The sequence below is a fragment of the Oncorhynchus kisutch genome, linkage group LG4 (assembly GCF_002021735.2).
Source record: "Oncorhynchus kisutch isolate 150728-3 linkage group LG4, Okis_V2, whole genome shotgun sequence".
NCBI classification, from domain to species: Eukaryota; Metazoa; Chordata; class Actinopteri; order Salmoniformes; family Salmonidae; genus Oncorhynchus; species Oncorhynchus kisutch.
The window spans coordinates 34066745-34138833 of NC_034177.2; the positions used below are offsets into that span (position 1 = coordinate 34066745).

A 72089-nucleotide genomic window follows, 5' to 3' on the forward strand; every position below is an offset into this window, starting at 1 on the left:
TAAACCACTTGAGTTTTGCTTTAGCAGTATGCTTAGGGTCATTGTCCTGCTGGAAGGTTAACCTCTGTCCCAGTCTCAAATCTCTGGAAGACTATTCTTTCACAGTAAATTATTTTTTAAATCTGACAACGCAGTTGGATTAGCAAGATTCTAGGGCTTTCGAAACATGTGAGACACTTGTATTTTCAGGAATGTTTAATATGACTATTTATGTAGCGATCACCGTATGTTGTCGAATTTCATCCCGCTAACGGGTTCGGTGCACAGAGAGGTTAACGTCCCATCCGAAAGACAGCAACCTACACAGGGCAGTGTCCCCAATCATATTTTTTTAGACCAGAGGAAAGAGTGCCTCCTATTGGCCTTCCAACACCACTTCCAGCAGCATCTGGTCTCCCATCCAGGGACTGACCAGGACCAACCCTGCTTAGCTTCAGAAGCAAGCCAGCAGTGGTATGCTGCTGGCAAATATATATAGAGGTCATGTGACATATCATGTGACACTTAGAATGCACACAGGTGCACTTTATTTAGCTTATTATGTGACTTCTAAAGCTAATTGGTTACACCAGATCTTATTTAGGAGCTTCCTAGCAAAGGGGGTGTTTTTATCTTTTTGAAACATGTTATTTTTTTCATTTCACTTCACCAATTTTGACACCAGGTTTTTATTCTATGAGAAACTTAGACTAAAATTAAGTTGTGGAAATGTTAGGATTATTTTGCTCTTACGGTAGTACAGTAACCTACTCCCAACCGGTCACATTGTACAGTGCCTGAGTGGTGCAGCAGTCTAAGACACTGCATTGCAGTGCAAACTCCGTTGCTACAGATACTGGTTCAATAATTGTGCCAACCGGGAGACCCATGAGATGATGGTAGGCTTTTGGTTTCTCTCCCTAAATCCCAAACTCTAAAAGTAATTGGAAAGGTAGATCCAAATTATTTGTGACATTGTGGTTACAATAATGAACTTAAACAAGATGCTGTGTTTTTATTTACAGTAGTGATGAACAGCTGGAGGCATTTTGAAAACAGGTTTTCAAATACTTGTTTTTCACAAGTGTACTGTAGCAGGTGTAGCCCCATTAGCAGGACAATAGACTCTTTATAGGCCGGATAGTGTAGGTGTGAACATCCTCCAACTTGCAATGTATTCAATGCTTAAGTGTTCTAAAGTGTTACATTTCTAACTCAAAACAGCAGTACATTATTTCTTCATCAACTTTATACTTTTGTTCATAAAATAGAGAAAAAATACAGACGTCTATTTAAACTACATTTTAGTTGCACTTCCACCCAGCTCCAAAACCTTTATGAGATGATCAATGTATTTGATCCAGTTTATTCCCTCATTTGCAAAGCAAACCGGGATGGGGGTGTGTTTTGCGTCGGTCTGCAAAAAAATAAATTTAGCATAACAGTACAATACCAGAAATATACATGTAAATAGACCTAAACATAACAAAATGTTGCAATAATCCTACTTTGAAGGAAGCTATGTGGTCCCAGAAACACCTCTGACACAGGGTCCAGCATATATCTTGATCAAATCTAATGTATTTATATAGCTGATATCTCAAAGTGCTGTACAGAAACCTAGCCTAAAACCCCAAACAGCAAGCAATGCAGGTGTAGAAGCACGGTGGCTAGGAAAAACTCCCTAGAAAGGCCAAAACCTAGGAAGAAACCTAGAGAGGAACCAGGCTATGAGGGTTGGCCAGTCCTCTTCTGGCTGTGCCGGGTGGAGATTATAACAGAACATGGCCAAGATGTTCAAATGTTCATAAATGACCAGCATGGTCAAATAATAATCACAGTAGTTGTTGAGGGTGCAGCAAGTCAGCACCTCAGGAGTAAATGCCAGTTGGCTTTTCATAGCCGATCATTAAGAGCATCTCTACCGCTCCTGCTGTCTCTAGAGAGTTGAAAACAGGTCTGGGACAGGTAGCACTTCCGGTGAACAGGTCAGGGTTCCATAGCCGCAGGCAGAACAGTTGAAACTGGAGAAGCAACACGGCCAGGTGGACTGGGGACAGCAAGGAGTCCTCATGCCAGGTAGTCCTGAGGCATGGTCCTAGGGCTCAGGTCCTCCAAGAGAGAGAAAGAAAGAGAGAATTAGAGAGAGCATACTTCAATTCACACAGGACACCGGATAAGACAGGAGAAGTACTCCAAATATAACAGACTGACCCTAGCCCCCCGACACAAACTACTGCAGCATAAATACTGGAGGCTGAGACAGGAGGGGTAAAGGAGACACTGTGGCCCCATCCAATGATACCCCTGGACAGGGCCAAACAGGCAGGATATAACCCCACCCACTTTGCCAAAGCACAGCCCCCACACCACTAGAGGGATATCTTCAACCACCAACTTACCATCCCGAGACAAGGTCGAGGATAGCCCACAAAGATCTCCGCCACAGTGCCAACCCGGATAGGAAGATCACGTCAGTGACTCAACCCACTCAAGTGACGCACCCCTCCTAGGGACGGCATGGAAGAGCACCAGTAAGCCAGTGACTCAGCCCCTGAAATAGGGTTAGAGGCAGAGAATCCCAGTGGAGAGAGGGGAACTGGCTAGGCAGAGACAGCAAGGGCGGTTCGTTGCTCCAGAGCCTTTCCGTTCACCTTCACACTCCTGGGCCAGACTACACTCAATCATATTACCTACTGAAGAGATGAGTCTTCAGTAAAGATGATGATTTCTTCCTCAAAGAAATCTTGAGCCATTATCCCTGAAAAAGGAGGCAACAGTAAATTATTGTGGAACAAATAGCAGTCCCTGAGGTGTAGTCTACATTATTTTATGTACCTTTTGCTTTGTATAGCCGAACTTACTGTCAACAATTAAACTTCGGCCTGGTCCCTGGCGAGAAATTGCCCTCCATACATGGAGTTTGAGCAGATGCTTGAGACTCAGCTTGTACAAAACAAGAAAACACACATGCATGGTTATTGTTCTCAGAAACTATAAATATAATATATTTTACTGAGACTTCCCATTAGTCCATGCAAATTTCTTCAACTGTCTTGACTGTGATTAGAGCAATGTTGATGTGCCATGATGCCCGCAGATTAGATGGTCTTTGCCGATCGCTCATCATCTTCATTTATCAGTGAGTCGATGGCTTGAATTGTCCTGCTGGAAATGGAATACAACGTAAAAATGAGCAGCATACAGTAAAGACCAGCAGTCGATTTATTGAAGCATTATTTTTAGCATTATTAGGCCTACTTTACAGTATTGTCACCTACTGTAACTGTTAATTTTCCTGAGCTTTCACGTTCGGCGTAACACAGGACTGTCCATGACCAAAATCCCCAAGTCTACGAGTATTAAAAAAAATATATATATATATTTTTTAAATTCTCCAGTAGATTTTCCATTCCTCCTGAAAGCCCTAGTCTGCTCACTTAAATGAATAGAAATAATGGTCATGGTGATACAGTATGTTGTTACAGCATAATCAAATTGAGGACAATCGGCGATCTGCTGTAAAGTTATAGCCTATTTTAACCTGAAAGTCACACCTATCCAGGACTCGTCACCTCGCCCCAATCCTCTAAATTTTATTATTGATGAGAGCCATATAGATTGCAAAATAGTTGGGAAGAGATTCCATGGCACATGGTTTATGAATTGACACGCAATTCTCCATTCCTCCTGAAAGCCCTAACAGTCAAATGCATTCTCTGCATTGCTACAGATGCTGGTTTGAAACCTGTGCCAGCCGTGACCGGGAGACCCATGAGGCAATGCACAGTTAGCCCAGCGTCATCTGGGTTAGGGGACGGTTTGGCCAGCCGGGATGTCCTTGTCCAAAAACCAACAGATGGAGAAAACATACACCAGTCGAGCAATTCATTTCAGCGATAATCTTCATTTTAATTTGACAAAACAACAAGAGGGCTTAATTGGAGTCTATTTCTTCAGAGCCTATACCTATATAAAATAACTTAAATGGCTGAGGCTATGAGGCTTAACAACCTTAACAGCCTCTTAGAAGTAGGATATTTACTTCTTAGGCCTACTTACAATTGCAACTGGTCAAAAATGTAGCATCCTACATAAAACAAATATTTAAAGAAAAAAAGTGTCTGTGTCAGGATAGCTTGCTCTTGTAATGACAGAACAAACAGAACATATCAATATCCCTGGATAACCTCTCACAATAATATTAGAATTGACTAAATACAGTCATAAAGGCCACTAAGTTACTTATTCAATGAGAAAATTTGGATTTCTCCTCGGACACAATCTTGGGGATGTCGGTTTTGATGGATAGATGTGATTTTGATTTGCAGGCAGTCCTCAATTGACTGATGTGAAAGCCACTTCCTGTCGTGAGTCTACATTGCATTCCTATAGGAAAATGAGGACTCACATTGTAAGCACATAAAATGCAAGTTTCTTTGCTGTGCTGTATTCCTCTGAGCATGCCACCCGCAATGGTGGGTGGCATTGCCATGCTGTCAGCAGTACCATTACTGGCCCACGGGTTTCTCCAAGTAATCAATCTCAACCAATGGGTCAAGTTAAAACCTCTTTGGGATAGGTGGGGCGCTACATCCGGTGAAATTGCAGAGCGCGAAATTCAAAACACAAAATTTGTAATACAAGTGTCTTACATTGTTTAAAAGCTTAACTTCTTGTTAATCCAGCCACTTTGTCAGATTTCAAAAAGGCTTTACGGCGAAAGCATACCATGCGATTATCTGAGGAGAGCGCCCCGCATACAGAAGCATTAAAAACATTTTCCAAGTGTCACGAAAGTCAGAAATAGTGATAGAATAAATCACTTACCTTTGAAGATCTTCCTCTGTTTGCAATTCCAAGGGTCCCAGCTACATAACAAATGGTAGTTTTGTTCGATAAAGTCCTTCTTTATATCTCCAAAATGTCAGTTTAGTTGGCACGCTTGATTCAGTAATCCACCTGTTTCCCTCATTCAAAATGCATACAAAGGAATCCCAAAAGTTACCAAAAAACTTCATCTAAACAAGTCAAACAACATTGCTAATCAATCCTCAGGTACCCTAATATGTAAATAAACAATAAAAATGAAGATGGAGAATAGTATGTTCATTACCGGAGATAAATAATGAAGTGTACGCCCTCATTCACGCGCGCCACAATACTATAGTCAAAATGAGAGCCACTTAGAAGAACCACAAATTGTAGCTAATTTTTCAAAAAACAAGCCTGAAACTCTTTCTAAAGACTGTTGACATCTAGTGGAAGCCCTAGGAACTGCAATCTGGGAGGTATTCCTTTGATTTTCCCATAGACAGCCATTTCAATGGGTGGTGACCTCAAAAACAAAAATATTCTGGATGGATTCTCCTCAGGTTTTCGCCAGCCATATCAGTTCTGTTATACCCACATACATTATTTTAACAGTTTTTGAAACTTCAGAGTGTTTCCTATCCAATACTATCATACATATGCATGTCCTAGCTTGTGGGGCTGAATAACAGGCAGTTTACTTTTGGCACGTCATTCATCCAAATTTCCGAATACTGCCCACTAACCCTACAAAGTTTGAAGTAACCGCCGCTTCCAGGTAGGTGTATAACTCCAGTGGTCATGACACCACCCTAGAGTTTCTCTCACAACTCACCTCTATCTTTTCCATCCCTTACCAACCCCACTGACATAAGAAATTATAGACATGCATCCTTTCTTTTATGTCTGCCATCAACATTATTGTATGTCTAATAAAACATTTAAATTAAATAATTCAATAACTGTATTTTTACATACAGTTGAAGTCGGAAGTTTACATACACCTTAGCCAACTACATTTAAACGCAGTTTTTCACAATTTCGGACATTTAATCCCAGTAAAAATTCCCTGTTTTAGGTCAGGTAGTATCACCACTTTATTTTAAGAATGTGAAGAATTATTTATTTAAGCTTTTATTTCTTTCATGAACATACACTCAATTAGTATTTGGTAGCATTGCCCTTAAATTGTTTAATTTGGGTCAAATGTTTCAGGTAGCTTTCCACAAGCTTCCCACAATAAGTTGGGTGAATTTTGGACCATTCCTCCTGACAGAGCTGGTGTAACTGAGTCAGGTTTGTAGGCCTCATTACTCGCACACGCATTTTCAGTTCTGCCCACACATTTTCTATAGGATTGAGGTCAGTGCTTTATGATGGCCACTCCAATACCTTGCCTTTGTTGTCCTTAATTAAGCCATTTTGCCACAACTTTGGAAGTATGCTTGGGGTCATTGTCCATTTGGAAGACCCATTTGCGATCAAGCTTTAACTTCATGACTGATGTCTTGAGATGAAATAGCATGATTCAATGCGATTCTCCTGAATAAAAAGTTGTTATCTGTTAAACTGTTTGGTTTATGCATTGACCCATACCGATTCTAGATTTCTGGTCTTTTGCGGTAAGCATAACCTACCACTAATATTCTACATTGCGGAGCATTTAATAAACCAACCACATTTTCCTGTGATGTTGAGGCTGAGCAAGACCTTTGATAGGCTTGTAGACTATGCGGAAATAATTGTGGAGTTAATAATTGTGGTAGCCTAGATCGCTTTATATATTCTGGTCCATTATTTTTTCTGAGGATAAGCAAACAAGAGGTAGCATATGTTTTTTGCCTGACTCCATAACAGGGGTTAGGCCTATATCCTCAATTAGCCCCTCAATTCAAGTCCTTCTTTTAACCATAAGACATCTCCACAGAAATGTATAGCCTAAGGATTGCATGGTGACTGATTGTGTCTGTTAAACTGGTAAACTGGGAACTCTGGGTAAAAAAACAAGGTAAAATCATGCCATCTGCAATTTTCAGGGCAAATAAAGAATGCCAGAGTTTCTGAATTGGAATTCTGAGTTGGATGACCGTTCAAAAAAAAATCATCCCAGTCTGAGCTCGTTTTTTTTTTTAGTTTCCAGTTGTCTTGAATGCACTGAAGTCGGAGTTGAATTCACCACTAGAGACCTAGGCTACCTCTTATTTTTTTAATTGGGCTACCTCCAACAAAGAAGCCCTTGTCTATATTGATGTGAGAAATAGGCATCATCTACACAGTAATGGTGGCTGGCTGCGATATCAACTAGCCTAATAATTTTTGTAATAATGTGATATGCCTACTTTAGCTAAATCAACAAATGAAATGGATTAATCTGGCAATTAAAATATTTTTTACAAAATCATGTACATGTTTGTAAGGCGTTCATGGTGACATCATTAATAATAAACTAAACAGACAAATAAACTAACACTAACCCTTAACACATGTAGACGTTTTTAAGCAGTTCAACTGGCACAGGATGTGAACACTATGTCATGTGTCTGTGTCGTTAACAGTTTGATGCTGTAGAAAAAAATTGGCTCCATTGACATCCATGTTAATTCATGGTGGTATTTTATGGCGCTAGGAAGACATTAGGTGACTTGGTAAGACGTATCAGTAGCTTCACGAGGCGTAATTCTGGCACTTATCACCCCCCAAACCTCCCCTCTCTGCACCGCTGCTTTGTTTCACAGGCAACATCACAACAGCATATATTTGACAAGGCAGTCTGCGTGTGTGTGACAGGCTGGCTGGCTGGGCTGGCCGCATCGGGGGCAGATACGATTTGTTTTTGTGATTACCGCATTGTTATTTTTCTCTGTTCGCTGCCATTTCCGGGTCGTAGAGTGGATAGCAGCTCAAGTCAGATTTGATGGTGATGTTGAGTACGTGTATCTGATTTGGCTAGGTCGAGGCCAGGAGCATCTTTAACAGCGTGGGAGTAGGAAAGAGGGAGGGAAAGAGAGAAACCGCGTTGTCCGTATTGCGTCCGTCTGTCGCGCTCCGCGGTTGTGAATGGACTGCGCTCCCTCAGTGTTTATCTGCAGTCACTTCGAGTCGTTTCTGGAGGAAGATGGCGGACAGGGATGAGATGTTCTCACTCTCCACCTTCCACTCCCTCTCTCCTCCAGGCTGCAGGTAAGACATCAAACCCGCAGACGGAGCAATGAAGGGTGGCTGGGCTGGTAGGCTATCATCGAGCGCTCAATACTGAAGGGAGGAGGTGATACAGGCGGATGTGCGAGGATGGGGTGAACCGTTAGTATGTTTGCCAGTTTTGTTCATATTACCGCATTGTATTATTATCAACATGAGACATATAGGACTATTGAATGCTGATGATGCTGCTCTACGTCGTTATATAGGTGTATCACTACGTGCAGCTCGTAGCTGATGCTGTGTTGGTTGCTTATGTTTTTGTCTCTCGCTTGATGTGAGTTCGTTTAGAAAATACCATTGAGCTATACACAACACATAACTGCCTTTAAGAGCAAAGGGGAGAGAGGAGGAATGTTCACAGAGAGGACAATATATAGATTTTTGGCGGTCATGTCGTTTGCCCGCCTGGCTGGCGCATTCTCCAGCTCAGATTCAATTACCTCAGAGGCGGAGGGAATGAGGCCCACGCCCTGTTGAGACAAACATAGCCCGAAATGGGTGCTGTGAGCTCAGTTACAATAGGCTATAAGATTACACTTTTCCTTTCATATCAATAGCCACAATGTGTATCCACCTATTGTTGATTGGATAGTTTAACACTTCAGGTCTGTGTTCATGGTTTAGGGTGGTGGGGTGCTGCTTGAAAACACGTGAACCCTACAGGGCTGGTCATTATTTTGCTATAACATATTAACATAAGCATATACAATCCTTATCTAAACCCCAAAACATTCCAAGTAAATGACAGAAACCAAAAATATATATTGTTTATTTAACAGAAATTCAGATTTGATGTGTGCAAAAATATGTGAACCCCTTCAGTCAATAGCTTGTGGCACCTCCATTAGCAGCGATAACTTGGAGTAAACGTCTCCTATAGCCAGTAATCAGTCCCTGACATCTGTTTTGAGGAATTTTTGCCCAGTCCTTACAGAGCTCAGCCAAGTGAGTGAGGTTTGAGGGGTGTCTGACATGAACTGCATTGCTTCAGGTCCTGCCACAGCATCTCAATTGGATTTAGGTCAGGACTTTGACTTGGCCAATGCAAAACACATTGTCTTTCTCCTGAGCCATTCTTTGGTAGATTTCCTTGAATGCTTTGACTCATTGCCTTGTAGGAAGACCCATTTTCGTCCCAGCTGATGGATTGATGTTCTGTTCAAGAATCTCCTGGTATACCTCAGAATTCATGGTTCCCTTAATGATGTGGATCATCCATGTCCAGAGGAGGAAAAGCAGCCCCAGATCTTGACATTCCCACCACAATGCGTGACTGTTGGGATAAGGTTATTTTGGTGATAGGCAGTGTTTTCACCACCAAAAAGGTCAATTGGACTCTGGCAGTTAAGACGACCAGTTTGGTTCTTTTTTGACAGCAGAGGCTTCTTCCTAACAACCCTCCCATTGTGATTCAGTGTTTTTCCTTGTTGAAGAATGCACAGTTACCTGAGATGCAGCAAGGGAGGTCTGCAAATCTGTAAATTATATGTTTGGATTGGCTTTTACCTGATTTATTATTGTTCTTGTGACTTTGGGGGATCATTTGGAAGAGAGTCCACTTCTAGACTGAATTGCTGTCATGTTAAATGCTCTCCATTTGTAAATTATTAGCCTCACAGTGAACTGAGCTCAAACCTTTTTTTTAGATGATTTTATAGCCTTCCCCAGACACTATTTCTATGCTTTTAGGGACCATAATGCAATTCTTCAGAAAATGGGCGTGTCATAACTTTTCAGATTTGAAGAAAATGGAGGAAAATATGCATGTGAAGTCCGTCGAGAGCGGATACAAATTCTTGCTTTAATTAACTAATTATGACAAATGTTAAGAAAATGTTGAAACATTTAATCAAGTAATGCTTTTTCAAATAAGTCACGTTACACATTATGTTGGCTGAATATTTGTTAGCTACGCTATCCTTATGAACCGCATAGCATTACAGCAGTATGTACTGGTATATTAGCTAGTTACCTAACGTTAGTTGGCTACTAATACATTAAACTTGCCAGGCAGTATATTAACTACAGTTGAAGTCGCATGTTTACATACACCTTAGACAAATACATTAACTCAGTTTTTCACAGTTCCTGACATTTAATACTAGTAAAAATTCCCCATCTTAGGTCAGTTAGGATCACCACTTTATTTTAAGAATGTGAAATGTCACAATAATAGTAGAGAGAATTATTTGTATTTCTTTCATCACTTTCCCAGTGGGTCAGAAGTTTACATACACTCAATTAGTATTTGGTAGCATTGCCTTTAAATTGTTTAACTTGTGTCAAACGTTTCAGGTAGGCTTCCACAATTTTCCCACAATAACTTGGGTGAATTTTTGGCCCATTCCTCCTGACAGCGCTGGTGTAACTGAGTCAGGTTTGTAGGCCTCCTTGCTCGCACACGTTTTTTCAGTTCTGCCCACATATTTTCTATGGTATTGAGGGTGTTGTGATGGCCACTCCAATACCTAGACTTTGTTCTCCTTAAGCCATTTTGCCACAACTTTTGAAGTATGCTTGGTATCATTGTCCATTTAACTTCATGACTGATGTCTTGAGATGTTGCTTCAATATATCCACATAATTTTCCTCCCTCGTGATGCCATCTATTTTGTGAAGGGCACCAGTCCCTCCTGCAGCCAAGCACCCCCACAACATGATGCTGCCACCCCCGTGCTTCACGGTTGGAATGGTGTTCTTCAGCTTGCAAGCATCCCCCTTTTCCTCCAAACATAATGATGGTCATTATGGCCAAACAGTTCTATTTGTTTTAGAGGTTGGCCGATTAATTAGAATGGCCGATTAATTAGGGCCGATTAAGTTTTCATAACAATCGGAAATCGGTATTTTTGAGCGCAGATTTGTATTTTTTATTTATAAATTTTTTACACCTTTTATTTAATCTTTATTTAACTAGGCAAGTCAGTTAAGAACACTTCTTATTTTCAATGACAACCTTGGCGTTCCTAGGCCAACTGCCTCGTTCAGGGGCAGAAAGACAGATTTTCACCTTGTCAGCTCGGGGCAGCCAATCTTGCAGCCTTACAGTTAACTAGTCCAACGCAGTAACGACCTGCCTCTCTCTCGTTGCACTCCACAAGGAGACTGCCTGTTACGCAAATGCAGTAAGCCAAGGTAAGTTGCTAGCTAGCATTAAACTTATCTTATAAAAAACAATCATAATCACTAGTTAACTACACATGGTTGATGATATTACTAGATATGATCTATTATTTATCCTGTGTTGCATATAATCTGACTGAGCGGTGGTAGGCAGAAGCAGGCGCGTAAACATTCATTCAAACAGCACTTTCGTGCATTTTGCCAGCAGCTCTTTGTTGTGCGTTAAGCATTGCGCTGTTTATGACATCAAACCTATCAACTCCCGAGATGAGGCTGGTGTAACCGAAGTGAAATGGCTGGCTAGTTAGCGCACGCTAATAGCGTTTCAAACTTCACTCGCTCTGAGCCTTGGAGTGGTTGTTTCCCTTGCTCTGCATGAGTAACGCTGCTTCGATGTGGTGGCTGTGATCGTTGTGTTGCTGGTTCGAGCCCAGGGAGGAGCGAGGAGAGGGACGGAAGCTATACTGTTACACTGGCAATACTAAAGTGCCTATAAGAACATCAAATAGTTAAAGGTTAATGAAATACAAATGGTATAGAGGGAAATAGTCCTATAATAACTACAACCTAAAACTTCTTACCTGGGAATATTGAAGACTCATGTTAAAAGGAACTACCAGCTTTCATATGTGCTCATGTTCTGAGCAAGGAACTGAAACGTTAGCTTTCTTACATAGCACATATTGCACTTTTACGTTCTTCTCCAATACTTTGTTTTTGCATTATTTAAACCAAATTGAACATGTTTCATTATCTACTTGAGGCTAAATTGAATTTATTGATGTATTATATTAAGTTAAAATAAGTGTTAATTCAGTATTGTCATTATTACAAATACATTTTTTATATTTTTTATTTAAATCGGCCGATTAATCGGCATCGGCTTTTTTGGGCCTCCAATAATCGGTATCGGCGTTGAAAAATCATACATCGGTCGACCTCTAATTTGTTTATATCAGACCAGAGGACATTTCTCCAAAAAGTACGATCTTTGTAGCATACAGTATGTTAGTATGGGTATTTGAACACAGCTCAGGTTTCTTAGTCCCGCTCAAACACTTTCCTAACTCTCTCCCCTTTGATTGGTTCATTTGGTACCAAATTATTTCCCCACTGGATTCTACTTACCTACTTGATTTAATCAATGCAACCCGGGGTTCACTTATTTTTGCACCTGCACCAATTCCTTTTTAATGTTGTTTTTCTACTACACACATGATTTCCTGTACACCAACATATGGTATTGGTAAATATAGACCTGTTATGTCAGATCAAAAAGACTGTTTCTGATTAAATTAAGATTTCATGGTAGAAACTAAAATAAATCTGTAATTGCACAAGTGGTTCACATACTTTGAAGCAGCACAGTATAAGCTTAGTTTAACGCAGTATAGATCTACATGTGCGTTCTCTGTCAGGCATTTCTAGATTTGATGCATTCTTAAAGATGCAGCCTTCACCTCTAATCCACTGCTAGGCTGTTGCCACATACATTTCTCTTCAATTGGAAAAACATGATAAAATATGACTAGGTGATAATATGAACAGAAATGTTAGATTATGATACTATTCTGTTTCAAACCCCATGAAGTAGCAGATTCAGTTATGGATCTAATATTAGACACATGTAGGTATTATTTTCATGGATTCAGTTTGAGCATAAACTCTGAAACATATGGTTCCTCTATAACATCCATAAAGCCTTACTTTTGTTAATGTTGCCCATGTCACTTCATGTATTCCAACATTAACTTTATTCTTAAATGGGGGGGTGTGTGTGTGTGAGGTCCTATTTAGACTTATTGATGCCACCCATTTGATTAAATACAGAATGGTTCCGTATTTCACTGAAAGAATAAATGTTTTGTTTTCGAAATGATATTTTCTGTATTTGACCATTTTAATGACCTAAGGCTTGTATTTCTGTGTGTTTATTATATTATAATTAAGTCTAGAATTTGATAGAGCAGTCTGACTGAGCGGTGGTAGGCAGCAGCAGGCTCGTAAGCATTCATTCAAACAGCACTTTCCTGCATTTGCCAGCAGCTCTTAGCAATGCTTGAAGCACAGTGCTGTTTATGACTTCAAGCCTATTCACTCCCGAGATTAGGCTGGCAATACTAAAGTGCCTATAAGAACATCCAATAGTCAAATGTATATGAAATACAAATGGTATAGAGAGAAATAGTCCTATAATTCCTATAATAACTACAACCAAAAACTTCTTAACTGTGAATATTGAAGACCTCATGTTAAAAGGAACCACCAGCTTTCATAAGTTCTCATGTTCTGAGCAAGGAACTTAAACATTAGCTTTTTTACATAGCATATATTTAACTTTCTTCTCCAACACTGTGATTTTGCATTATTTAAACCAAATTGAACATGTTTAATTATTTATTTGAGACTAAATCAATTTAATGTATGTATTAGATTAAGTTAAAATAAGTGTTCATATATTAAATAAAAAAATTGTCCGGTTAATTGGTATCGGCTTCTTTTGGTCCTCCAATATCGGTATTGAAAAATCATAGTCGGTCGACCTCTAATTACTTTAGTGCCTTGTTGCAAACAGGATGCATGTTTGGAATATTTTTATTCTGTACAGGCTTCCTTTTTACAATTAGGTTATTATTGTGAAGTAACTACAATGTTGTTGATCCATCCTCTTTTCTCTTATCACAGCAATTAAACTCTTACTGTTTTGAAGTCAACATTTTCTTCATTGTAAAATCCTTGAGTGGTTTCCTTCCTCTCCGGCAACCGAGTTAGGAAGGACGCTTGTATCAGGGTGTATTAATACACCATCCAAAGTGTGTAATAAATAACTTCACCATGCTCAAAGGGATTTATTTTTTATTTCATCCACCAATATGTTCCGTTCTTTGCAAGGCATTGGAAAACCTCCCTGGTCTTTGTGGTTGAATCTGTGTTTGAAATTCACTGCTCGACTGAGAGACCTTACAGATAATTGTATGTGTGGGGTACAGAGATGAGGTAGTCATTCAAAAATCATGTTAAACACTTATTGCACACAGTGAGTCCATGAAACTTATTATGTGATTTGTTATGCAATTTTTTCTTTAATCCTGAATTTGAGGCTTTTCATAACAAAAGGGTTGAATACTTAGTGACTCAAGACATTTTAGCTTTAGCTATTTTATTCATTTCAATTTTTTTCACTAAACATAATTACACTTTGACATTATGGGGTAATGTGTGTAGGTCAGTGTCAAAAAAATATTTTATTTAATCGGTTTTAAATTCAGCCTGTGATACAATAAAATGTGGAAAAGGTCAAGGGGTGTGAATACTTTCTGAAGGCACTCACCCACTCAAAAAGTCAGCCAAACATGAATTGAATTTTCAATGTTATCACTATTCTTTCAACCATTTAAAAGCACAACCAAATTCCATTGGAAAAGCAATGTCGGATTTTTGTTGTCACCAAAATGTCTATCAATGCGCTTTCAACCATGTAAAAGCACGGCAAAGATCAAATGAAAATACAATATCAGATATTTTGTTCATTCCAACAACAGATTAATGTGTTATTGCTATGCTTCATCTAATAGCAGAACCAAATGACCTGGATTGCAGTTGAGATTATATTAAAAGTACATGACGCAAGTGATCAATTCCGTTGTGGTTCTGCACAGATTATTACAGCAATTGCGAAGCGCTACACAGACCTGTGACGAACTAAGCATGCTACCTTGAACCTGCACACTTTTTTTTATATAGTCCAATATTTACTTGTGTATTGAGGGATGGGGACAGTGTATAAACTGAGCAATGTAATAGGATTCTGGTAGCAGCAGTTGTGATGTGTGTGTGGGTGTATGCATATGAGTGAGTGCATGTGTGCTAAGGTGCAGAGAATCCTAGCAGGTGGTCAGTCCAGTTCAAGTGTACAGCAGTCTGATGGCTTGTAGATAGAAATGGTCTCCGAGTCTGTTGGTATCAGCCTGTTGGTATCAGTATTTCTTCCTATATGTTTACATAAGAAGAAAAGTATACAGTAACTGCAAAATGTGGCCATGGATGTGTTACTCATTTTAAGGATGAATGTTACATTAATTTGTAAGATAGCCTTAACTTGAGGCTTTTTGCTGTATTACGCAAGTAATATTGAATTGTATTTGGTTGACAATACAACCAAATATCAAATCAAATTTATTTATATAGCCCTTCGTACATCAGCTGATATCTCAAAGTGCTGTACAGAAACCCAGCCTAAAACCCCAAACAGCAAGCAATGCAGGTGTAGAAGCACGGTGGCTAGGAAAAACTCCCTAGAAAGGCCAATACCTAGGAAGAAACCTAGAGAGGAACCAGGCTATGTGGGGTGGCCAGTCCTCTTCTGGCTGTGCCGGGTGGAGATTATAACAGAACATGGCCAAGATGTTCAAATGTTCATAAATGACCAGCATGGTCGAATAATAATAAGGCAGAACAGTTGAAACTGGAGCAGCAGCATGGCCAGGTGGACTGGGGACAGCAAGGAGTCATCATGTCAGGTAGTCCTGGGGCATGGTCCTAGGGCTCAGGTCAGTTGAAACTGGAACAGCAGCATGGCCAGGTGGACTGGGGACAGCAAGGAGTCATCATGTCAGGTAGTCCTGGGGCATGGTCCTAGGGCTCAGGTCCTCCGAGAGAGAGAAAGAAAGAGAGAAGGAGAGAATTAGAGAACGCACACTTAGATTCACACAGGACACCGAATAGGACAGGAGAAGTACTCCAGATATAACAAACTGACCCCAGCCCCCCGACACAAACTACTGCAGCATAAATACTGGAGGCTGAGACAGGAGGGGTCATCAACATTTTAGATATACCTACTGCTTGGATAGTTCAATCTGAGCCACTGGCTTAATCCTATTCTTAAACTTGTTGGGAGACGTGAATCCAACATATAATTTGTTAACTTGTCGACAAGTTAGTCTATTTATTATTTTGTACTCCCTGACGAAGGCCATGCAGCCAAAACGTGTCAATTTTAAAACTTTGTTTCCATTGAACATGCCATACAAATTAAGGCATTTTGATTAATTATGAGGAGTGCCTTGTTCCTTTCTTTTTGATGACCGATTTACACCTTTTATCAAAGTGTACCTTCTGTCTACCAACACCTACTATTGTGTACCTTAGCAGCGCTTCCCTTTTTTTCCAACACTTTTTTTCCCCTGCAGGCTATTTATTATATTTCAAAAGTGACATTGATTTGTGTTTCAATGCAACCAAATATCAACATTTGACAGATATTTATCTTCTACTTGGATAGTTCCATCTGTGCCACTTACTGGCTGGCTTTAATTCCAGTCTGTCTACAAATTTAATAAATTACATGTTGGATTCATCATATGTTGGTCTCCATCTCAACCAAAAATCGATGTTAAAGAATAGGACTAAATAAAAAATCTAACTTGAAATGCACTTTAAATAAAGTTTGATTTGATTTATACCTATTCCTTAATTAAAAATGTTGGTTGAGATGGAGATTTGAATCCAACATATCAATTATTAATTTGTAGACAAAGTGCAATTAAAGCCAGACTAAGTCAGTGATACAGATGTATCTTCTGCTTGGATAGTTCCATCTCCTTCAAATGTTGATATTTGGTTGCATTGACAACCAAACACAATTCAATATCATGACATTTTAAATCAACCAGAGCTTGAAACCTTAGGCCTATTGTATTGTCTATTTTATGTTGAATTGAAACAATAGCGGTTGATGACTTTGCAAATGCTATATAGGCTGAAATAGCATCGTTGATAATGAGTGATAAAGTATGGTCACATTTCATTTGATCTGTTAAACCTACCCTTTGGAATGACTTCAATAGCAACAGTGAATCTACTTAGTTTAAGTGGAGATCTCTCAACAATGATTCTCATGACATCTCATTGGTAATAGTCTGTCAAATTTCATAGCTATGCAGGACTGGGATTGGTTAAAACCCTGGATGGAAGGCCAAATGGTAGCTGTAAATCAATTCTCCAGTAGGGGGTTCTGTCTAGCCTAATGTTTTTTTTCTGATTGTGGATATGACATAGAAGATCTGTTTTTTTTTATAGGTAAAAATTCAAACATATTTTGTTGAAATGTAGTTTACATGATGACCAGAATCCTGTGATTGAAATTTCACCCTTAAAACAACAGTTGATGATTTTTATAATAACTTTTTCAAATCCAATGTATTTTTTAAAAGATTCCACGTCACATAAGGTTGACAAATTACGCTGACATATTGATTCAACCAATATTTGCCCAGTGGGATGAGTCATTAGTCATCTACATCACCAGGAATCTCTTACAGAAAGAAAGTGGGAGTGGAGCTGAAAGGAGCCACCCCCCCTTTTGATGATTAGAATTTAGAAGAATACACAGGACTAATTCTATTGTTCATTCTATTCTAAGGCTGCTCCTCCTGAGTGGAGTTCTGGAATCATGAGTGGAGTTGGACTCCTTAGAGACCTGGCAGCGCTAGATTCACCTCCCAGAATTGAGAGCTAGCTACACACTTAGAAAAAAGGGTTACGAAAGGGTTCTTTAGTTGTCCCCATAGGATAACCCTTTTTGGTTCCAAGCGTTCTACCTGGAACCTAAAGGGGTTTTGCCTGAAACCCGAAAGGGTTCTTCAAAGGGTGCTCCTATGGGGACAGCCGAAGAACCCTTTTAGGTTCTAGATAGAAAAAAAGGAGCTAAGAGTGTAGACTGCAATCCCATTAGCAACACACATGCCACGCCTTGGGCTGTTACAGTGGCCGTGTTACTGCCACATCTGCGTTGATGAGTCATGACCGCAGTCAAATTCCATGTGATTGTTTAGTCATGGTAACTAGGCTTCTCCAAAACTGTGCTCTGATGCCGCTGATGGACAATAGTAGGCTATCAAATGGCCTGGTAGTCACTAATGGCATCACCACTGGCCTGGTAGTCTGCGCTCCTGTAATCCTCTAATCACTCTGGCATCAATACAAATGCATTAGAAAATCAAATCGAACACTTCATGAGCTCATGTTGCGCAAAATTTACTATAGGTTATGCAATTGCGTGAGAACAGAGTTGATGGCCTCTTAAAAAGAGGAAACAAACAGCTTTCTATACGCTAAATGTATTTCTCAACAATCCTAATACTAAGCAGATTGCTTTGCTTTACAATCGGAGTAGCCTGCCTACCTGGCTGGCATGAAAATGAACCGTGGGAATGGCGTCCGCCATTCGCTATTTAAGTGCATACATGACTTATTTCCCCTGCCCCTCTTCCAACAGGAGCATAATAATGGCCCATTCTAAATTTAACAGTCTTTACATATACTAAATCATGTGTGAAATTAGTTTTTATTTAGATTAGTCTGATGGGTGACTATCACCTGTGAATGCTCAGTGTGTGTAGTCTAACATGCTGACAAGACCGGGAGCGAGAGTGCGTGTGTCCGAGTGCGCCATCCCCGGATGTTGATTTTTGTCCACCTACATCAGGCTCAATCAGGACACACAGGTTTAAATATCAAAACCAACTCAAACTATATTAATTTGGGACAGGTCGAAAGCGTTAAACATGTATGGCAATTTAGCTAGCTATCTTGCTGTTGCTTGCCAATTTGTCCTGTGATAAACATTGGGTTGTTATTTTACCTGAAATGCACAAGGTCCTCTACTCTGACAATTATTCCACAGATAAAATGGTCAACTGAGTTCATTTGTAGTAATTTCTCCTCCTTCAGGCTTCTTCTTTGGACTTTATATGGTGGTTGGCAACCAACTTTATGGTATTTTACCACAACCAACTGGACTGGAGTGTGGACCTCAGTTCATCTTTCAAACACCTACGTGGGTATATGCTCCTAAAAACCAATGAGGAGATGGGAGAGACGGGACTTGCATTGCATCAAGTGTCACAAATAGAACCAAGTTCTATTTTAGCACCTGGCTATGCCTCGCGAGCAATGTCAATGCAACAATTCAATTACCTGTATGTGTACATTCATTTTGCAATGCTCATGCACGCAACATAGGTATTGTGGTCAACCTGTTTGGTTACTTTGCTGTTGTCACTAGTTACCACAGCTACAAAGTCAAAATCGATATCGTAAAAACGCAACATGCTGACCACACTGCCCGCGCCGCTTTGAGAATCACAACATAGGGTACAAAATCTGTTCTAGCTTTTAAAGGGGCAGTAGCCAACCTTGGGTGTACAATTTAAGGCTCTCCAAAGGGTGGTGCGGTCTGCCCAACACATTACCGGGGGCAAACTGCCCGCCCTTCAGGGCACCTACAGCACCCGATGTGACAGGAAGGCCAAAAAGATCAACAAGGACATCAACCACCTGAGCCACTGCCTGTTCACCCCGCTGTCAGTACAGCTGCATCAAAGCTGGGACTGAGAGACAGAAGCCGTTTTTCAATCTTAAGGCCAGCAGACTGTTAAACAGCCTTCACTAACACAATATAGGCATAGACTAGAAATCACTGGCCACTTTAAGGAATTGAACACTAGTCGCTTTAATAATGTTTACAGATCTGGCATTACTCATCTCATATGTATATACTGTATTCTATACTATTCTACGGTATCAGTCTGTTCCGCTCTGACATCGCTCGTCCATACAGTTGAAGTCGGAAGTTTACATACACCTTAGCCAAATACATTTAAACTCAGTTTCACAATTTCTGGACATTTAATCCTGGTAAGAATTCCCTGTCCTAGGTCAGGTAGTATCACCACTTTATTTTAAGAATGTGAAATGTCAGAAGAGAGAGTAATTCATTTCAGCTTTTATTTCACATTCCCAGTGCGTCAGAAGTTTATATACACTCAATTAGTATTTGGTAGAATTGCCTTTAAATTGTTTAACTTGGGTCAAATGTTTCATGTAGCCTTCCACAAGCTTCCCACAATAAGTTGGTGAATTTTGGCCCATTCCTCCTGACAGAGCTTGTGTAACTTAGCGTGTGCGAGCAAGGCCTACAAACCTTTTTCAGTTCTGCCCACACATTTTCTTTGGTATTGAGGTAAGGGTTTGTGATTGCCACTCCAATACCTTGACTTTGGTGTCCTTAAGCCATTTTGCCACAACTTTGGAAGTATGCTTGAGGTCATTGTCTATTTGGAAGACCCATTTGCGACCAAGCTTTAACTTCCTGACTGATGTCTTGAGATGTTGCTTCAATATTTTAAATTTTCCAACCCCATGATGCCATCTATTTTGCGAAGTGAACCAATCCCTCCTGCAGCAAAGCACCCCCACAACATGCTGCCACACCGTGCTTCACGGTTGGGATGGTGTTCTTCAGTTTTGCATTATTTAAACCAAATTGAACATGTATCATTTATTTGAGAATAAATAGATTTTACTTATTATATTAAGTTAAAACAGAATGGTTCATTGAGTATTGTTGGAATTGTCATTATTACAAATATATATTTGTAATTTATATAAATTGGCCTATTTAATCAGTATTTGCTTTTTTTGGTCCTCCAATAATCAGTATCGGCGTTGAAAAGAACGTGTCTCCTTCCTGAGCGGTATGATGGCTGCGTGGTCCCATGGTGTTTATACGTGCGTACTATTGTTTGTACAGATGAACGTGGTACCTCCAGGCGTTTGGAAATTGCTCCCAAGGATGAACCAGACCTGTGGAGGTCGATTGGTTGATTTTCCCATGATGTCAAGCAAAGAGGCACTGAGTTTGAAGGTAGGCCTTGAAATACATCCACAGGTACACCTTCAATTGACTCAAATGATGTCAATTAGCTCATCAGAAGCTTCTACAGCCATGACATCATTTTCTGAAATTTTCCAAGCTGTTTAAAGGCACAGTCAACTTGGTGTATGTAAACTTCTGACCCACTGGAATTGTGATACTGTGAAATAATCTGTCTGTAAACAATTGGAAGAATTACTTTTGTCATGCACAAAGTAGATGTCCTAACCGACTTACCAAAACTATAGTTTGATAACAAGAAATTTGTTAAGGGGTTTGAAATACAAGTTTTAAATGACTCCAACCTAAGTGTATGTAAACTTGTAGCTGTATTTGAGGGGTAAAGATAAAGATTTTGTTCGGGCACCAGGCAGGTATTAACCATGCCGAAAGGAAAAGAGTAGAATAGAGAGAGTACCACTACCAGACCCACACACATCAGCAGAAGACACTGCCTAGAGTGTAGCCTGTTTACCAGATAGCCAGTGTGAGAAAAGAGAATACACACCCTATAAAACCCACATCACAGCACAGGGGTAACCCCACCAAGAATAACTCATACAATAATAATAAATGGCAGAGCAATTGAACAGCAACTTCATACAAGAAAGAACCCAGTCATCATCAGAGGATTTGCAATATGTATTATCTTCCAGTGGAGGAGTGCAGAGAGTATGAATGTGGGGGGTGTTCATAGACACAAAGGCCTTAAAAATGTCCACAATCTTCTCGGCCACATGTTATTAGTACACCCCACCTCAATACAGTTCAAATAACAATACACCCAAATACTTCTGGCAGGGCAATAATAGTCCAGCTCTAATGAACTTCAATGGGAAGTGCATTTGAAAAATAGAAAGTCTTGCAGGGTAAAGCACTGGAACAATAGCGGGAAGAGAGAGAGAGAAAGAGGAGAAGAGAGATCTTAGCTGTGGTCTTCAGGCTTGCCGGTATACTGTCTGACCGTTCGATGGTGTTGTATGTCAAAGCATCGCAACAATGTTGTTGCTAATCCATGCGATCCATAACCGGCACGGTCTCAAACGATAACAACCACGACCTAGCACTGTCACACCGATGATTGAGTTATACTTTATAAACTACACACGCTGAAAATAAACCAAACTTCTGCAGCATAGCACACACAATCAAACTGTCGCGCCAACCAAGTGCTCCTCCCCAAAGAGCTGAACGAGCTGTCTTTATTTCCTCCTTCCTTACTGCTGAAGTGCTCTTAAAGTGGCAGCGCACGGTGAAGGCTCCGTGTAGGATTTCGACACAAAATTCCAACTTCAACTTTATGTATATAGTCTTAATTTATTTCTGCATAGATGTGAGTGTTGGGTATATTTTGTTTAATTTGTTAGATATTACTTGTTAGATATAACTGCACTGGCGGAGCTAGAAGCACAAGCATTTCGCTACACCTGAAATGACATCTACTAATCATGTGTATGTGTCCAATAAAGTTTGATTTGATTTGACCTCTGTCACTGGCTTCATTAATAAGTGCACTGACGACTTTGTCCCCACTACTAGAGGTTGACCGATTATGATTTTTTTCAACGCCGATACCGATTATTGGAGGACCAAAAAAAGCAGATACCGATTAATCGGCCAATTTATATATTTTTTTTATATATATATTTGAAATAATGACAATTACAACAATATTGAATGAACAATGAACCCTTCTATTTTAACTTAATATAATACATACATAAAATCTATTTAGTCTCAAATAAATAATGAAACATGTTCAATTTGGTTTAAATAATGCAAAATCACAGTGTTGGAGAAGAAAGTAAAAATGCAATATGTGCCATGTAAAATAAAAAGCAATCGTTTAAGTTCCTTGCTCAGAACATGAGAACATATGAAAGCTGGTGAGACTGCTCTATCAAATCATAGACTTAATGAACACACAGAAATACAAGCCTTTGGTCATTAATATGGTCAAATCCAGAAACTATAATTTCGAAAACAAAATGTTTATTCTTTCAGTGAAATACAGAACCATTCCTTATTTTATCTAACGTGTGTTATGTAAAATTTCGGCAAATTAATTACTGTCTCTGTTAGGAAGAAACACAGTTTGCAATGAGCCAGGCGGCCCAAACTGTTGCATATACCCTGACTCTGCTTGCATTGAACGCAAGAGGAGTGACACAATTTTCCTAGTTAATATTGCCTGCTAACATGCATTTATCTTAATTAAATATGCAGGTTTAAAAATATACTGCTGTGTATTGATTTTAATAAAGCCATTGATGTTTATGGTTAGGTACATTTGTGCAACGAATGTGCTTTTTCGTGAATGCGCTTTTGTTAAATCATCAACCGTTTGGCAAAGTTGAAGTAGGCTGTGATTCGATATATTTAACAGGCACCGCATTGATTATATGCAACTCAGGACAAGCTAGTTAACTACAGTACACATGGTTGATATTACTAGTTTAACTAGTGGTTATGTGAAGATTGATTTGTTTATTTTACAAGATAAGTTTAATGCTAGCTAGCAACTTATCTTGGCTCATTGCCGCCACAAGGTCCTTTTGACGCTGCAAGCGCGTAACAGGTGGTCAGCCTGCCATGCAGTTTCCTCATGGATTGCAATGTAATCGGCGTCCAGAAAAGGCAGATTACTGATTGTTATGAAATTGGACCTAATTAATCGGCCATGTCTACCTCTAGACCGTATGTACATATCCCAACCAGAAGCTATGGGTTACAGGCAACAACCACACCGAGCTAAAGACTAGAGCTGCTTTCAAGGAGCGGAACACTAATCCGGACGCTTATAAGAAATCCCGCTATGCATTTACACAAACCATCAAATAGGCAAAGCTTCAATACAGGACTAAGATTGAATTCTACTACACTGGCTCTGACGTTCGTCGGATGTGGCAGGGCTTGAAAACTATGACTCCAACACCATCATTAAGTTTGCTGACGACACAACAGTGGCAGGCATGATCACCTACAACGATGAGACACCCTATAGGGAGGAGGTCAGACAACAACCTCTCCCTCAATGTGAGCAAGACAAAGGAGCTGATCATGGACTACAGGAAAAGGTGGGCCAAACAGGCACCCATTAACATCGACGGGACTGAAGTGGAGCGGGTCGAGAGTTTCAGGTTCCTTGGTGTCCACATCACCATCTAACTAACATGGTCCAAACACACCAAGACAGTTGTGAAGAGGGCACAACAACACATTTCTGCCTTCAGGAGACTGAAAAGATTTGGCATGGGTCCCCAGATCCTCAAAGTTATACAACTGCACCATCGAGCACTGATTGCATCACCGCCTGGTATGAAAACTGCTCAGAATTTGAGCTTAAGGCGCTACAGAGGGTAGTGCATACGTCCCAGTACATTACTGGGGCCAATCTTCCTGACATCCAGGACCTACACTACTGTTAAAAAGTTTGGGGTCACTTAGAAATGTCCTTGCGTTTGAAAGAAAAACACTTTTTCATCCATTAAAATAATATCAAATTGATCAGAAATACAGTGTAGACATTGTTAATGATGTAAATTACTATTGTAGCTGGAAACGTCAGATGTTTTTTATTTTTATGGAATGTCACATAGGTGTACAGAGGCCCATTATCAGCAACGATCACTCCTGTGTTCCAATGGCACGTTGTGTTAGCTAATCCAAGTTTATAATTTTAAAAGGCTAATTGATCATTAGAAAACCCTTTTTCAATTATGTTAGCACAGCTGAAAACAGTTGTTCTGATTTAAAGAACCAATAAAACTGTCCTTCTTTAGACTAGTTGAGTGTGTGAAGCATCAGCATTTCTGTGTTCGATTACAGGCTCAAAATGGCCAGAAACAAAGAACTTTCTTCTGAAACTCATCAGTCTATTCTTGTTCTGAGAAATGAAGGCTATTCCATGTGAGAATTTTCCAAGAAACTGAAGATCTCATACAACGCTGTGTACTACTCCCTTCACAGAACAGGGCAAACTGGCTTTAACCAGAATAGAAAGAGGAGTGGGAGGCCCCAGTGCACAACTGAGCAAGAGGACAAGTACATTAGTGTCTAGTTTGAGAAACAGACGTCTCACAAGTCCTCAACTGGCAGCTTCATTAAATAGTACGCGCAAAACACAAGTCTCAACGTCAACAATAAAGAGGCGACTCCGGGATGCTCAGTTCCTCTGTCCAGTGTCTGTGTTCTTTTGCCCATCTTAATCTTTTCTTTTTATTGGCCAGTCTGAGATATGGCTTTTTCATTGCAACTCAGCCTAGATGTCTAATGTTATTAACATAATTGGAGATAGTTTGTACACACAGTGATATCAGCGACAACAGTCCTGTAAGTTGCTTTTTTTTATTACAGTAAGGAGAGTTCACAAAGGCCTAAATAGTTTATTTTCAGACAGCAATTCATATTGGATGACATCCCAAATAATTTCCCTGTATCACATTGTAGGCTGCTGCTGGTCAGGAGCTCTGTGTGTGTGTTTATGATTTAGCACTATTACGGTATGCAATTTTGCCCAGTTAGACAATGATCTAGTTTTACGTTTCCACCTTTTGATGTTTTTTCTGACACTGCTTCACAGTAGTTCTGTATACATCTGTACTAAGCCCTGTCTGGAATGTCCTGTCCTCACTAGAAAACCTGCATTGCAGCATTCTGAGCCTTACAAAAGTATCTTACTAATGGAGTACATAGCTGAGCTTCTGTTGTAACTAATGGACCACAGTTATACAGATGGTTTATAGAAAACAAGATGATGAGCTCATGAACTGTTGTCTGCAAACTGGGGGGGGGGTAATGGCTGAACTCCTCTGTCTGCTTAGAGAGCAAAACAAAATATGGAGGATGTGTGGGTTCTTGTGTCTGGTGAGTGAGGCACAGAACTAAATAGTGATGGGCCATATCTCAGAGCAGTCGTTCCCAGGGTCGGAGCACTCTGTGTGGGCATCACTCAGAGATATGCTCACCTCCTGAAGGGTGGTGGTCAGGTACATGAGGACTGGAGGTGAAATCACAAATGTGTGTGTTTGTGTGTGTGTGTGTACTATGTGTAAATATTAACGTTCTCCCTCCCGTTCTTCCAGGCCTTCCCATGACATCAGTCTGGAGGAGTTTGATGATGAGGATCTGTCTGAAATCACAGATGACTGTGGAATAGGACTCAACTACGACTCTGATCCATACGAGAAGGTGGAACACACATACGCATGCAAGCATACACATGCACACACATACACAAACACACAGGCACATACATACACCAATGTAATGTAGTGAAACAGCATGTCTGTAATTAATAACTTTTCTGGGGGCTATTCTGCTCTCATCAATAAATAGATTAGCTTGCAGACGGTTTCAAACTACTGTCGTGTAAAGTACAGATAGAAAACAAGGTCTCTACAGATAGAAAACAAAATTGAAGCAAAGCACCTTGGCTGTCAATCTGTTTGGGTTTCTTTGTGTGGCTGTGTGTCTCTGCCACACATGGTGCTCAGGGCTTTGATTGACAATTGCTGTGGGTGACAGAGAGATTGAATATGAGAGAGAGAGAGATCGACTCCCCGGTATAGCCATTGGAGGTGATAACTGCCAATTTGTGTGTACTCTGCTCATCTCTTATATAAGCGGCAGTGTAACTTGCTGTTAATACCTGTGTTACCAGAGCTCATTACATTAGTGACCTTATACTAAGCTCAGTCCTGCCCTATCATTTCCATCCTATCAACATCAGTTCCAGCATCAGAGTAGAATATGAATGGTACTGTACTGTGCAACTCAAATCCCCTCTTAGTGACCGAGCTCTGGAGATAATCCACAGACCTGAACTACTGGAGAAGCACTGTGTCTGCTTCCTCTCTCTCTATCTCTCTGTTTCCCTCTTTAATTATTTATCTGTCACCCCTTTCTCTCATTCCCTCTCTATCTCTCTCCCCATTTTCACTCTCCCTCCCCCCTCTCTCTCTCCTGAGGGATGTGAATGTTTTATGTGGCTTTGAGCCATAGCTGCAGAAAAGGGTGAATAACCCAGTGCAGTTTGCTGCTATGCAGAGACAGTCCTCCCGCATCATCCCTTTCCACCTTCTCTCCTCCCCCTCTCTCTCTCCTCTCCCCTGACTGCTCATTCCTTCATTAGCTGCTTTGCAGAGCTCTGTTCAGAGAGATCCTACCTTCAACCCCCTTCTTTTTACCTCAATTCCTCCTCTTCCCCATAAGAGACATGTTTTTGCTTCTGCCTCATTAATCCCACAACAACAAAAAAACTGGGCAATTGAGTTATATTTCTTCAGTCACATGCAAAGTTCTTTCTACAAAGCAATTTGTCAGTGTGTAGAGACGACCCGGGCCTACAACCTCAGAAAGCAAGTTAAGGGAAACACTTTTATCCTTGCAATCAAACGCAGATCACCCAATGGAACAAACAGGCCCTGACTGCTCAGTCCACAGATGTGTGGGTGTATGCCAGAGACAGTGTCACTCTTTGTTATGTTACATCATCAAACCCACCCCCACCAAGTCGCCCAGCCCCAAAGGAACTAATCCTGCTGACTTCGGACTGACACTCTGGATTAAGAACAGAGCTGGAGAGTGGTGTGTGTGTGTGTGTTTGTTTTATGTATTTGATTGGGTGTTTGTCATCAGCCCATTAAGCCTCTATCACACAGTTAAATGGTTTCTGTTTGTTTATACATGTGCCTGTATTTGTATGTGTGCTGTATGTGTGTGTGATAAAGCACTGAAATAATTTTGTAGAGGTCATCTTTTAGCACTTTCTTTGATCTTCAAGGCTGACAACCAATCAGAAAAGTGGGATTATCCCTCTGCCCAATCCCCATCTCTGATTAATAACCATTCATTGTTCACTTCCTAATCTGCATACCCCTTTCAAGATTAGGTTTGGCTCCCTTTGAGTTACACGCACACACACGCACACCCACCCATTCCATCATAAACTGACTTAAACTGATTATGTCCCGGAGCAGAGATATTAGTCTTCAATCATTGGATTTTTTTAATATACCAGAAAGGGCATTTCTTGGAGAGAAGATTTAAATGTTTAAAATGTGATAATGTTTTTACAACCTGTCTGTAGGGCTCTGAGACAGGATTGTACAAGCCCACGCCTCCGTCCATACTATTGGTGTAAACTGCTGCAGTTACTAATGTATTTTTGAAGATGACCCAGAATGCTTTGAGAAGGAGGAAAACAGATGTTTTCATGCGTGTAATTAAGTTTTTTGACTTGGTTGAACTGTAGTAAGCTGCGACACACACACACACACACACACACACAGAGTACCAGTCAATAGTTGGGACACACCTACTCATTACAGGGTTTTTATGAATTTTTACTTTATTTTGACTATTCTCTACATTGTAGAATAGTAGTGAAGACATAAAAACTATGAAGTAACACATATGGAATCATGTAGTAACCAAAAAAGTGTTAAATCAGAATATATTTCAGATTCTTCAAAGTAACCACCCTTTGCCTTGTTGAAAGCTTTGCACTGTTGGCATTCTCTCCATAAGGATCATGAGGTAGTCACCTGGAATGCCTTGTTAGTTCATTTGTGGAATTGCTTTCCTTAATGCGTTTGAGCCAATCAGGTGTATACAGAAGGTCTTTTACAAAAAAGGGCTAAGTCCACAATATGGCAAGAACAGCTCAAATAAGCAAAGAGAAACAACAGTCCATCATTAATTTAAGACTAGGTCAGTCAATCTGGAAAACTTCAAGGACTTTGAAATTTTCTTCAAGTGCAGTCGCAAAAACCGTCAAGCGCTATCATAAAACTGGCTCTCGTGAGGACCGCCACAGGAAAGGAAAACCTAGAGTTACCTCTGCTGCAGAGGATAAGTTCATTAGAGTTTCCAGCTTCAGAAATTGCAGCCCAAATAAATGCTTCACAGAGTTCAAGTAACAGACACATCTCAACATCAATTGTTCAGAGTAGACTCCGTGAATCAGGCCTTCATGGTCAAATTGCTGCAAAGAAACCATTAATAACGGACACAAATAAGCAGAAGAGTTGCTTGGGCCAAGAAACATGAGTCCAAATTTGAGATTTTTGGTTCCAACCGCTGTGTCTGTGAGACGCAGAGTAGGTGAACAGATGGATGATCTTTGCATTGCGTGGTTCTCACCATTAAGCAAGGAGGAGGTGTGGGGGTGCATTGCCGGTGACACTGTCAGTGATTTATTTAGAATTCAAGGCACACTTAACCAGAATGGCTACCACAGCATTCTGCAGCGATACGACATCCCATCTGGTTTGTGCTTAGTGGGACTATAATTTGTTTTTCAACAAGGCAATGACCCAACACACCTCCAGGCTGTGTAAGGGCTATTTGACCATGAAGGAGAGTGATGGAGTGCTGCATCATATGGCCTCCACAATCACCCAACCTCAACCCAATTGCGTTGGACTGCAGAGTGAAGGAAAAGCAGCCAACAAGTGCTCAGCATTTGTGGGAATTCCTTCAAGACTGTTGGAAAAGCATTCCAGGTGAAGCTGGTTGAGAGAATACCAAGAGTGTGCAAAGCTGTCATCAAGGCAAAGGGTGGCTATATTTTGATTTGTTTAACACTTTTTTTGGTTACTACATGATTCCGTGTGTTATTTCATAGTGTTGATGTATTCACTATTATTCTACAGTGTAGAAAATTGTAAAAATAAAGAAAAACCTTGTAATGAGTACATGTAGAGGTAAACTTTTGAATGTTACTGTACACACATAAATAATCAACCTAGGAATGGTTAATTTCCCCATTATGCACAAAGAAGCAATTCCAATTCTGTTATTCCTAATGTTGACATTCTGAATATCATGATGATGATTTTTACTGACTTTGGTCCTCCCACATGTCCTCACTGTCATTCCTATGCAGATGGAGAGGAGAGAACACTGGCCTATATTTCCCATAATGCTTCAGTGAAGAGAAAAGGGAGGTTAACTCCTGACTCGGACAGTTTCTGCATTTTTCCCTTCAGTCTCGTGACTTGTCTGTGTCTGGGTGTTAGATATGAGCTACAGACGAGCTCAAGAGATGAGCTATAAATGAGCATGAGTTGTCTTCCATTCTCTGTTTGCCGTGTATAATGAGTCTCAGTGAAAGCCTGGTTGGGTGGAAGCAAATGGCTTATTTTCCTGTTGGTATCTATCAATCTTTGGGAGTAGAACCAGAGAGAAATTATAAGAGAAATACAAAATGAATGAGAGGAAGAATGAGAGAGGGCTGTCAGTATTTTGGGAGCAGACAGGATACTCAGTCCCTTGAGTCAGACTAGGGCATAAATCACTGAGCTATCAGGTGAAGTGAGTCTCCCCCTCTACCTCCCTTTCTTTCACTCTCTCTTTCTCTCTCTTGCTCTCTCTCTAACAGTGATTAATGCCCCTGCACATTATATATTATTCATAATATGCCATAGCAAAGGGGTAGTAGACAAATGGGGCCTGTGGGTCTGTGTGTCTCAGATACTCTTGTAGCTCTCTCCTTTACCGGCACTGTAACAAATTGCTGTAAATTTACAGAAAAACTAAGTTAGCTACTGTAATTCTATATTATAGTACTAAAGAGCAATACATTATGGGGGCTCAATGTCATTCTGCTACACTTCTGTAATTTTACAATACAATTTTAAAGTAAATAACTTACCTGTTTTGCGTATATTTACAGAAGCATACTATGAATTATGCTGTATTGTAGGAAAATGTTGTGGGCGGCAAAATGTCTCATTACCATATTTTGAGGCGTGCTTTGTAAGAGGCTATTTTTGGTGCACCCATTAGTGACAATGCTGTCCCCCACAGAATACAGTACCATACCATATTTTTTCCTGTAAATCTACAGTAATTAACTGGCTACTGTGCTGCCAGTAATTTTCTGTAATTCAGTAACGAAAACAGGTTTATTTATTTTTTTGCAAAGTTATAAAACAATAAAAACTGAAATATGACATTTACATAAGGGTTCAGTATCAAGGCACAAGGCAAGACCCAAATGCAGACACAGGTGGCAGATGGTTGGAGTCTTACAATGTTTATTAATCCAAAGGGGTAGGCAAGAGATTGGTCGTGGACAGGCAAAAAGGTCAAAACCAGATCAGTGTCCAGGAGGTACAGAGTGGCAGACAGGCTCGTGGTCAAGGCCGGAAGGCACAAAGTCTGGAAACAGGCAAGGGTCAAAACCGGGAGGACTAGAAAAAGGAGAATGCAAAAAGCCGGAGATCGGGAAAACCGCTGGTTGACTTGGAAACATACAAGACGAACTGGCACAGAGAGATAGGAAACACAGGAATAAATGCACTGGGGAAAACAAGCGACACCTGTGGGGGTGGAGACAATAACGAGGACAGGTGAAATTGATCAGGGTGTGAAATTCAGATAATTTACTCAGTACTTTGTTGAAGCACCTTTGGCAATGATTACAGCCTTAAGTCTTCTTGGGTATGACGCTACAAGCCTGGCACTTCTGTATTTGGGGAGTTTCCCCCATTCTTCTCTGCAGATCCTCTCAAGCTCTGTCAGGTTGGATGAGGAGCATCACTGGACAGCTATTTTCAGGTCTCTCCAGAAATGTTCGATCGGGTTCAAGTCCGGACTCTGGCTGGGCCACTCAAGGACATTCAGAGACTTGTCCCCAAGCCACTCCTGCATTGTCTTGGCTGTGTGCTTAGGGTCATTGTCTTGTTGGAATGTGAACCTTCACCCCAGGCTGAGGTCCTGAGTGCTCTGGACAGGTTTATCAAGGATCTCTCTGTACTTTGCCCTGTTCATCTTTCCCTCGATCTTGAATAGTCTCCCAGTCCATGCTCAGTTTGGCCAGGTGGCCAGCTCTAGGAAGAGTGTCGGTGGTTCCTAATTTCTTCCATTTAAGAATGATGGAGGCCACTGTGTTCTTGGGGACCTTTAATGCTGCAGAAATGTTTTTTGTATCCTTCCCCAGATCTGTGCTTCGACACAATCCTGTCTCAGAGCCCTACAGACAATTCCTTTGACCTGATGGCTTGGTTTTTGCTCTGACATGCACTGTCAACTATGGGACCTTATGTGTGCCTTTCCAGATCATGTCCAATCAATTGAATTTACCACATGTTTTAAAAACATCAAGGATGATATGGAAACAAGATGCACCTGAGCTCAATTTCGAGTCTCATAGCAAAGGGTGTGAATAGTTATGTAAATAAGCTATTTCAATTTTTTCCCATCCATTTTAGAATAAGGCTGTAGCGCAACAAAATGTGGAAAAAGGCAAGGGGTCTGAACACTTTCCGACTGCATTGTATAATTAGGGCATGGAGAGGAGCCATTAGTGTTATTAATCAATCACTAAATGGTATTGATAAACCAGGACCAATCATTATTAATCTGTTTTTGGATTAACATAGATGTATTAGGAGTATGTGAGTTTGGTCTCCTGTTGTTGGATGTATATACAAGTAGAATGTAATGAACCGATAATGTAACACAGACTAATGTAACATTAACAAACAGTACAGCAACATTTTCTCCCTCCTATCAATTTAATTCCTCTGGATATAATGGAGCTAGCTCCTATCGTTGAGACAGGGAGAGAGGGGAAACTCATTGTCAGCAGAAGGGTTGTGCTTCCGCCAGGCTGGCTGCCTGGCGTGTAGAAGGGAGGGAATGTCAGCTCTGTCTGGACCAACATGGTACCTGAGTACCTGAGAACTGGGGATTGATCCACAAACACACACACACACACACACTCATATTTATAGCTGTCCACTATCACCACTGCCACCACGGAGCAGAATGTAGTCATTACATTCTTATTGATTTGGTGATGTTTAACTGTAGATAAATGTCAATGTTTAAATGTCCACTATGGAGTAATACTGTTATGAGTACATTACAATATTAATACACTACCAATACACAACACTATCAGTATGACTTTTAAGATTAATAGATGATCTACCATTGTGATCACACGCAAAAAAAAAAAATCTATACTAATAAAAAGCAACCGATCCATGTTTCTTGTACAGTAGGCTTTGTCATTTGACTTTCTCTGAGAAACTGTGCTGTACGTGTATCTTCTAGATTTCCCCTGGGTTCTAGATTGACGGTTGATTTGAGTTTCTCTGGTGTTAAGGTTTAGCAGGCGTTAGCAGTCCTGTGTGAAGGGGACAAGAAGGTGGGCTTTGATGCTGAGAGAGAGGAGGGAAAGAGAGACCGATGAGTGCTGTGCTGTTTAAATGCAAAGTGGATAGCTAGAATATATTAAATCCAGTGTTCTCCCTGTCAAAAGCAATATAGTGTTGTGTTGATTGTAGTGAGTGATGTAACAGTGTGTCTATTCACATTGTAGCGACTAAGACAATAAATAAAAATATCATCTATAATTATTGCCATCAACTTTTCACTTGGAGACTGCAATTAGGGCTCCCGGGGGGCGCAGCGGTCTAAGCCACTGCATCTCAGAGCTTGAGGTGTCACTACAGACACCCCGGTTCGATTCCAGGCTGTATCACAACTGGCTGTGATTGGGAGTCCCATAGGGCGGCACACAATAGGCCCAGTGTTGTCTGGGTTTGGCCAGACCTGACTTGCCTAGTTAAATAAAAGGTTAAAAAAAATAAACTTAATGGTACAGTGACTATTTCCCCATACTTTTTGCATATACAAAGATATACAGTACAAAGATGTGCTGAGTGCTTTTAGCCTGGACAAAAGCATACACACACACACACACACACACACACACACACACACACACATACACATCTGAATCTAATTTAAATTTAATTTTACTGTAAAACAGCTGAAACCTGAGGCATCATCAATCCACCCCTCTCTCTCCTTTTCTCTCTGTCTCTTTCTCTCCCCCTTCTAGACTTTGGAGCAGAGTGGACAAGTCACCTGAGCCCCAGCCTACCATATTGCTTTGATGTGTGTTTGTGTGCTGATGGGATACTGCAGTGTTATATTCTTCGTGTAGGCTGCTCTGGGTTTAACTGTCCCACAGCTCTCTGAAAACTATTGTATATGAGTCCAGGAAGGTGACTCTGGGGTTGTTGCTTTTGTTCATACTAGCATTTGAGAATTTGCTGACAGCATTGCATTTCAGCCTCTCACAGTGTTAAAATATTGTTGAAGCAATCTCTGCCATACCACCAGTCACTCATTCTCTCTCCCCCTCCCTTCATATCCTCCCTCTCTCTCTCTCTCTCTCTCTCTCTCTCTCTCTCTCTGTCAGGACTGTCTGATTCTGGAGAAGAGCGATATTCACCACCCGGTCTGCTCCTTCCAGGACGACTTCCAGGAGTTTGAGATGATCGATGACGAGGATGACGAGGATGAAGAGGAGGTGGACCCTGATGCTCCACCCTCCCCCTCCGCTTCCCTTCCTCCTTCCCCTACCCTGGGCACTCTGAAGAGCCGGCCCACCACCCTTAACCTCACCACCACTCTCTCTCTCTCTCAGGACTCATTGAACAACAACAGCAGTCTTTCTCCAAAGAAGGGCAGCTGGCAGCACTCTCTACGCAAGCCCACCTCACAAGGTGAATACTGTGCTGTCTTATTACTTACCAATAATAAACCACTACCAACCCCTAGCAGCTTATTTCCTCTCAAATACCCTAGCTTTCTAAGGAAAAGGTTTTCTACAAATGTTTGTATGATAATTTATCTACCTAGTATTGTCTATTTATGCTGTGTCTTTAAATGTTACAGTAAGCTGTTGTCCTTTGCGTGCAGGCCGTCTGTCTCCAACCCACTCATGTCTGGAAGATGGGAGCCACGTGACAGGCCAGTGCCCTTCCCAAACAGCCCCCCAGGCCCCAGCCCCCCAGAGCAAAGGTACTCCCCCCCCCCCCACCCCCACCCCAAAAATGGCCGCCCTCCAGAAGTCATCCCCCATAAGCATCTAGTGACGTGTTGTAAAAGTGTAGTCGTCCTGTCCTCACTGGCCAGAGCTGTAGATATAGACTTTGGCAAACATAGTTTGGGATTCTAAAGAATGGGCTCCATTTTGACACCAAAAATTCCAAGTCCAATTGGTGAGAATTAATTTGTTATTGTGTGTTTGGGCCCAACACAGAGCATAGTTTAGATGGGAGCAATAGATAAACAGACCTATCACTGCCATCCCTACTCTGGTGACTTCTGGTTTAAAGTGGCTATTGCAATAATTTTCTCATGATCCATTCTAATCTCTCTTTTCTCTGCATTCTCATCTCCCTCAACCTCTATCATCTCTCTTCATTTTATCTCTACTTGTTCTGTTCTCTCACTATCCCCTCTCCTCTCCCTCTCCAATAGGCTCCTTTGGTCAACACAAGTCTCACCTGGGCTCTGACGAGGTCATTAACTCCTCAGCCGACCCTTCAACTCTGACCTCCAGAGTTTCATCCCTGGATGACCACTCCCAGTGCTCTGACACCGAGGTCGACCACGACCTCAACAACGCTGACCACAACCACAAACGTTCACGGTCCTGCATGTCCACCCAGCGACGTCCCACCGACACCTACACGGTCACTACTTGGTCAGGCCTGGACCGGGAACTGGAAAACGACCCAGACGGGACCAGCCGATGCCTGTCCTCCACTGCTCCCATTGGGGGGAATGACGGAGCTGACACCCCTCTGTCAGGTGAGGAGCTGGAGAAAGATTTTGACGTAGAGTTCATGTGTAAGGAGACCTATGACATGGCGTGTAAGGAGAACCAGAGCTCAGTCTACGTTGAGTTCCCCTCCATCGAGCCCTGTGAGCTGGCTTTTTTCTCCAGCTATATGCCATCAAGCCGCTCTGATGTTCTCGACCAATCCAGAAACACTGACCAGAGCGAGCTTCCAGCTACAGCCAATGAGGCGGCCAATGACTCCACATCTCCGTCCTCGGACCCTGGCATCGCTGACATGAATGCCAAGCGGTGCTACGCCACCTCAGACCAAGAGCATGACCTGAGCTCTCCCGGGTCAGAATCAGACATTGAGGGGGAGCTGGAGGCAGCGTTTGCCTGCGGAGGACCCCTGGTCTCCAATATGATCTCCTCCATCTCAGAGACAGAGCTGGACATGACCAGTGATGACAGTAGTAGTGGACGCTCCTCCCACCTCACCAACTCCATCGAAGAGGCCAGTTCACCCACCTCCGACCAGGAACTGGGCCCTGACAATGAGTTAGAACAGGACAGCAGCATTGTGGGAATGAAGATATCGCTCCTCCTTGGCCACCCAGACCCCATCAAAGTGGGCTCACCCTTACCCTCACCTTCACCACTACCCTCCCCCAGCCTAGCCATCTCCCCCCCTGCTGACTCCCCCATCCTGCCCCCAGAGCCCTATGATGACGGCCAGGCTCTGATGGGCCTACAGAGTGTAGATGATTATGATGAATTGCCTTATGAGCACCAGGCTGACCCAGATGAGGCCCTGCCCCCACCCCCACGCTGTGAGGAGGACAGAAGGTCCAAACAGATGGTACTCCAGATAGAACCCGACCACAGCCTGGAGAGCTTCAAACACTCCTTCTACCTGCCAGTGGGACCCAGACTCATACCCACTCACGCTGACGACTACGACGGTAACAGTGAGGGAGAGTCAGAGTCGGAGAGCGAGGACGAGCTGAGCGAGAATTCAGACTCACCCTGGTTGCTTAACAACCTGGTGAACAAGATGATCTTGGAGGGGTCTTATCCAATTAGCTGTCCCGAGGACTGTTTCAAGAGGTCAGTGTCCGTCTCGGACACCATCTCACCCTCCTCAGACATCGAGCCAGTCACGTTCACCGACGCTGTGGGTGAAAGATTGCTGAAATCTGTGACGAAGGAATCGAAGGATAAAAAAGGGAAGGGTCTGAGGAAGGAGTGGAAGGAGAGCGAGAAGATGGAGAAGAGTGCAGAGCTGCCCAAATGGAATACAGGGAAAGTCAACGATAGATTTGGCCCCTGTCTGTACAAGAGCAATCCCACAGCTGACACCATCAGACCGGTGATCGTGGAGCGTTATGGCAACAGGGTATCCACAAACAACAATCACACTCAGGACTCTGAGAAAGAAATCACCAGCCCTAAATCAGGCAAAAACACCAAGAGGCAGGATGAAGAAGATGACGATACTGTGGAGCCCGATAACGACCTGATGATGCTGGAGGGTACGGAGGAGCTGGACTCTCCCATTCTGAGTGAGAGCGTGGCGATTGACAAGGACGAGGGCCGCGAGACAGAGGCCAAGCCGAACGGACACTCTACGGCCTCCCTGGAACGTATCAACACTGTCAAACACAGCATGACCCTGGATATCCCCACGGCCCAGACCAACCGATGCTTCAGCCTCACCTACTCCACTGACAATGATGAGGAAGAGGAAGGGGGAGACTCCTCCCCATTCCTGAGCTGCCTGAGGAAGCAGTCATCCTACGGTGGCAGCCACCAGTACCTGGATAGCTCTCCGCCCATCGACGAGAGTGTCCGGGACCTCACCCTATTGGAGCAGGAACGCACCCTGTGTGAGAGAGACCTCCCTCTGCGGTCCCAGCCGGATGACGACGGTCTGGCATACGACTCCATGAAGTACACTCTGGTGGTGGATGAGAACACTACACTGGAGCTGGTCAGCCTAAGGAGGTACTTACATGGAGAAAGGGCCCATCTTTGTTGTGGAAGGGTTTAGTTGAATTTTATTCTATTGGCAATTTAAAAGTCATTTACATCAAGTTGTTTAATTACTCCTGTTTAGTCAGTGCTGTCACAACAGTCCCAAGCTGATTTATCAGGAGTCAACTATATAGTGCATTATGGATGCTTTTATATTGTCTTCTTCTATTAAGCTATTATGACTAACCTGTGTGAACCGTGCCCTTCCCAGATGTACCTCTGTGCTGAGTGATGACAGTGAGCTGTCTACACTGTGTGACGATGACCCTCTGGGGATGGGGGAGGTGGGGTACTTCCGGGGGAACGGAGGGGTGCGGCCAGAACTCCTCAGCTCGTCAGAAGACTCCTCACCTGAGGCTGACATGCACTTCTCCAAGAAGTTCCTCAACGTATTTGTCAACAGCACCTCACGATCCTCTAGTAAGTATCCTACACTTAAAGATACAGGTTCCAGTTGGAACCAAATAAGGTTATTCAGAGTGATGCTATAGGGGAACCATTTTAGGTTCTTTGAACAAACTTTAAATGGGATGGTTCTTTGAAGACCCATAGAAAAATCAAGAGCGCCAAAAAACATTTTTTTATTCCAAAAGGAACTATCATAAAAGGTTCTACAAAAATAAGTGTATGGCTCTTTGTGGAACTGCGTTGATAAGAGTTTTTATTTTGGGTGTTTAAAAAAAATGCTGTGTTAAGGCTTATTTGCATATTTCACGTATGCCTTTTGAGTACATTTTTGAGTTATCAGTACCACCCATGACTGCTTACTAGTGACTGAGACGTGGTTGTTGTATTCATTCATGTTCAGGCCTGTACCAAGTTAGATCCCAACTAAATATGTCTCATTTCCTGAGTCCAGAGTGTTCATGTGAGCTCTCCCAAGCTGTAGCATGATAAAAGATCACTGAAGGATCGCTACATAATTAAGGATCTATTACAAATGGAAAGAAGAAGAATTTCATCAAAATGAGTTATTTTGACCGATGCAGTTATAATTCATTTAGATGTTATTCAGAGAGGTCCTATGGGTTATATTAATGTCCCTCCCAACGTGTGTATCAGTGATCTCACTGTTTGTGTTTACCTGTGCAGGTACAGAGTCATTTGGGCTGTTCTCCTGTGCCATCAACGGAGAGGAGAGAGACCAGACACACAGGGCTGTATACAGGTGAGTCATAGCATTCAGAACATAATTTACAGACATACCGTGTTATATAAACAGAGAGCAACACAACAAGCAATCTGAAATCATGATCAGAGAAAAAACTGTAATTATTGTAACGTTATCATTTCAAGAGTATGTTATAATCTCTTATCTGTTTGACTCTTTGTTCTTAGTCCCACACATGCACTATGGGTTGTAGGTGATATGGGATAAAGGATGGTTGTGTGCAGTAGGAGACGTGACTCTGGTGAATCACTAGTGGTCTGGAGAGGGGGAGGGAAGAAGAGATGGAGGGAGGAAGAGAGGAAAGGAGATAGTGAGAGGGGGGCAGGTGTCATGGCCCTAGTGAAATTGCAGGGGGAACAGCTATACACACACCAGCCTGCCACCACCTGGGCCTCACTGTGTGTGTGTGTGCTCACTGTTTCCCCTTTCCTCAGTAAACTGAATCATTCCTCTCTCCCTAACCTTTATAAACCTAAATCATTCAGCACTTTCCCTCCCCCTTCCTACCACCCTCCCTCTTCTCTCCCCTCCATCCCTAAATGTGTCTCTGCTGTTTCTTCAGCTAACAGCCTCTCCTCGGGGAGTCACCTGATACCCAGACAGATGCTGCTTCCTCCTCACTAAAACCAAGTAATGTGTGTGTATCTATACCCTCTGTCTCCTGCCTCCTACAGGTTTATCCCTAGACATGTTGATGAGTTGGAGCTGGATGTGGACGACCCTCTGTATGTCGAGGAGGAGGAGGATGACTACTGGTACAGAGGCTACAACATGCGGACGGGAGAGATGGGGATATTTCCTGCCTTCTATGCCCATGAGGTCATAGGGCAGTTCAAGGAGATAATGGGTGAGTGATAGAGAGACATAAACGTTACGTTCATGTCTGGTAGGAGCACAGTTTTACTGGAAAGTTCCCTTTCTATACAGAGTATGTCATCACTGGAGACACATAACCTGGATGTCAATAAGATAAAATAGACGGTACATAAATGCCTCCAGTCTGATGTCACCTCCTGTGTGTGTACTTCCGGTAGGAGTGAAGAGGAACCCAGCCTGGATGGACAGTTTCAGCGTTCAGTTCCTGGGTTCTGTGGAGGTGCCCTATCACCAAGGCAATGGTATCCTCTGTGCCGCCATGCAGAAGGTAAACAGGAAATGCACCACTCTGGGTTGGGTAAACTAACAGGTCATAGAGTGCTCAATAGTCTGAAACAGTGTTCAATTAACAAAGTTGATCTGTATCGAACTCTCTCTTTGTCAGATTGCGATAGCGCGGAAGCGGACGGTCCATGTGAGACCCCCCTCTCTGTGTGAGCTGGAGATTAGTTTACAAGGGGTTAAACTGGTGATGAGCCTGGAGGACGAATATGACACTTTGGATGAGGTGAGAGATATGGGGAGGTGTAAGTGAGGGTAAGAGACGAGTGTAAACTGGGACTGTTACGCACGCCTCTATGAAGAGGGAACGCAACTCCCTGCTACAACTCAACTCCCCGTGAAGTGAAGGAGATATGGGACTGTAGGTGCGAGTAAGGATGACAAAAGGCAGAGATTTTACCGTTTAATAGGAATTTATTCCTTCACACGGTAATATGGGGAAAAGGGGCTGGACAGAACCAAAACAAAGAAAGTAAATTAGCCATGGAGTCGACCAATCAGCTGCTTGGAGGATTTCAGGAAGCCATCCTGAAACACACCACAACACAGAAACTGGGGACGTAACAGGGACATATATGTTTTTGGCAGAGACTCTTAAGCGACTGTAGTGCAATCAAAAGGATGCTGAAACTACCACATAATATGAGCATCTCTCTCTCCCCCCTCCCTTTCTCTCTCCAGTTTGACAGATGTAGTCACTTCTTCCAGATGAAGAACATCTCTTTCTGTGGATGCCACCCCAAAAACAATTGGTATGAAAGTTAATGTTGAGGATACATTTCATTAGACAATAAAACACCAAAGAATAAAGGTAGAACATTCAACTTTATTTGTTTATACTTAACCCCCTCTCTCACTCCTCAGCTACTTTGGCTTCATCACTAAACACCCCATGCTGAACAGGTTTGCCTGCCACGTCTTTGTCTCCCAGGAGTCAATGCGGCGTGTGGCCGAGAGTGTTGGGTGAGTCACACACAGTACTTCAGAGTCTCCCTTTCACACACCCATCTCTGCTATAGGACACACTTTGGAGTATGATTCTCAATCCCCTTTAAGCTGTGCTTGTAAACCTAGGCATGTAGAGCCTCTCCACAGCACTGTTTGTTTTATTGAAGTTGCAGTAAGGCATTGGCTGTGCCCCCGTAGTGATGACCAAAAAATATGCATAATCATGTTTGTCTATACTGAACAAAAATATAAACGCAACATGTTAACTGTGTGTCCCATGTTTCATGAGCTGAAATAAAAGATCACATACGCACAAAAGCGTATATTTCTCATATTCTGTGCACAAATGTGTTTATATCCCTGTTTATGAGCATTTCTCCTTTCCCAAGATAATCCATCCACCTGATAGGTGTGGCATATTAAGAAGCTGATTAAACAGCATGGTCATTACACAGGTGCACTTTGTGCTGGGGACAATAAAAAGCCACTCTAAAACGTGCAGTTTTGTCACGTGCAATTGGCATGCTGACTGCAGGAATGTCCACGAGCTGTTTTCAGGGAATTGAATGTTCATTTCTCTACCATAAGCCACCTCCAACATTGTTTTCGAGAATTTGGCAGTACTCCCAACCGGCTTCTCAACCGCAGACCATGTGTAACCACCCCAGCCCAGGACCTCCACTTCTGGCTTCTTCACCTGCTGGTTCATCTGAGACTATCAGCTGATGAAACTGAGTATTTCTGTCTGTGATAAAGCCCTTTTGTGGGGAAAAACTCATTCTGATTGGCTGGGCCAGTCATGTAAAGTCCATAGATTAGGGTTTAATGAATTTATTTAAATGGACTGATTTCCTTAAATGAACTGTAACTCAGTAAAATCATTGAAATTGTTGCATGTTGCATTGTATGTTTGTGTTCAGTATACATTAACAAACACATTCCTCTGAACTGTACATTTTTGCGTAATTTGTTTTTTAAAGTTAGGATTACTTACATGTGTTTCCATCCTAGTATTTTTGCCAGCCATCTTCTTGAAGCAACTTTAGACCCTTGGGTTGCAGTTTTGGGAGTTTTGACAACCACGCGAAAGGAAGTCTGCATGTCAATTTACTTAGTGTGGAGGGCCAACTAGAATACTGAAAAGGCACTACCCTTCATTCAGAGTTGAATTGGAAGACCCCTCCGACTCGATGTGGCTTGCGGGATAGTGCAAAACAGAGGGGGTGGGGGTGTATTAGGGTTGAGCCTAACAATGCTTTAGCACTGCTTTATCTCCCAATCTCGGTCATTACTGCTTATATGACAAACTGTTATACTGTGGTCTGAATAAGAATGTTGGAAACCATAGACTACTATACCTATAGTATCAAGCCCTTTAGTTCAGCTGGCATGCTGGAGAGGACTCAAAGTATTGAGTCATTCTCTCAGCGAGAGACAGAGACAGAGAAAGACAGAGGGAGTGTGTGTGTGTGAGCTGTGGTTTATAATGTCTGTAGTTCCTGTCCTGTCTTGTCTGAATCAGGCAAATTGGGTTTGAATTATTAAAGATGGCCATGGTTCAAGGTCGACACAGCAAAGCAGAGGGCAGAGCAGGACGGTATGGGCTGGGGAGTCAGGGTTAGTGGACAGAAAGGCTTCAGACATTAATTAATGGTATGGGTAAATGTTTACTAAGCTGATGCTCATCTTGGGCTAGAACCATGATGTGAGTCTGGCTGAGACATTATTGCAGGGTGATTTGATTGTAGACATCTGTTTGTTGAGCTAAGGCCTCTGTTCTCTGTCTTGCTCTCTAGACGGGCTTTCCAGGAGTATTACCAGGAGCACCTGGAGTACGCTTGCCCCACCGAAGACATCTACCTGGAGTAAAGCAGGCAGGAAGTAGGAAATGTTGCCATGACAACCATATCCTCTTCTTCCTGCTGCTGCTTGTGTAGGTTCATCAATCTCACCACCAGGGGGTACTGGTGGCTTTTCTTTCCATTGTAAAATACCCCATATATACAGTATCCCTCTAAAACTGGAATGTTAATTTCTGTTCTACAGTATGCGACGTGTTTTATTCATTTATTGACTTATTTATTGATTCATTTGTTTATACATTTATTTTCCATCTTCTAGATGGATTGCCTGTTTCTTTTTCTATGATACGGTTCTAGGAATAAGTCTTGGTACCGTATTTTCGATATTATGTATCCTTCTCTGTTTAAAAAACAATAACAACAATGAAATTCCTACTATGGCTATTTCACATGTTCCAATGCATGGCTAGGAGGGTAATGCACACACAATCACACACAGAAAATTAGGACACACAAATAGCGCAAAAATCAAGAGGACATGAAGCATATTATTTGGTCAGGTGAGGTTTGGTGTAAATATGTTTTTGTTCAAAGATCGAAGAAGAGAGAGGGTACATTGATGTGATTGGTCTGAGCTAACACCTGTATCGTGTACAAGAAAGTGTGATCTGTAAATATACACATTAGGAACACCTATGTATAGGCAGTAGAGAAATACAGATGACTCATACAAACTATGAAAGTAGCATCCACAACCAATAATCAAACAAGAGGAAGTGAAGAAAGGAAAAATAAAGAAATAGAAAGGAAGAGAGGGATGATGTTTTAGCCCAGTGTTTACCAAATGGTGGGTCAGGAACAATTGGTGGGACTTGGACCTATTTCAGAGAGCTTATCCTTTCACTGGTTGTGTTATGTGGTTTATGCCTGGTTCCAGTTCTCTTCTCTAGTTCCTTCCCCAGCTTTGAAGTCCACCATTTTTTTATTCATAGTTTGAAAATGTACTGGCGTCAGATCTGAAAGGACCGAGCAGGTGTAAGCGACGTGGTGATGGCCACAGTTAGCCCTTCAATTGAGCTAAATGGAGTTGCCATCATATTTATTACACCTATCCAGATCCTTTCAGATATGTGGGTGTGAACACTGAGCAGGAGCTAGGGGAAGGGACTAGGGGCTAAAATGGAATGAAGCCTCAGTTTCGCAATGGAGGCTCTTCATCATATTGGTCATTTTGACATTGAAAGGGTTCTGACTTATGTTGATGATGTTGACCTGATAGTAAGCCCTGTCCACCATGGTCCATAACTGTCTCAGGAGTCATCAGTCATTGGACACCGGCTCCTCTGATCAAATCTCCAGACACAGCAGTGGCAGGAAGAGGTTGCTATGGAAACGGGGCAATAACTGTCAGTGCTTTGGGAACAGAGAGAAAGATACAAAAAAAGAGAATCATTCAGCTTCTGGACTTCTAATAATGCAAATACAGTATTACAGAAACAATCCAATGTTCTATTCCTTTCCATCTGGTCCAACTGTGAAGTGTCCTAATGTACATGTACAGAGATAATCAGTCTGAATATCAGGTTGAGGACAGTTGAAGGTCCTCTTCAGGAGAAGCCATAATCCCACGGTTCTGACTGTTCAACACTACTCCCTCACAGGAAGCACTGTTGTACAGGTGGGTGTCGGTCCCTGTTTGAGTTGAGTCCACTGAGAATAAGGCCAGATTGGCCTTGGTTGACTGTCCATAAGGCGACAAGGAAAGTAAAGTCATGACATCGATAATGCTGACTGAGAAAGTAGTGGTGCCTTCTGTGTCCTTCTACCTTCTCTTTAAGGTGGATCAAGTCAAAATGCGGATAGACAGTTTAAGCATTTAAGTTTTCAGGATATTAGACTTTCAAGATGTCACCGGCCACCATCATGATGATGCAAAATACTAATCATTTATGGAAAAATACAAAAAGATAGTTTTTGAGAGGAGTTCCCCTTTAAGTTAGAAAAAGGTTTGATATTTAAGTGCCACCATTGAAAGACCGGTATTTTCTTGGATATAATAGGCTTGCTTTGGTCCGACCAACAGTTTTAGAAGTTGACTTTACAATGTCTAATGGCTCATATTCTGCCTGATAAATGTCCTGAGAAGTTGACCTTTCCACATGTACTCCTTGATTTCACTCTTATCATAGGTAATATACAGTACATCGTTTGCGTACTTATAATAGGACATTTGACTTTCTACAGTTGTCTTTTCCAGTTCACATAGCATACTGTAGCCTACAGTATAACATCTAAACATATGAAGGGAGTAGAGAGGTGGCCAACACAGAATGAATTGAAACAGGTGTCATACTGCAATCCCCAATATCAGGTTGAGTGTAGAAGACGAGGGATGCTCGTCTACTGCTTTTATTCTTCAAAAAGTATCAAACGGCAAGAAGAAGATCTTGTAGAGGAGAGCATTGTTGATCCGCTGGTGATGAAGAGTCATGGGACCTCCATGGTGACCAGTTTATTATTTGTGAGAGTGGTGTCAGTAGGAGGGGAGAGAGGGTATAATCTAAATGTGTATCGCTGTCGGTTAGATCCTGTAAATACTATAGAGAGTCAACAAGATAGTGCTGTGTCCTTTACGTTAAGGATGTTATTGAAATGGAATATGTCAAATAAAAGGAGACATATTCAAAAAAGAACCATGAAAACCACAATGGAAAGAGAGAACATTGTACATTTCCTTTTATTATTTGTTTTAATTTGAGCGTGTTGCGTTTCCATACACGTCACTGTCTCTACATCAAACCACTATGTTTTGTGAACCACTAAGTTCTTGCTAACTCAGACATTCACCCCACAGACAGGCTTCAGCAGCACTGCTTTTAGACAAATCTGTGACATTGTCATTAGGGGACACAAGTAAAGTGTCACCTTGCTGATATCCAATGCCACACCCACTCAAGTGCTGGCCAATCCGCTGATAGAGCAGAGCAGTAAAGATTAACCAATTAAAATAGCTTTCAGAGTCTGCTTTCACACGGGAACTAGAGGTGGGACCAAGGCACTATTATTCGAGTCACTGCAAATCTCAAGTCACAAGGTTCAAATCGAGTCCCAAGTAGAACGGGTTGAGTCTTGAGTCAAGTCCTAGTCTTGCATTCTAAGAGCGAGTCGAGTCGCAAGTTTTTGTGTGTGTCTCAGATCAAGTAAAAAAATTTAAAATATACAGGCAAAGGCTTGTTTAACTACAAATCTTTGTCCATTTTCTTTAGGCTACCAGACAGCCCTTTTCATTATTTTGTCAACATCACATTTTGATTATGTAATAATTTATTTTACCAAATTCCAAATGCAAATCTTATAAGTAAATGATACATTTCAAGCAATTTTGACATACCAAAACACCAGTAGGCCTATGCTAGAAATTGTTTCTTGATGCCCCATTGCTGATGAGCTTGCAAGTAAACGGTTCATATTCTTGATCATCAGCATAAAAAAACAGAGAAATTAATATACATATGACAATCCTCTGTCCCTACAATTTGACGTTTGCGCTGCACACGATCCTATAGCTGTTCAGCAAATCAGCAATCTGTTTGCCAGCTCAGTGGTTTTCTAACTGTTTGACCCGCAATCCCCAAAAAGGAATGGTTCAAAGTTCGAGACCCCCACGCAAAGGTGCGCACAATCGCTGCTCAAATTTAGCCTATCATTACGGCCAAAAAACGTTGATGCATTTTCAAAACGAAAGATACACAAATAAACATACGTCAGAACCCTTTTACACCTGCATTTTGAGCTGAAAGTCATTCATGTTAGCTGTCTATCAACTAGGGATATCATGTCACAGTGACCACGTTTACATGCACACCATTATCCCGTTATTATTCAGGATACTCAAGTATTCTGTTTTTGAGATGATGCATAAAAACATCATATCCCAATTACATTAACCCAAAAAAGCTTTTGTCCCGGTTATGAGAAACCCAGATAAAATGCCTGGGTTATGCTGATTTTAGACGGGATGTAAACAACTTGTACCCTTTACTGTTGTTTTTCGCTGTCTGCGCAGGCTCAGTTGCACATATGTTGTGTTGTGCAGTCCATGGGGTTCTGCGATGACGTTTTCGTCAGATTGTCAAATCACTTCAAAGGGTGGGCTACCTGTCAAATTCAATCCACCATAATTCCATAATCATTCATTTTCCCGCTACTCCATACTGGACCGTATAGCCGACTAGCTACATTCACCACTAATTTAGACAACTTTCTGCTTATAACTTCTGACATTTGGTAGGCCATATAATTTACTACATTTGGTAGGCCAATTGTTTGTCAACTATGGTTAGATGGAAGAGAAGCTGCATGTAGGCCTGTCATAAATTGTTGCCCCAGAAGACTAAATAAAGTAGTGCAAACCAGAATAATGTCTTACATTGATAGAATGAATGCATTAGTAATCAGTAAATACCGGTAAAGTTGTCTGTTTTGTTTAGGGACCTGAAAGAAAATGCAACAACTCCAAAACAGTGGAAAGATTGGTCTTGTGCAAAATGTAATCAGTTTGACTGGTTTTAAGGAAAAGAAAAGCTGAGAAAACAATTAAACACATTTCTGATAAGACTTCGTTTGGCTTGGGTGCATATGTCTGCTTGCATTACAGTGTCAAAGATAACACATTACCCTGGCATTTGTATTTTCTCGAGATGCTGAAATAAATAATATTTCTCCATTCCTGTTCCCATGACGAAATTAACATTTGTTGTATAATTTTACTGCAATAAATGCATAATTATGAAGGAGTTAATATTTTATTATGCTATATGTTGTGGGTATAATTTGTGGAACGTTCCACTTCCAACATGAATCTGTTCCAAAAACTTCGTGAAGTACAAGGATGCCAACAAACAACGCATACAAAGTAGCATGAGCAATTCACCTAGCTATATAGCTGCTAAATAGGCATCAACTCACCACATAGATTATTCTTAATGTTTGTCCATAGGCTACCAGATCAAGGATAGACATTCTTCTTAATAAACGTGGTGAGTGAAAAACGTAACCAAACTGCCAACAACCTACCCGGTATCTTATTCTGCCACTATAGAACTTTGAATCTTGTTATTTACAAAGTTGGAACGTTCCACAAATGATACTCACCCCGCTACATGTGAGAGGTAATAGGCCTACAGTCAGTGTCCATATTTCAGTTACTATCCCATTTAGCCCATATTAATTTAAATGAGGAATATTCTGTTTATTCACGGTTACTCGTGAGCGGGATATCAGAGGTGCATGTAAACAATTTAGCCGAATAAGATTTTAAAATGGGATATGAGCTCCTATCCGGACTACTGTGCGCATATAAACGTGGTCATTGTCACTTCGCTGTAGTCCAGAGCTAGCAGGATCAAATGGCCTACCTGTATGCAGCAGAGGCTGCGGGATTGGATGGAAAGCATGATCTGTCTAGCCTTTTTCTTCCTCACAAATAAGTAATTAATTCTCCAGAATATGTTACATCTCCATCCCATAAGTATCGAAGGTAGTGTGACGTTACCACTGAGCTGTATAATTATAACCCACCCAAACTAAGCCATATTTGAACATTGTAAATGAAATCACCATTGCTAAACGGTACTCTATATGGATCATATTAATGTAGGCAGGCTACTCTGTTGTTACCAGACAAAATCGGAGAAAATTAAACAAGTGCTTTTTGGTCACTATTTGGATGTGTGCGACGGCCTTTGCGCACCAATGCTGATGACTGGACATTGGTCAACAGTCAAGACCCGCAGCTTTTTGGTTCTGAAGCACAGATGATATGTTTAAAAAAGAATTGTTCAATGTCGTAGACCTATGTTAATGACCAGATCGAATAAGCAATTGTATAAATATACAATACAAATGGTAGGCTATATATATTCTATTAAAATATGTATAAAAAAATATATTTTGCCCATTCAGTTTCAACTCCCTAAAACCTTCTCACTACGTTAGCTCACCCAGTGTTGGGTGACTTTGTTGGTCCAATCATAGGTCCATGTGTGCGTTTCACTAGCCAATATGTTTTTTAATTTTTTTGCAAGTGAGATACTGTCTCTGGCTCTCCACGTAGTCAAATCGTTCCAAAACCTGGCCAGATAATCAAGGTATTTTATTTTCTATCAGGCTGAGTCTCAAGTCATCAAATTTGTGAATTGAGTCAAAGTCATGTGACTCGAGTCCAACACCTCTGACGGGAACCTATCGCATCTTGACAATGTAGCCCATGGCTTTGAGCTCCAGATGTGTGCCATCTCTTAACTGTACCAGTTTGTTTTGTGTATTTTTTCTGTCTTGTAACAGCTTAATTGAAGTCCTTTGAACTTCCCTGATAGCTAAAGTACACCAACCAACCACCAAGTATCCCCTAGTCATGTATAGCAGCTCAGATATCCAGTTAACAGTTAATCTACTTTTTAAAAAATCCATAAACAAAATTATTCACTGTATAAGTAGAGCATCAGTATGTGACAAAAACACATTCATCTATCTTGTATCATTAGGGGGACTTGTCCAAATGTAAAATAAAAACAAATAAAAACACTGCCTTGTCATGGGTTTGATCTTATGAATAAACTATATGCTTGATGTCGGGATGCGTCTGACTGTCTCTTTCTTGTGGTTGTGTGACTGTGCTGCTGGATCACAATTTCTATGAATCATCTGTCTAAAGTGCATTTATAGAGTAAAATCCCAACCCCAGTAATAAACTGGTTGGTTCAAGCTCTGAATGCTGATTGTCTTACAGCTGTGGTATATCAGACCGTATACCACAGGTATGACAAAACATGTATTTTTACTGCTCTAATTACATTGGTAACCAGTTTATAATAGTAATAAGGCACCTCTGGGTTTTGTGGTGGCCAAAATACAACAGCTAAGGGCTGTATCTAGGCACCAATAACAGCCCTTCACTGTCCCTAAGAACAGCCCTTAGCTGTGGTATATTGGCCATACTATATACCACACACCCTCGGGTCTTATTGCTTAAATATGCCACTGTAATTCAAATGTCAACATTAATGCATGATTTAGGTCCAAGTTACAATCTTTTTTCTGTTTGTGTGTGTGCATTCGTGCAAGTAGAAACATGACCTGACAAGAAAACCCCATCGTACAGCACACGTGACTGTTTTCCTGAAAAACGTCACACATCCGCGTTGTCGTTCTGCTGTGCTGTTTGTCGTTGTTGTACTTTTAATAACAATTTAATCAAAACTCTGCATTTAATTACCAACTTCTTCATTTTTTTCCTAGCTCAACTTTTCTCATTCAACTTTTTACCCCTGGAAACTTTAGTACCTGGATACCAACAACTGAGCCAGGCTACTAAGAGCTCAACTCATACAACACTCTCTATAGAACTACTTAAGGAAAGTCCTTATTTCCAGAGTGTGAGTGTGACTCCAATTGTTGGCCAGTACATGCTGTAATTGTATGTTTTGTATCCCACTCGACTACAGACACTGGGGACATGCCCAACACAGCTCTGAGAGGCTACTCCAAACATTAGCACGCAGCCGGGCCGGTGCGTAGCAAGGAACGAGCTGCCACTGACAACCGACCCAGTCATCATCCATCTCTCTGCGCTTCTCTCTCGCTCTCCACATTCAACGAGAGACAGATTACAACACAGTTGTGTGGGGCATCCGTGGCCATGGAGGGAGCATCTAAGTTCCCTGCGGCACAAGGAAATGTTTGTTCCCTTGGAGTGTCAACGTTCAGCAGTGAAAACTCCTCTTCATGAAGAGTAATAATCCTTTCTTTAGCTGCATCAAGTTCAAAACATTTTTCACAAATGAAGGTATCCATTGGACCTTTCCCCGTGACAACTCCGAACATCTTGTAGATCAAACACTTACTAGCATGGCAGTCCCCAGCAGATCCAAAGGAGTTTTCACTGCTGAACGTTGACACTCCAAGGGAACAAACATTTCCTGGTGCCGCCGGGAACTTAGATGCTCCCTCCATGGCCACGGATGCCCCAACCAGCGCCGCACACAACTGTGTTGTAATCTTTGACCAAGCACCTTGAACCGAATAAGGATTCCATGAGACTATCAAATGCTTCCTATCAAAACATTCGAGAGGATGATAATGGGACCTTCCTGGACTCTGATCAATTGCCACTGCACCCTGCACCCCTCTACTAGCTTGAACCAGAAAATTTCTGCTCGTTGTTCGACTCCAGGTGAGCGTAAATGGATACGTGTTGGAACCAGAAAGAAGGAGAAGATTTGTTCTCGGCACGCCTGCCTTCTTCCCGCGTCTGGACTTAATACTTTCAAATAGCTTTGAGCCCCTGTACCAGCTGTTTTCTGACAGGAACTTGGGTGTTCCCTCCATGGCTGTGGATGTCCCTCCAGCCCTCTGCCCTCCATATATCGTGGCTTTGGACGGTTCAGCAGACTTTTAGCCCTCCATAACTGTCTACGAGACTATTGCAGCTCTGTGGGTGTAACATTTATTGACAGTTATTTGGGTTCCTGGATCCTTTCACAGCATTATAAGGCTGCGTTGAGACAATGACTTATCAATGACCCAATCCCAGCTCATTTAATCCCTACCATTGTGTCGCTGAGTTATCATAATGCTTTAGCAAATGTATATTATACCAGGGGAGTTGGATGACACAATGTAAGTAACCTAATTTATGTCCCTCTTACTGCCCTGAATAACTCTGCTGATCCTACGGCTATTGTGTGCAGTAATCATATGACTATGAACCTGAGTTATACTGCTAGCACTGAGGTGGTGTGCCCAAGAAAGAAGTCCACTGAGTGCAGCTCATCCTGCACTAACATAAACAACCTGAGCATGTCTACCTCTGCTAAGCTTCCCAGTAAAGCAATAAAAACATTCAAGCATCCCAGAAAAGTGTTAAAAATAGCCCACATTAACATATGTAGCTTAAGAAACAAGGTTCATGAAATCAATAATTTGCTAGTAACAGATGACATTCATATTCTGACAATCTCTGAAACTCACTTAGATAGTACCTTTGATGATACAGTGGTAGCAATACATGTTTATAATATCTACAGAAAAGACATGCCAAAGGTGGAGGTGTGGCCGGAACATAGGAAGAAACCTAGAGGGGATCCAGTCTATGAGGGGTGGCCAGTCCTCTTCTGGCTGTGCTGGGTGGAGATTATAACAGAACATGGCCAAGATGTCAAATAATAATAATCACAGTGATTGTAGAGGGTGCAACAGGTCAGCACCTCAGGAGTAAATGTCAGTTGGCTTTTCATAGCCGATCATTCAGAGTATCTCTACCGCTCTTGCTGTCTCTGGAGAGTTGAAAACAGCAGGCCTGGGACAAGGTGGCACTTCAGGTGAACGGGTCAGGGTTCCATAGCTGCAGGCAGAACAGTTGAAACAGGAGCAGCAGCACGACCAGATGGGCTGGGGACAGCAAGGAGTCATCAGGCCAAGTAGTCCTGAGGCATGGTCCTAGGGCTCAGGTCCTCCGAGAGAAAGAAAGAAAGAGAGAGAGAGAAAAAGGAAAAAAAGAGAGAATTAGAGAGAGCACACTTAAATTCACACAGGACACCGAATAAGACAGGAGAAATACTCCAGATATAACAGACTGACCCTAGCCCCCTGTCACATAAACTATTGCAGCATAAATGCATGTTGAATGCACCGAGCTGTCTGTTTGAACTACTGGCACACAGCCCGGACACCCATGCATACCCCACAAGACATGCCACCAGAGGTCTCTTCACCGTCCCCAAGTCCAGAACAGACTAAGGGAGGTGCACAGTACTACATAGAGCCATAACTACATGGAACATCAAGTAACTCATGCAAGCAGTAAAATTTGATTTAAAAAACAGATAGAAATACACCTTATGGAACAGTGGGGACTGTGAAGCAACACAGACATAGGCACAGACACATGCATATAAACACACAATAACATACAGTGGTTCTTCCTGTAAAATTAGCTTCATACTGCAGCACACCTTACGAGCTGCTGCGGAATTCTGTAAAATCCATTTCCTTAGATTTTCCATTCACTCTCTGACTTTGTACAATTTGTTTACATGAAGTTGTTCCTCATGAAAAAGTATTATATTTAAATTTGGCTACCACTCCTCTCTGGGTACCCTCACTATAAAAGTGTATTAATACAATCCTGTATTTAAAAAGAATACACACAATGTATTTTTGGTCTGTATTTCCTGAAACTAGCCAATACAGTAGTCTTTAGGTGTTGTTGTCACTGAATTGCAGGGTTTGTCCACATGATGGTGCCATCGTCCATAGAATTAGAATGTGTAGATAAGACACTTGTGGAACTGGATGTACCATTTCTAAGTGCTCCTTCCCACATACAGTAGTTTCTCAAATGGCTTAAAGAACAGTCTGTCCACAATTTCAGAGATTCATTTTGGGGCTACTTCATCCACAGTAGTAGAGGTACTAGAACTAGTCTTAAAAAAGGTATAGTACAAGTAGCACTGTAGGTTTGAGGGTGCATCAGCCACACTGTCAGCAGAAAGGTTTGGGGATGCAGTGCAGGGAGCAGCAGGGCTCTATATTTTCCCGATCTGGCTCTCCCCAAGCTCTGTGGAGGCTTCGAACTGGTCCTTGACCATCCCTATCCTCTGCAGCAGGGCCTGCAAGTCAGGGCATCCCAGGAGGGACAGGGGGTAGTTCTCACTGGGGTCAGACCAGGTGAAACAGCAAGGGAGGATCATGGGGCTTCAGGAAGGAGATGTGGCAGTCCTGGTCTGGGGTGGTCTAACTGTGGCCTGCACATGGGAGACAGATAACCAGGGAAGGTGGGTTAGAAACAGAGATTTTAGATTTAGGCCAGGTTCCATTTCAGCATCTAGCTGGCCCCTTTGCCTTACTGTTTAGACATTTCCTGTTTTTAAAAGGCTAATTACAAAAAAGCACAGGAATCACATCAGGAACACAAACAGGAACTTTGGAGTACCCTATTCTGAAGTGTGACTCTCTCACACACAGACACACTTACCACATGTGTAGAAGTGGGCTTTGTATTTGCCCAGCCTGAGAGCGAACAGGCTGTACTTCTCACTGGGGTCTGTAGGGTAGAACATCATGGCCTCCCTCAGGAAGATATTGTAAAGTTTAAGAAAACATCACAGATAATCATCAAACAATCTTGTAAGTTTGATCGTTTGTAGTTATTCTGTGCAGATTCATCACTCTCTTCCTTCTAATGAGTCCTACACAGCTTGTGTTGTAGGTGGAAACAGGTAATAGCTCCAAACATTCAAAATCTATAACCAAATTTGTAGGAAGAAAACTATTTCAAGAAGCGCTAGAAACTGCTTTTACCGCTCTGTTTGTTCAAGCCGCTAATAAGGTTACTCACGTAACCACGGTTCTATAAACTAAGCGGCGCATTCAGCTGATTGAGGAAAACAACAACAAAAATGATTGCCACAAGCCACCAATTAAGTCGAACAGAGACACACAATGACTATGCCTGGTTTAAGAACACATTATGCAATGTACTCACCTTCTCTTCTTCAGCCCAAATGGCATTGAGCTAAACTCTGAGTGTGAATAATGTCTCATAGGTGACTCCAGGAAAAGGTAGTTCAAATTAAATGAAGTTGCAAATCTAGTTTAAATGTGAGGGGGGGGGGGGGTGGACATACACATCAACTCAGGCCTAGATGAGGAAAGCGAGGTTCACCAAAGGTAAAATGTGAAAGGCTCTTAGTCCTTTCACATTTGTTTTAAAACCAGTAGTAAACCCAGGAACACACATGGTATGACACTAAACTTTTACATAATATCCGTACACGCTACTAGTAAACTACACTGACACACCATCTCACACACAGCGACATAGCTCCTACCCGTTATCAGCAGTGAACAGTATGAGTGTTGTTGAGGACTCCAGTCTGTTCCAGAGCTGACAGCAGGTTCCCTAATGTAGAGTCAAACTCCAGTAGAGCATCACCAAAAGGACCCCTATGAGACCACCCTGCCGCTGCTAGGCCTGCATAATGGGGGTAGTGGGTGTGCTGGAGGGATGACAGGAAAGACAGAGTCTGTTCACCTGGAAAATTGTTGGAGGTACACACAGTACCTTTGAACTTTAAGTGATTGTTAGCTTCTCACATGGGAGAGGTAGTGGAGAAAGAAGAGATGCTTACTTGGGAGGGGTAGTAGAGGAAGAAGCGTTGTTTCTTCCTGGCAGACTGGGTGATGAAGTCTGTGGCGAAGTTGCTGTAAGCCCTCTCGAGATCCAAGAAGTCCTCAGGCTACTGCTTGATGACATCACTGTGCATCAGTGGGATGGTAACGCCCTCTCAGCAAAGACGCCCTAATGAGAAAAGTCAACCATAATTGTATTTATTTTAAACATTGATGGGTAAAAACATTTTATTTCGATCACCCTTTGACAGTATTCCTTTTGATTTAAACAAAATTATATATTTGTAATAAAAAAAATTTTTATAAAGACATTTTTAAATAGTTTGACAACCCTGTTTATAAGCTTTTAAATCAAACTCAATCTTTTATATGTTCCATTGATGAAGATTGATGTCTCATGGTATAGTGGGGTATGCAAAATAGGTTAACTTTGAGCACCTTTATCTCTTAAATGTCTTGCTATTCAGGTCCAAAAAGTCACTTTCTGAGCACTTCTACAATGGGAAAATATTTACAGGTATGTGAGGTTTTGTTCAAATCAAAATAGGTGCTGTCAAAAAGAGATTGAATTCCAATAGATATACCCTGATACAAATGGATGATGAACACAAAACAGATGTTGTGCACTGTGTCTATGATCACATTTTACACTCAATTCAGAGAACTGTGTGAGGATCTAGTTGGAGTGACTGAGTAAGAATACCACCACCACGAATCTAGCCACTGGCAGCTATGTGACCATGGGCTATGATAATGATTAATTGTCCATGGGCCAGCAGTCAAACTTGACATATTTGTCCATTTTGGGGTGACAAAGTATAATGATTTTCCATTAAGGTCCATGTCTTTGGGTTATATTTTGGTATGATACCCACATATTGGAGGAGCTAATTGTGGGTATCACTGCATTATATCAATAAATCAAATCAAATCATCAAATCAAACTTATTTATATAGCCCTTCGTACATCAGCTGATATCTCAAAGTGCTGTACAGAAACCCAGCCTAAAACCCCAAACAGCAAGCAATGCAGGTGTAGAAGCACGGTGGATAGGAAAAACTCCCTAGAAAGGCCAAAACCTAGGAAGAAACCTAGAGAGGAACCAGGCTATGTGGGGTGGCCAGTCCACTTCTGGCTGTGCCCAGTAGAGATTATAACAGAACATGGCCAAGATGTTCAAATGTTCATAAATGACCAGCATGGTCCAATAATAATAAGGCAGAACAGTTGAAACTGGAGCAGCAGCACCGCCAGGTGGACTGGGGACAGCAAGGATTCATCATGTCAGGTAGTCCTGAGGCATGGTCCTAGGGCTCAGGTCCTCCGAGAGAGAGAAAGAAAGAGAGAAAGAGAGAATTAGAGAGAGCATACTTAAACTCACACAGGACACCGGAGAGAACAGGAGAAGTACTCCAGATATAACAAACTGACCCTAGCCCCCCGACACATGAACTACTGCAGCATAAATACTGGAGGCTGAGACAGGAGGGATCAGGAGACACTGTGGCCCCATCCGAGGACACCCCCGGACAGGGCCAAACAGGAAGGATATAACCCCACCCACTTTGCCAAAGCACAGCCCCCACACCACTAGAGGGATATCTTCAACCACCAACCACCACAACCACCACAAAGATCTCCGCCACGGCACAACCCAAGGGGGGGGTGGGGGGTTGACACTCAACTTCTGACACACAAGTGATTTTCTGTCTGAGCACTCACACCCCCTTGTGGCTGTGTTCGAGGACACAGACTGGAGAGCCCGCCTTGCCTATCTTGCTGTGTTCAGAAAACTGAACAACCTGAATCTAACTATGTAAAGACACACACACATTCTAAACAGTTATGACAAAGTGTGTGGATTCATGAAGAAGATCAAACTGGAGCGTGACACCTACCACTCCTACCAGCAGCGTGACACCTACCATTCTACAGGTGATGTTGGCAGAGCTCCTATGGTGCAAATAGTAAGCTCACATTTATCCAAACTCTACAGTGAGTTCAACTCCTACTTAAATATATCTTAACCTCTTGAAGCTAGGGGGCACTATTTTTATGTTTGGAGAAATAACGATCCCAAAGTATACGGCCTATTTCTCAGGACCAGATATTAGAATATGCATATAACTGACAGATTAGGATAGAAAACACGAAAGTTTCCAAAACTGTCAAAATATTGTCTGTGAGTATAACAGAACTGATATTGCAGGCAAAACCCTGAGGAAAATCCAATCAGGAAGTGCCTCTTATTTTGAAACCCTTCTGTTCCTATGCATGCCTATCCTCCATTTAAAGGGATATCAACCAGATTCCTTTTCCTCTGGCTTCCCTAAGGTGTCAACAGTCTTTAGACATAGTTTCAGGCTTTTATTTTAAAAAATTTGCGTGAAAGATCACATTGCATAAGTGGATAGGTGGGGGCTCTCAGAGTGAGTTTTTGTGCTACAGAATAAAGCCGCCATTGTTCCTCCCGCTGTTATTGAAAAACCTACACAATCGGTTGATATATTATCGAATTTATATTTTAAAAACTACCCGAGGAATGATTATAAAAAACATTTGACATGTTTCTGTGGACATTATGAAGACTGCAGAATTAAAATATAACTAAAACTAAATATGAATGAAGTTCTCTACTTCAACATTATTGTGGTTTGATGTACACTCAGTCGTCAGTTTATTAGGTATACCACCCTGTTGTCTCCTAGAATGGTGCAACAAACAGAAAACATCCAGTCAGCGGCAGTCCTGTGGGCTAAAACAGCTCTTTGATGAGAGGCCGAAGGAAAATGGCAACAATTGTGCAAGCTAACAGGCAGGCAGCAACAGGCTGTTGTGACGTGACTTCTGACTGTTATTTATTTAATCCACTAACTATATTTAATTGTTTCCCAATTAAATTAATCATGTACCAATTAACTCATTAGTAATTTGGGGCACCACGGAAGAAGTTGTTTAACCTCTAGCAACGAGCAATCCCGTATCCGGGAGCGTAATCATAGCCTCAAGTGCATTACCATAACCCAACGTTTCCAATTCATGAAAATCGCAAATTAAATGAAATAAATTTATTCAAACACAAGCTTAGCCTTTTGTTAACAACACTGTCATCTCAGATTTTCAAAATATGCGTTACAGCCAACGCTAGACAAGCATTTGTGTAAGTTTAGCATGGCATAATGCTATGCTAGGCTGTGCTGGCAGCAGGCAACATTTTCACAAAAATAAGAAAAGCAACCAAATGAAATGATTTACCTTTGAAGAACTTCAGATGCTTTCACTCAGGAGACTCCCAGTTAGATAGCAAATGTTCCTTTTTTCCAAAAAGAACATTTTTGTAGGTGAAAAACGTCACGTTTGTTCATCCTGCTTGGCTGAGAAATTGGCAGAAAAATACTTAAACTATAATGCATTAGCATAATGCAACTTTTTCTATTCATGAAAATTGCAAATGAAATGAAATAAATATATTGAAACACAAGCTTAGCCTTTTGTTAACAAAAAAAATATATAAAAACAATTCAACCAAAGCTACACAAGCATTTGTGTAAGAGTATTGATAGCCTAGCATAGCATTAAGCCTAGCATTCAGCAGGCAACATTTTCACAAAAACAAGAAAAGCATTCAAATAAAATAATTTACCTTTGAAGAACCTCGGATGATTTCAATGACGAGACTCTCAGTTAGATAGAAAATGTTAATTTTTTCCAAAAATATTATTTGTGTTGGCGAAATAGAAAGAAAAAGACCGGAAATGCAGTCGCTACAACGCCGAACTTTTTTCCAAATTAGCTCCATAATATCGACAGAAACATGGCAAACGTTGTTTAGAATCAAGCCTCAAGGTGTTTTTCACATATCTATTCGATAATATATCAGTCGTGACAGTTGGTTTCTTATCAGAAGCGAACGGAAAAATACTGCAGCTGGAGATTACGCAATAATTGCAACGGAGGACACCAAGCGACCACCTGGTAGATGTAGTCTCTTATGGTCAATCTTCCAATGATATGCCTACAAATAGTCACAATGCTGTCGACACCAATGCTGTCGACACAACTGTGGCCCCATCCGAGGACACCCCCGGACAGGGCCAAACAGGAAGGATATAACCCCACCCACTTTGCCAAAGCACAGCCCCCACACCACTAGAGGGATATCTTCAACCACCAACCTACCATCCTGAGACAAGGCTGAGTATAGCCCACAAAGATCTCCGCCACGGCACAACCCAAGGGGGGGGCGCCAACCCAGACAGGATGACCACAACAGTGAATCAACCCACTCAGGTGATGCACCCCCTCCAGGGACGGCATGAGAGAGCCCCAGCAAGCCAGTGACTCAGCCCCTGTAATAGGGTTAGAGGCAGAGAATCCCAGTGGAAAGAGGGGAACCGGCCAGGCAGAGACAGCAAGGGCGGTTCGTTGCTCCAGAGCCTTTCCGTTCACCTTCCCACTCCTGGGCCAGACTATGACCCACTGAAGAGATGAGTCTTCAGTAAAGACTTAAAGGTTGAGACCGAGTTTGCGTCTCTGACATGGGTAGGCAGACCGTTCCATAAAAATGGAGCTCTATAGGAGAAAGCCCTGCCATCAGTCTGATCTGCCCATTTTGATCCTCACAGGACAGTCATGACAAGACAAATAACAGCACAGTACAACAGTGGTGTGCAGAACGGCATCTCGGAGCGCACAACTCATCCGTCCTGGGCTATTGCAGCAGACGACCACACGGGTTCCATTCCTGTCAGCTAAAAACAAGAAGAAGCGGTTCTAGTGGGAACGTGGTCACCAACACTGGACAATTGAGGAGTGGAAAAACATAGCCTGGTCCAACGAGTCCCGGTTCCTGTTGCATCATGGATATGGTGTAAGCAGCATGAGTCCATGGCCCCATCCTGCCTGGTGTCAAAGGTACAGGTTGGTGGGGGTGGAATAATGATGTGTGGAATGTTTTCCTGGCACATCTACAGTCCCTTGATACCAGTTGACCAAAACCGTGTAGAATCTATGCCCTGATGAATTCAGGCTGTTCTGGAGACCAAGAGGGGTCCGACCCGATACTAGATGGGTGTATTTCTAATACCTTTTAAGACTTTTTCAGCCCTATGTTTTCTAAGACCCCCTTTCCATCTGTTTGACTTGAAATCAAAGCCTGTGCTTATTCCTACTTTTTAGGATGGAAAGGGGCTGAAAAAATTTCTATAAATATGCCTTAATTAAAAAAAGATATAGGCTTATCTTCCATTGGACACCAAATTTGATGTGCTCCTATGAAGTTTGCATTTGAATGCTCATTGGGCTTTTTACATGAAAATTCCCCTTGATAATGAGTGCACCAAACTTTACATAGGCCTAAAGTATAAACAAAGATTTAATCACATATGTCTGCCTACCAGCTCCATTGGTTTTAATTGGATTGGTCTGACATTGCCACAACTCTTTCAATAATAGCATAACAAAAAAAATATTATAGCTATGCAGATAAAGTTAGAGGTATAAATATCGTATCTCCCCAAAAATGCTAACCTCCCCTGTATTGATAATGGTGGGAGATTAGCATGTTTTGGGGGTATGATCTTTGTGCATCTGTAACTTTCTCACTCATCATTATTCAAGATTAATTCATGATTATCTGTAATCATGGTAGCATCCACATTAATGTGTTAACAAACATACTTGACCAAAATGACACAATACATTTTTTACCCTTAATTTCTCAAAACCAAAATGCTGGAGTATGGAGGCAAATTTAAAGTTTTAGCTTTACCCCAGCTAACAACAAATGTTACCACAACTTTAGAGAACGTTCCCTTAGGGGTCTCTTTAGGTCATTACCTAACGTGTTCATAGGAAAGTTCCAGTGACGAGTAAGGACTGTGAACTAGTCATAAACCTCCAGGGGACAATGACAGAATGTCCTATATTTTAAATGTTCTTGGACACAGTAATGTTCTTGCAATGTCACATGAAACATGTCTAAAATATTAATATCTTACATTCTGAGAACATGGTAACTACTTTCTGAGAAGTTATGTTTGACATTAAGGGTGTTTTCTCTGGAGTAAAAAAAAGCGAAATAACTGTTCTCATTGTATTCACATGGTCCTTGCCTTTGAATGACGACTCAACTCTTTTGCCAGTTCACTTCGCCTATTTTGTGGACTGAGTCCTCTTTGCATTCACATTGCTATGTTTAGAAAGGAACCAGGACCTTTTTCAAACATTCACTCAATGCATTTTGGGTTTAGTGTGCAGGACAAGCCCTTCCATCAGAATGTGTTATCGGACAGCTAGATATACCTACAGTTGAAGTCGGAAGTTTACATACACCTTACCCAAATACATTTAAACTCAGTTTCAGTTTGTGGGCAGAACTGAAAAAGGATGTGCGAGCAAAGAGGCCTACAAACCTGATTCAGTTACACCAGCTCTGTCAGGAGGAATGGGACAGAATTCACCTAATTTATTGTGGTAAGCTTGTGGAAGGCTACCCAAAACGTTTCACGCAAGTTCAACAATTTAAAGGCAGTGCTACCAAATACTAGTGTATGTATGTAAACTTCTGACCCACTGGGAATATGATGAAAGAAATAAAAGCTGAAATATATCATTCTCTCTACTATTATTCTGACATTTCACATTCTTAAAATACAGTGGTGATCCTAACTGACCTAAGACAGGGAATTTTTACTAGGATTAAATGTCAGGAATTGTGAAAAACTGAGTTCAAATGCATTTGGCTAAGGTGTATGTAAACTTCTGACTTCAACTGTACTTATATTTTGGAAGCTAATAGATAGCATTTAGTTAAATGATAAAACATAATTGTAATCAGAAGATACTATTAACATGTAAATAAATATTATTGGTAACAGAATAAATGGCAAAAGAATGACTGCAGATTTAATAATGCTATAATTGAATAGTGTACACCCAATGTAGGATACTGCCCCTTTGATTTTGTACCCTATGTTGTGATTCTCACCAAGTACACTATACAGTGTATTCGGAAAGTTTTCAGGCCCCTCGACTTTTTCCACATTTTGTTACATTAGAGCCTTATTCTAAAATTGATTACATCATTTTTTCTCCTCATCAATCTACATATAATACCCCATAATGACAAAGCAAAAACAGATTTTTGAAATGTTTGCAAATGTATTACAAATAAAAAACAGAAATATCACATTTACATAAGTATTCAGACCCTTTACTCAGTACTTTGTTGAAGCACCTTTGGCAGAGATTACACCATTGAGTCTTCTTGGGTATGATGCTAACAAGATTGGCACACCCATATTTGGGAAGTTTCTCACATTCTTCTCTGCAGATCCTCTCAAGCTCTGTCAGGTTGGATGGGTAGCGTTGCTGCACAACAATTTTCAAGTTCCTCCAGAGATGTTAGATCGGGTTCAAGTCCGGGCTCTGGCTGGGCTAACCGAAGCCACTCCTGCATTGGCTATGTGGTTAGGGTTGTTGTCCTGTTGGAAGGTGAACCTTCACCTTAGTCTGAGGTTCTGAGTGATCTGGAGCATGTTTTCATCAAGGATCTCACTGCACTTTGCTACGTTTATCTTTCCCTCCATCCTGACTAGTCTCCCAGTCCTTGCCACTGAAAAACATCCCCACTGCATGATGCTGCCACCGCCATGCTTTTCACTGTAACGGTGGTGCCAGGTTTCATCCAGACGTGACGCTTGACATTCAGGCCAAAGAGTTCCATCTTGGTTTCATCAGACCAGAGAATCTTGTTACTCATGGCTGAGAGTCCTTTAGGTGCCTTTTGGCAAACTCCAAGTGGGCTGACATGTGCCTTTTGCTAAGGAGTGGCTTCTGTCTGGCCACTCTACCATAAAGGCCTGATTGGTGGAGTGCTGCAGAGATGGTTGTCCTTCTGGAAGGTTCTCCCATCTCCACAGAGGAACTCTGGAGCTCTGTCAGAGTGATCATCGGGTTCTTGGTCACCTCCCTGATGAAGGCCCTTCTCCCCTGATTGCTCTGTTTTGCCGGGCGGCCAGCTGTAGGAAGAGTCTTGGTGGTTCCAATCTTCTTCCATTTAAGAATGATGGTTGCCACTGTGTTCTTGGGGATCTTCAATGCTGCAGAATTATTTTGATACCCTTCCCCATATTTGTGCCTCAACACAATCTTGTCTCGGTGCTCTAAGGACAATTCGTTCGACCTCATTGCTTGGTTTTTGCTCTGACATGCACTGTCAACTGTGGGACCTTATATAGACAGGTGTGTGACTTTCCAAATCATGTACAATCAATTGAATTTACCACAGGTGGACTCCAATCAAGTTGTAGAAACATCTCAAGCATGATCAATGGAAACAGGATGCACCTGAGCTCAATTTCGAGTCTCAAACAAAGGGCTTATTCTAATACATTTGCATAAATTTCTAAACACCTGTTTTCACTTTGTCATTATGGGGTATTGAGTTGATGAGGATTTATTTATTTATTGAATCCATTGTAGAATAAGGCTGTAACTAAATGTGGAAAAAGGGAAGGCGTCTGCATACTTTCTGAATGCACTGTACTGTAGGTGGGAGGGCATACAGGCTGTCGCAAATGTATTCATATGCAATTTTCCTAAATTGGTAATAGAAACACTTCTATCACTACAATTTATTTGAGGGTTTTGCAAAAAAAGTGTGTGACGTCATTATGTCCAGCTGTTTTCATCGACTCAATGGAAACTCACCCTAGCAGGCAATTTAACTTTTGAAATTGACAAAAAATGACTGGACAAGTTAATAGAAGGCTATCTGGCCACCAGAATCATAACAACATATGGCCTTCTGCACCAATTGAAGCATGCACATCGTTTTTGTGATTTCAGCTAAACCGTCTATAGTTCTCTAGGAGAAAAGTAGCCTTATCGTGTCGTTAGGTATAGCCAAACCACTGTCCTCTGCAGCGCCCTTGCGCACACTCTGCGTTGATTCGACCTGACACCCAGTCAATGAACTAAACTGGAAGAGAAATAGATTGCTGATGCAGTGGCCTGCGAGTCACCGGCTGAGAGAAGAGAACGTCAGAGTTGATTTTCTAAAGTAAAGACTAGCCTGAGACTCAGCACCCACCGGCTTGGTAGTTATTTATTTATCTATTATTTCAGGTCCACGCTTCACTGGTGTGGAGAGGGAGGGAGTGTACTACCTGCATTTGAAGCATGTTTGTGTGTGTGTTTGTGTGTGTGTGAGAGCGTACACCATCTGTCGCTCTGGATTACTTTCCTATAGTAACAGGTTGACTGAAGATCTTTTTTATTATTAAAAAAAGTCAGAGACTAAGCAGAGAATAAAGGTATTCTATTTTAATGTATCCTGGCTGTAATATATCCTGTAGGCACAGCTTCTACACTCAGCAGTCTCAGGACAGTGCTGGAAATGTAAGAAATATGCTAAATTGGAAGGATATTAAAGTGAAGTGGGCTGCTGCTGAAAAATTCAAAGAATGTCTTTCTTTAACTGGTCCTTTTCAATTATGCAGGAGTTCCACCTTTGTGTAGCCTACACCATGTCTTAATTAGAGAATGTGTGTGTGCGTCGTTGTCAGTTAGCGTGCCTGCTGCCAAGCACTCGTGTTGTGACTTGGGGACTCGTTGCCGTGGCACCAGCTGATAGATTGTTTTGATTTACCATTCACTTTCACTTTTCTCTGCAGGACTGGCCTACATTCAGATCACTCTGTGTGTGCTTGCAATGCATGAGCTTACTCTGGCTCAGGAGGGAGGGCGATAGAGAGGCAGAGAATTGGGCTCCTCCATGCCCCTCTGTGTCATTTTACCCACTGCTCTCTGGCCTCCTTTCTCTCTCTCTCTACTGTCTTCTCTCGCTCTCTTTGTCCTCTTTGTCCTCCACTTCCACCTCTAGTCCACTAGCCAGTCCTGATGGATTTTTATGATTTTAAGGGTATGGATAGACAGAGGTAAGTGGGAAGATTTTGCATGCCTGTAATGTTAAGTACTATAATGCTGTGGAATATATGGGAAGGGTCTGATAAAAGAAGAGGCGAAGGATTAAGACAGTGGAAAGGGAGATGAAAGGAAGACTACTTTTCACACTGCTGCGCTGGAGGATAGAGAAGCTTGTTGCATTATGGATCACCTGTGTTGAGTTACCCCTTTCCTCTCACACCCCCCCTTTCCTCTCTCTCTCTCTCTCGCTTGCTCTATCTTTCTCTTTCTTTGTGTCTGTGTAGTGAGGTTTAGAGACTCCTAGGGCTCAGGGGATGAAGCCAGACCAACCTGTTATCAGAACCTGCGCAGTGCCTACCTACACACATGCGCACATACCTGAAAGGAGGGGGGCATGCTGCCGTCAGACAGCATCTTTCCTTATGGAATTGCAGGGAGAGAGGTAAGAAGGGAAGGGGGAAAGGGAGCTGCAGAGGTGTAGCACACACCATAACACCCCCAGAACCACTAGAAAATTAATCGCGCCATCCAAACTCCCTCAGGACACAGCAGAGAGGAATGAGATGAGAGAGGGACGGAGAAAGATGATCTAGACTGCTGTTCATACCTGCAGGGCAACATTCTTCTACCCCCTTTTTCTCACTTTGTCTCTCCATCTCTCACTCTCACCTTCACTCTCACTCACTGGGACTGCAGTAGATGTTTTGTGGTTGTTACAGGAGTGATAATAACAGTGGCAGAGCCCCACCTGTTTTGAGCCCCACAGTTTTGCATGTTATTTTGGCATTAATATATCAAACAATATACAAAATATATATATCATTGAGTTAATATTGCCGCGTACAAACATGGTCTCTTGAGTAAGGCAGCTTCAAAATGCAGGTGTTTCAACCTAGCTCAGTGCTTTCTGTGGTGGTGGGGCAAGCCAGCAGAAAATACGAAGCGTTGCGCCGTGATTGGCTCAGTGTTCTGTCATTCATGAGGACACTACCTCACCGCCAAGTTTTAGGGTAGACTTTAAAAATTCTAGCCCCTTGGGTGCCGCCATAGAGTTACATTATAAGTACCCATCCAAGAAGGCTCAAGGTCATTAGCCACAGATAAAATTACGTCAAATCACGTTATGTGTACTGTAGCTTTGATTGGACTGATCATGTCAACATCATACTTTCAAAATCTTAGCTAGCAGTCATCATCATGAATCAAGTCTGAAATCTACTGGCAAATCCTTTTTAATCCTTGTCATATTAAGTTAAATATTGAAGAGACATTATAGATAAAACGTATTGGTGCTCATCGGCTATTGGACATAAACATTACGCAACAAGTTGGAAATCGCAAATTCAACAATGAGTTGTTTGGAAGGAATCAGTGACAGTGGCTGTGTGGTCCCACATCTGGGATTAAGGGGCTCTTTTCCAAGTTTAAAATTATAATCATTCAACATTGGGCATGCTGTCAATGAAGCATGATTTGTGCCACGCTCAAATCAATTCTTAACTTGGAACTGCGAAAGCTTGACTTCAGTGAGTTCAAGACAACTGGGAAGTAGGGAATACCAATCTCCGACTGGGAAAATACGCTTTGAACGGTCATCCAACTCTGAATAGTAAATCCGGCCTCTTTCTAGAGCTACGACCTGAAGATTTATAGTTCCCAGTTGTTTTGAAAGCACCATAAATCCAGAGAATGCCAGACTTTGATGACAAAGTTTGCCCACAAAGGACTGCCGCACCACCTTCCTGTTCAAGTGAGAACTACACAACAAGGTGAGTCCAAAAATGTATTGCTGCATAAATGATGTAATATTTCTAGGAGATATGTATACTGTAGCTAAGAAAGTAATACTAAGTGTATGTTGTGGAGTAAGATAGCCCATGTGCCCTAATAATTTGGTCTAATTACCACTCTTAATTTTGTCTACTGTTCTGACTTGGTGGTGCACATGTGGCCTATAACCTGTTTTAGAGAAATTTAATAATTGACTATTGTAAGAGCTTTCATTGTCTGCTTATATGCCCCCTTTATTTATCGTATTGGTCTGACTTGGTGTACAGGGAGAACACTAAGAACGGCCCCTGTTCGGAATTATGTCGCTGTACATTTCAAAAGTGCTAAACAAATAGTTATATTGACTACGTCCATCCTAGCTCGCTCTTAATCGAAATTATGGGTGGCCTCTTATCCACTTGTCATCCCCTTATGCCATAGTTTGTACATCTCAATTGTCATTAAAAAACACATTTGTTTAAGCAAGTCAGCAATATCAGCTATGCTTTTTTAAACGGAAGTAAATTAGTCTGAATTAACTGTTTCACTGCCAAACTGACAGCCAGGTGGAGCAGTGGTAAGATGTTGGGACTGTTGTTGGGACAGCTTTAAGTAGGCCCTAACAGTTTGTGGGAACCGTTTTTCACCGTTATAGGGAAATTAATGTATTGTTTAGTGTTGTGTTGTGTAGTGGCTTTGCTGGCATGCATCCCAGTTTATACATTTTTTCCCCACCAAGATTTACATGCTAAATTCGCCACTAGATAATAAGCTAGGGTTCTCTGGATCCCCTCTAATCTATTCTATCCTGCACGGTGCTGTCCTACTCTGCCTAGTATATTATCATGTTGTCCAAGTATATCCTTTTTGGAATAGGGGACAGCATTTTTACTTTTGGATGAATAGCGTGCTCAGACTGAACTGTCTCCTACTCTGTCCCAGATGCTAATATATGCATATTATTAGTATTGGATAGAAAACACTCTGACGTTTCTAAAACTCTTTGAATGATGTCTGTGAGTATAACAGAACTCATATGGCAGGCAAAAACCTGAGAAAGAATCCAAACAGGAATTGAGAAATCGATTTTCAAAACAGTGCCTTTTGAAATCCCAATGAGATATGAATGAGGATGCACTTCCTAGGCCTTCCACTAGATGTCACCGTCTTTAGAAACTGGTTTGAGGATTCTACTATAAAGGAGGGGCTCATAGCTCTTTGAGTGAGTGGTCTGGCAGAGAGCCTCGGTCTCATGACACACGCTCCCGACAGAGTTTGCTCTCGTTCCAATGCTTTTCGTCAGACAATTAAATTCTCCGGTTGGAACCTTATTGATGATTTATGATAAAAACATCCTAAAAATTGATTGCATACATCATTTGACTTTATTCTAAGGACTGTAATGGAACTTTTCTAGTTTTTGTCTGGAGGAAGTGCTCGCGCCTCATGAAGATGGATTACTGGGCTGAACACGCTAACAACAAGTGGCTAAATGAATGGCTTTATGGAACTTTATGGAACAAATCAGTCATTTATTGTCGAACTGGGATTCCTGGGAGGGCCTTCTGATGAAGAACATCAAAGGTAAGTGAATATTTATAGTGTTTTTTTCTAGCTTCTGTTGACGCCAAAATGACAGATATTCCTCTGGCTGTTTTGGGTTCTGAGCACCGTTCTCAGATTATGCTTTTTCCGTTAAAAAAAACAACAACAAAAAAAATCGGACACAGCGGTTGCATTAAGGATAAGTCTAGCTTTAATTCTGTGAATAACGCTTGCATCTTTTATTATGAGTATTTCTGCAAAATCACCAGATGTTTTGGAATCAAAACATTACTGCACGTAACGCGCCATTGTAAACTGAGATTTTTGGATATAAATATGCACATTATCGAACAAAACATACATGTATTGTGTAACATGATGTCCTATGAGTGTCATCTGATGAAGATCATCAAAGGTTAATGATTAATTTGATCTATGTTTCTGCTTTTTGTGACTCCTATCTTTGGCTGGAAAATGGCTGTGTGTGTTTTTGTGACTTGACTCTGACCTAACATAATCATATGTTGTGCTTTAGCTGTAAAGTATTTTTGAAATCGGACACAATGGGTAGATTAACAAGATGTTTATCTTTCATTTGCTGTATTGGACTTGTTAATGTGTGAAAGTTAGATATTTCAAAAAAATAATTTTGAATTTCGCGCGCTGGCTTTTCAGTGGAATGTTGTTCCGCTAGCGGAACCCCTGCCCTAGAAAGGATATTCTCGTGTTGTCTGAGAATATTGTCATGTCCCAGTGTATCCAAGACAGTCAGTATAGTCCCTCCTCTCACACTCTCACTCTCTCTCTCTTTCTCACTGTGGGACTGCAGAAGAAGTTGTGTTTTTTTATTATACCTTACAGTGCCAGTGCTCTTATTCTCATGTCATCCCAGTGCTACCAAGTCCTCAGTCAGTGTATAGGACAGAGCTGATAATGGCTGTCTGTCTATAATACATACATATACAGATATGCAGTACTGGAGGAACAGGGGTGCGACTGAGCTAGTTACAGACTTTCTCAAGTGGGCATTAGATGGCGCCACCTGATCAAACCAGAGTGCTATGCCTAGCATGCCATATCATACTGATTATGAGTTTATGAGTTTATTTTAATTTTTACAGGGACAGTGCACATTAATCAACATTTCAGTAAAAGTGCCGGTTTTAGCCAGCCGGCTAATTTTCAACAGCAGTCCCTGGGCAGGTTATTAAAAACAATTACAATATAGACAATAGCAACATAGAACAAGCAAGACATAGCAACATAGGACAAGCAAGACATAGCATACAGACAGAGCAACAAAGGACAAGCAAGACGTAGCATACAGACAGAGCACCATAAAACAAAAAGCAGCAAGACAAAATTCATAAAAGCAACAAAGTGTTTCCACACCTCACAAGCTACAGACAACAGACAACATGGAGAGCGGCAACACACAGCTAGCACAGTTATCATTTCTGCTTTCCTTTCAGCACCACTGCTTGAAATGGACATGACAGGTGCTGTCCATGGACCTGACTGCTCCAGCACCACTCCTAAAAAAATCAATAGAGATCCTATATTTTATGTAATTCTATGATTAAATATGTTGCTCATAAATACAGCCTTTAAGATTCTACTTCAACCAAATAAAAGGGTCCAGTCAGATTACTGTTAGCAGACATTGTCCTGAACTGTCCAATGAAATTACTGTTATCAAACATTGTCCTGTCCAATCAGATTACTGTTAGCAAAAATTGTCGGTGAAGTTCACATGCAAGACTATTTGTGAGCGGTAATTTGATTGGATGTGGGGACCCTAAAAAATTCCCTACATGGGTGTCACACCCTGATCTGTTTCCCCTGTCTTTGTGATTGTCTCCACCCCCCTCCAGGTGTCGCCTATCTTCCCCATCCTGTCGTGCCTATTGCTCCTGTTTTCTGTTTTTCCCGGTTTTGACCTTTTCTGCCCGCCCTGACGCTGAGCCTGCCTGACGTCCTGTACCTTCGCCCCACTACTCTGGATTACCAACCTTTGCCTGATCTGACCCTGAGCCTGCCTGCCATCCTGTACCTTTGCCCCACTACTCTAGATTATCAACCCCTGCCTACCTTGACCTGTCGTTTGCCTGCCTCTGTTTCTGTAAAAAAACATTGTTACTTCGACACAGTCTGTATTTGGACCTTACATTCAAACCTGATACATGTGGATACAGTTGAAGTCGGAAGTTTACCAACACATAGATTGGAGTCATTAAAACGTATTTTTCAACCACTCCACAGATTTCTTGTGAACAATCTATAGTTTTGGCAAGTAGGTTAGGACATCTAGTTTGTTCATGACACAAGTCATTTTTCCAACAATTGTTTCCAGACAGATTATTTCACAGTATCACAATTCCAGTGGGTCAGAAGTTTACATACACTAAGTTGACTGTTCCTTTAAACAGCTTGGAAAATTCCAGAAAATGTTGTCATGGCTTTAGAAGCTTCTGATAGGCTACTTGACATCATTTGAGACAATTGGAGGTGTACATGTGGATGTATTTCAAGGTCTACCTTCAAACTCAGTGCCTCTTTGCTTGACATCATGGGAAAATCAAAAGAAATCAGCCAAGACCTCAGAAAAGAGTTGTAGACCTCCACAAGTCTGGTTTATCCTTGGGAGCAACACCTGAAGGTACCACGTTCACCTGTACAAACAATAGTACGTAAGTAAAAGCACCATGTGACCACACAGCCATTAAATATCATACTTTTTGGAGAAATGTCCTTTGGTCTGATAGAACTGTCTGGCCATAATGACCATCGTTATGTTTGGAGGAAAAGGGGGGGGGGGTTTGAAAGCCGAAGAACACCATCCCAACCATGAAGTACTGGGGTGGCAGCATCATGTTGTGGGTGTGCTTTGCTGCAGGAGGGACTGATGCACTTCATGACATCCTGAGGATGTAAAATTATGTGGAAATATTGAAGCAACATCTCAAGACATCAGTCAGGAAGTTAAAACTTGGTCACAAATGGGTCTTCCAAATGGACAATGACCCCAAGCATACTTCCACAATGGCTTAAGGACAACAGAGTCAAGGTATTGGAGTGGCCATCAGACAGCCTTGACCTCAATCCCATAGAAAATTTGTGGGCAGAACTGAAAAAGCGTGTGCGAGCAAGGAGGCCTACAAACCTGACTCAGTTACACCAGCTCTGTCAGGAGGAATGGGCCAAAATTCACCCAATTTATTGTGGGAAGCTTGTGGAAGGCTACCCAAAATGTTTGACCCAAGATAAACAATTTAAAGGCAATGCTACCAAATACTTGTCACGCCCTGACCATAGAGAGCTTTTTTTCTCTGTTGGTTAGGTCGGGGTGTGACTAGGGGGGGTTATCTAGGTGATTTATACATCTATGTTGGCCAGGTATAGTTCCCAATCAGAGGCAGCTGTTTATCATTGTCTCTGATTGGGGATCATATTTAGGCAGCCATTTTCCCTTTGTGTTTTGTGGGATCTTGACTATGGATAGTTGCCTGTTAGCACTATTGTTAGCTTCACGGTCTGTTGAGATTTATTGTTTTGTTTTTCTGTGGGTTTCACTTAGAAATAAAAAGATGTGCAACCCAGATCACGCTGAGCTTTCGTCCAATCATTATAACGAACATGACAATACTAATTGGGTGTATGTAAACTTCTGACCCACTGGGAATGTGATGAAAGAAATAAAAGCTGAAATAAATCATTCTCTCTACTACTATTCTGACATTTCACATTCTTACAATAATGTGGTGATCCTAACTTACCTAAAACAGGGATTTTTTACCAGGATTAAATGTCAGGAATGATGAAAACTGAGTTCAAATGTATTTGGCTAAGGTGTATGTAAACTTCTGACTTCAACTGTATATCTGATCAAATGAATTGTCCTTTTATAAAGTACATACAGCAGTACACACCATTTTATAAATGTAATGGCTAATATAGTGGCAGTAATCCATTGCCTTGGTAACTGCCTGGCATTGCTCAAACACGGAATATAATTATGTATCGAAATCTAACAACCGCTTTTAGTGAAACATGAGCTGGAGAACTTCTACATGTTTAAAGCCTCTTTTGGGTAACTTGCACCTTTGTAG

General features: G+C 41.6%; 1 protein-coding gene across 1 annotated transcript; it reads left to right on the forward strand.

Annotated features, from left to right (window-relative positions):
• The first annotated feature begins 7333 nt into the window (after window positions 1-7333).
• Window positions 7334-49178, forward strand: LOC109889425 (C-Jun-amino-terminal kinase-interacting protein 2-like). Its single transcript, XM_020480845.2, has 13 exons — window positions 7334-7971; window positions 25918-26023; window positions 34059-34365; window positions 34562-34663; window positions 35126-37433; window positions 37675-37883; window positions 38556-38631; window positions 39309-39481; window positions 39669-39778; window positions 39896-40018; window positions 40474-40544; window positions 40657-40755; window positions 42537-49178. The coding sequence occupies exons 1-13, from the start codon at window positions 7907-7909 to the stop codon at window positions 42607-42609; spliced, it is 3822 nt and encodes a 1273-aa protein (XP_020336434.2). The 5' UTR covers window positions 7334-7906; the 3' UTR covers window positions 42610-49178.
• Window positions 49179-72089: the final 22911 nt, after the last annotated feature.

Bases quoted from the DNA above. Each gene is read 5' to 3' on its own strand.
- LOC109889425 (XM_020480845.2), top strand. From the start codon at position 7,907: ATGGCGGACAGGGATGAGATGTTCTCACTCTCCACCTTCCACTCCCTC. The intron at 34,366-34,561 runs GTGAATACTGTG...CTTTGCGTGCAG, and splicing joins ACGCAAGCCCACCTCACAAG to GCCGTCTGTCTCCAACCCAC. The intron at 40,019-40,473 runs GTGAGAGATATG...TTCTCTCTCCAG, and splicing joins AATATGACACTTTGGATGAG to TTTGACAGATGTAGTCACTT.